Raw genomic sequence first — 57,977 nt, 5'->3', positions numbered from 1 at the left:
ATGGATAAAGCTTCTATAGATTCTATATATGTTGGGATTCTCTCCGAGAGCTTCTATTGTAGCCAAAATGATACGAGTAACGTTCCTATAGGGCACTTTATATATGTCCAGCAGCAATGACTATTTCATGGGTAGGAGTTCTTGTTTAAGCCGCGCTTGATTATTTTCGGGACAGATGGTTCTTCAGATTCTACGAAGCATTTTGCATTAAAACTAGACCTAGACCATATTGAACATTTATTGAAATACGAAAACATAGACAAACAAGTATCAGAAAAAGGAAATAACAATACGATAAATCGTCTGTGGTATCTTAGTCCTGAACTTGTTGGCTTAGCATTGTTTGATATGACAGTGCAAAACACCGTAAAGAGCCAAATGGCGACAAAAATCATAACAACGCGAAGATCGAAATTTCTCCAGAAATATTCGATCCAAACTTAGAAAAGAGCAACTGCCGAAATTCCTAGAACAAGATCTACCATGATATTACAATACCATATTTTTATACCCGACAACACACTGTCGTAATAGGTTTCAATAACATAATAATCTGCTAAAAATCGACGTTAAATGGCCAACAATCTTAATTTAGAACACTTAGAAGATTTTTGATGACTTTTCCAACTTTAATTGACAACTTTATGACGACTTTCGGTCAAAAACTGTTTGCATACTTTGCATATTTTTTGCATATTCTGAATATTTTTTCCATATCTTTTGGCATATTTTTTGGCATATTTTTGCATATTTTTTTTTGCAATTTTTAGCATGTTCTTTATATGACCCCAACTATCGAAAAATTGACCCTTAAAACGACTAAATCCAAAATTTGAGTCCAATCGGAAAAGAAATAAAAAACATGCAACCATCCAAAGTATAATAATTATCTAAAATTATTTGAAGTTTATTATATCAGTATATCAATATATTAAAACCAAATAAAGCTGATGTCTTAAGCTACCAAACTATTCAGGACATCATCAATGAAGACATTCCATTTCTTTTGTAGGACTGCATAGCCGTTCTTCCTTTCACTTTCATCAAATGTTGCATATTTCAACGAATTCCACACCAATTGCTTAAGGGTCTTCAAACCGGCATTATTGGGCGCCATACTCATAATTGCATAATAAAAATCATAGCTCAATCCCTTGGCATCCCAAAAACCAGGATCATCATTACAAATAACCATGGGTATATTTTCAGCAACAAACAAAGCAGCAGGATGATTGCGTAAATCGCATACTAAATCTAATATTTGATTTGAGAGGGGATTTACTTCAACAGCTATATCACGGGATTTTACAGCATTCCATAACATGGGATGTTTCATCAAAGCATAGCCGTGCCCAATACGTGTGGCATTCAGGAGAATGGCATCCAGTAGATTGTAGTCTATGGGGGAGCCAAACCAATCTGTAAAGGAATTTTTGTGTTAATATTAGATCTGTATGATAACTCAAAAATTTTTACAAGCTTTTACAAAATGCTGTTCCATAACAAACTTGTTCAGTACAACAGAAAGAGTTGAGAGAAAAAGTTTTTGCTAGTACTTTTTACTTAGACCTTGGTCACACTAGCGAGTTTCTTGAAACTAATAATAGGAAGAGGCAACATCGCAAACACAGAAAACCCTGTACAGCGATTTCACTATCGTATCCCTCGCCAGTAAACTCGAAGTCGTCATGTTGACCTTCGACTTACGAACATATTGAAATAGAAAGGTGATTTACTATGTGATCTTAGGCTGTGTTTACATTAACACCTACAATAATTACTCTATATTATTATAGACTTACTTACTTAGCTGGCCCATTACAGAACATTTGTTCCATAGGCCGAATTAAGAAAAGAGCTCCATTCCTCTCTATTTGTTGCTTCGCACTCTGGAATACCGCGCCTTTTCATCTCATCATCCACTTGTTTGCGCCATCTATTCCTTGGCCTGCCTATTCAAGCGGTCCGTATTTATACGCCTTTTTAGCGGGTTCATCGTCGCTCATTCCGTAGATCTTTCGAAGAATTTTTATCTCAAACACACAAAGCACTGCCATGTCTGCTTGCGCAAGTACCCAGGCTTCGGAGCCATACATCAGCAGGGGTAGTATCAGTGTTTTGTAAACCGTTATTTTTGTTTGACGAGATGTGGCTTTGTTTTTAAACTGCTTACTTAAACCAAAGTAGCATCTGTTGGCCAATACAATTCTTTTTATTTCACAACTGATGTCGTTTGTTGTGTTTACGGAGGTGCCGAGGTAGACGAAGTCTTTTACTACCTCAATATTATAGGAACCAACTTCCACAGTCGGTCCGAGCTCAATGGACGCATCGCGCGTCGACACCATCAACTTGGTCTTCTCACCGTTTACCGCCAGACCCACTTTAGCAGATTCTCTTTCGACCTTTTTAAAGGTATCAGTTACTTCTTTTACTGCTCGGCCCATGATGTCTATATCATCAGCTTAAGCAAGTAACATGTGGCTATTGGTGTAGATTGTGCCACTTCTTTTGACGTTTGCCTCTCGTATAACCTTTTCCAGCAGGATGTTGAAGAGATCACACGAAAGGCTGAAAGGCTATTATAGGAACCAACTTCCACAGTCGGTCCGAGCTCAATGGACGCATCGCGCGTCGACACCATCAACTTGGTCTTCTCACCGTTTACCGCCAGACCCACTTTAGCAGATTCTCTTTCGACCTTTTTAAAGGTATCAGTTACTTCTTTTACTGCTCGGCCCATGATGTCTATATCATCAGCATAAGCAAGTAACATGTGGCTATTGGTGTAGATTGTGCCACTTCTTTTGACGTTTGCCTCTCGTATAACCTTTTCCAGCAGGATGTTGAAGAGATCACACGAAAGGCTGTCTCCTTGTCTGAAACCTCTATTGGTACCAAACTCTTCTGAGAGGTTCTTTCCTATTTTAACTGAGGACCTCGTGTCAGTTAAAGTCATTTTACAAAGCCGGATGAGCTTTGCGGGGATACCAAATCCAGACATGGCTTGGAATACCTTTGAACGCTGCGGGCTGTCGAAGGCTGCTTTATAATCGACAAAAAGGTGGTAGGTGTCGATGTGCATCTCTTGGGTCTTCTCCAGGATTTGCCGCAGTAAATATCTGGTCAATGGTCGACTTGCCAGGTCTAAAGCCGCATTGGTATGGTCCAATTACCTCGTTGACCATAGGCTTTAGTCGTTCGCATAATATCCCTGACACGATCTTGTAGGCAATAGAGAGTAGACTTATGCCCTATAGTTAGAGCATACAGTCTTATCTCCCTTCTTGTGGACGGGGCACAGAATACTCAGGTTCCAATCGTCGGGTACTCGTTCTTCCTGCCAGATGGTGCTAACTAGCTGATGTCGCCTCCGGTTTTGAACAGCTCGGCTGGTAAGCCATCGGCTCCTGCTGCCTTATTATTCTTCAGCCGATTTATTGCTGTCTTTACCTCATCTTGGCTGGGCGGTATACATTCAATACCATCTTCTGGGATTGGGACTGTGGTATCTTCGTCGTCTTCGCTACTATTGGTTACCAACAGCTTCGAAAAATGTTCTTTCCATATCCTGAGTACACTATCTGTATCAGTTACCAAATTACCTTGCTGTTCTCTACAGGAGGATGTGCGTGTACCAAAGCCATCAGTTTGATGCTTGACTCTTTGACTCGGACTTCATTCTGACTCCTGTACATCTCGATTTTTTCACACTCCCGCTTTTCCATCTCTCTCTTTTTCCTGCGGAAAAGACGTTTCTCCTCTCTCCTTTTCTCCCGACACCTCTCTCGTGCGCTACGCGTTGCTACGGCCCTATATGCCGCATTTTTCTCTTCGGTGGCAGCATGACACTCCTGATCATACCATGGATTCCTTGGTGGAGGTCTCTGGTATCCAAGTATGGATTTTGCGGCTGTTTGCATGGAGTGGGCAATGCTTTGCCATTGCGCTGATATGTTATCGGGATGAAGAGTACTTTGATTAAGCAATTGGGCTAGTGGAGTGCAATATGCTGTGGCTATCTGTTGTGATTCCAGCTTACCTATGTCTGTTCGTACTTTGTTTCCTACGTTTAAACGGGTGCGTACCTTTGCTGCAACAATGTAGTGGTCCGAATCAATGTTTGCGCCTCGGAACGGTCGTACATCCAACACGCTCGATGAATGTCTTCAATCTATCACAACATGATCAATTTGATTTCTTGTTTTCTGATCTGGAGACAGCCAGGTGCCCTTATGAATATCGAGATGATTAAATCTGGTACTGCTAACTACCATGTTTTTTGCAGCTGCAAAGTCTATTAGCCTCATACCATTGTCAGATGTTTCACTGTGGAGACTGAATTTCCCGACTGTTGGGCTAAAGATATTCTCCTTTCCAATTTTGGCATTAAAATCGCCTAGAATGATTTTAATGTCATGGGCAGGGCAACGGTCATATGTTTCTTCTAAGCGCTCGTAAAATATATCTTTGGTCTGTTCGTCCTTTTCTTCAGTGGGAGCATGAGCGCAAATAAAGCTGATGTTGAAGAATTTAGCTTTTATTCGAATTGCAGCAATTCTTTCATTCACTGGGGGTGAAGCTTGATACCAGATGTTTTAGCCTCCGACTAACTACGAATCCGCAACCAAACTCATGCTTTACGTCATGGCAGCTATAATACAGTGCGTCACCTTTAGGTGTTGTTGTGACGCCTTTCCCAATCCATCGTATTTCCTGTATGGCGGTAATGTCGGCCTTGTACTTTTCAAGTACATCTGCCAATGCGTAAACTGCACCTTCTTTTTAAACAGTGCGAACATTCCAGGTGCAGATCATGGTCCTTAAAACGTTTGCGGGGTTCGTCAACTTTAGAGGGGTTTATTTTTCTTTTCATTCGTTTTTCATAGTAGGCTGTTTTTTCTAGAGGAGGGTTACTAACCCGACGCCCAAACCCAAGTTTTTAACGTTCTTATGGGTGAACGCGCGGCACATGTTAGCTCACTACCTTTAACGGGTGTTAAAGGCAGTTCCCCAGGTGACACCACGGGGAGGTCAGTGTCCACTTGGGATGAAAGAGGGACCAAGATAAATCCTGGGCTTTGCCATGTTAAAACCGGTCAGGACCGTTGCTTGGTATCTTCCATCCCCTACGTCACCCCATATTATTGTTACGAATGTAACTGATAGGTTTAAGTTAGTTTAGTTTAATTTCCGTTAATTTAAAAATGTGAATTGTAACGTAAAGTTTTTATTACGCAGTTACTTTATTTAAGCAACAACAACTACCATGTAGAACTCTCTTTATCATTCTAGTCGTTACATTACCTTTTGTTAATGTTCTTTTGTTTGTTTTGCCAAAATCATGTAATTATCGTTTAGTTTGTTACTTCTTTTCTTGCATTTATTTGTTGTTGTAATTACGTCATTGATCATCCCCCATGTATGTGAGTCTGGTTGTTCGCTTAGTGCGAATGTGCGTCTGTGTGTTCTTTGTACATATTCGAGGAGTTGCCAGACATTTTCTAGAGGACTCTCGAACAGGGAGACTTTGGGATATAAATACAGGGGAACTGGCAATGACGAGTTGAGTTGTGTTTTAAGCGTTGAACTGAACAGATCGGTTAAAGAATAGCTGTGTGCTAACTAGAGACTTGCTGTGTGCTTAGTAATTAAAGTCGGTTCCGAATAAGTGTAATAAAGTAAATAAAGCATTGTAGAAACGTAATCTAAAACGAACCCTGTTTTATTTGGTACAAATCGTATCGGGGAATAAAACAACGTCTACACGGACATTAGTTAAATCTAATTCCGTAACATTATTATAGACTAGCGTTTATTATCGTGATAATGACTCTATCTCGATTTGTTTGACGGTTGTTTCCACAAATAAATCGAGGCTAGTCCAAATGCGCCTTTATACTTCAAATAAATCTATATAGAGAAGTCTATCATTATAATGCTTTGGCGTCGTTTCGTGATTTCGAAGGCGTTTTGAGATTTCGCTCGGAATCAAGCAAAACTCATCATGATTGGTTTCGCATACAAAAATGAAATCATCTCATTTCGTGATTTCAGCGAAATCAACATCAAAATCACAACCCTGTTTTTGCCTAAAAAAGTACCAAAAGTTGCAACACTTTTCATTTTCACAAAAAAATTTAGTATCAGAATTTGTAATGGATGCCTAAATTATTACGAATATAGACTAACGAACAAAAATAACTTACAAAAACAGGAGGTTAATTAAAAAACCAAAAACATAATTTGTCCCAATTTACATTAGGCGATTTTACTTGCGGCAATTGTCAGTTTGTAGGTGAGAGAGGGTGGTGAGAGGCAAAGGGTTACCATATGCCTCACCTCTCCCTCCTACAAAATGACAATTGCCGCAAGTAAACTCGCCCAATGTAAATTGGGACTTTTATTTGCACTTTCCTTATGGCCTGTTTCTGTAAGATGATTTGAAACAAAATTCGTTCGAATTACTATGAAACTTCTGTTATTGTAGAACAATTTTGTTTGATTGGAAACACAAATGAAGTAACTATTTTCCAACAAAAAAAAAACATAAGTTTGGTAGTAGTTCGAACGAATGTTAATTCGAATCGTCTTACAGCTATACCTAATTAAATTCGTGACGTACACAAAATATTCACCTACCTACCACAACAACGCTCTCTGAGCGTCCGTATTACCCAAATACGTTGAATAAGAAATCCCATTTAAAACACAAAAACCGCGACAGAAACCTTATTAAATGTTTTCATTCGTAAAACAAACATTTTTCCAAATTTTCAAATGTTCAACTTACAAAAAGTATACGCTCGACGTATTTCGGTAGTTCTCGTAAGAATACATGTGTTCTACATTTTTCACGCCCTGGGAATACGGTCGTATTTAGGCCTAGCAGTTATTCATGGTGGAATAATACCCCGGTTACACTATTGAAGGTTAACCCACTGGGTTTAATAGATCCAGTGGGTTAATCTTTGCTGGTTACACTTAGCTTTTCGAGGATATAAACTGTCAGCTGATGTTTGTTTACGTATACATACAAAATAACTAATAAAGTCGTGTGTTACACTTTTACAATTTCTCGTATGAGATATCCCCTCTTTGGTCATATTGATATATTTTACAAACAGGGATACATTTTTGTATCATGGTATCAATCGCACTTTTTGTTAAAAAGGTGTCTAATTAAAAAAATAAATAATTTTATGATATCCAAATAACTTTAGATTTATTAACTCCATAAAATCTCATGCGACCAATCGTAAACGTCTAAAACACGACAAGCTCTGTTGCAAAAACAGTTGCAACTGTTGGTACTTTTTGAGTAGAGTTGGATTTTTTTGCACAAATACCGAATACAACACTGTATTTTTGGCGGATTTGTGCCGGTTTTAAAATAAACCCAGCCATGAGAGGATTTAATTTTTGTATGGCAAATCTGGTCAGATTTGAGCAGATTAAGCAAATAAATCCTCATGAAGTGGGTTAACCCGGCAAAAAGCTGTAGTGTAACCGTGCTATAATAGCTCATTTAGACTAGCCATAAATCCTCGACTGGATTTAATAAATCCATTTGGAGGATTTAAATGGCAGTCAGCTGATTTTTGTTCATAGCACAATTACCAAGGTAGATGCATCAGCCAATCTGATCGAATTTGAAACGTCAAAAGAATTTTTTGTAAGTTGAATTCGTCCCAAAAAACACACGTCAAAATACAAATTTATTGTTTAATACTGAACATGTTAGCACATCAGGGACGTACGCAGGGCGGGGGCACTGGGGGCCCGGGCCCCCCCCGAAATGGATTGGTCGAACAAAATTTGCCAAGCTACTGTAACAAATTATTACATATTTTCTTTCTCATAAACATTTTTTTATTTATGAAATGAAAACTTATATGAAAACTTATCTTTTTCTGAAGTTTCTGTTTTGAAAATGTGCATCATTAATAAGTTTTTAAGAAATGTTTTCAATTTTTTTGTTTGTTTGGACTTCTAATGAAATCTGAATTACTTCTTCAGGTCATATCATTCTACTATTAAATACGAATTCCGTAATGAATATACTACATGTTTGTTATATTATATTCGAGGTATATAGAGGTTTCGAGGCATTACATTCAATGGACGTAAAATGTATGAAGGGTTTTTCGTGGACTATATCTTAAAGCCAGGTAGAAATTTTTCTCACTGGCTTCACCAAAATTTTGTTATTCTATTTTAGACAAATTGGTTGCTAAACAGTAGGAGAAAATAATGACGTAAAATGAATTCGTTTGCGTCAAAAACTGTTAAAATCTGATATATTTGGCAAATCCACTTGAATTTTTTCAACATCGTCCAACATTTTTAAGGTAGTCGTGTGTAAACAACTTCTATCGAGAATTTTATGAAAGTACAGACCCAAACGACAAAAACGCTACTTGGGTATTGTTTTGTCAGAACCAGCTAAGATTTTATGTCCTCATCTAAAAATTGCTAAAATATTGAATTTTCTAACAAATTGGCCACATCTCTGAAACCAATCCGAATTTTGCTTTGACGGTTTTATATCTTCACAATGTTCCAAGGAATTGTTATGCGCTCTTTTTGGAAAAATTTCTGTAAAGGTAACATGGTCCAGCTCCCAATGGTTTAGCAGCTATTGACTAGAATTTCAGAAATAATGTCAAATTTTCTATGTATATTTAATCGAATTTTTGTATGACATATAAGTTCTGCTGCCTGAGGTCGTTAAATACTGGAAAACAAATAATGCGAAAAAAATCATTTTAGACTGGTTTAGATAAAGCCATAAAATTCGAACCAGATATGAAAAGTCGAAACGAAAAATATCTATTAGAAGTTGTTTGCATTTTTAGTGTTGCACAATTGTACCCTCAGCCCTTAGGGCCTTTAGCACAATACGTCTGTCTGTATCTCTGTTTGTCTAGCAGGATGGAGCGCATGGTAACTGTCGACCGGATCAACTGATTTGGTCAAAGTTTTTGATCACGTAATATGTTAAGTTTAAGTCACCGCCATAAAAGTTCAAAAATTTTCGCTAAAATGGTGCATACTATATCTCTCGAAGAGAGTAATCGATTCTATCTAAACTTTGCACATCGCAATATTTCTTCCTTGACATAGATTGAGCCTAAAATGGGTTATATCGGTCCACTCCTTCAAATGTCGCAAAATTGCTTCCAAATGTACATCAAGTTCCAAGAGAATATGTTTGGACAACATCTTCAGTTATATCCCTCATAAAAGTTCAACATAAGCGCAGTTTAAAAACTGTTGGAGGATCCTTTAGAATTTTTTTTATTTACACTTGTAGTCTTGTTTACTGCGATATCCTATTTGTCGTGGGCAAGTCCACGCTTCCTGACAAAGCTCAAAATACGATTTTTTTAATTCGTTACCAGCTGATTTCAAGTTATGACAAATATAAAACTCTTTTGGCACAAGTGGTCCTTCTTGATTAATTTGCTTATTATTAGCGAATAATTATGTGAGATTCTTAAAGGATCGATTGTTATTTGCCAAAACTATTTAACATTTGAAGCAATACATTTAATTTAAGAAATATTTAAATTCAAGTTTCAATAAGTTGCAAGAACTGAGTCCAGCAAAGTGTTTAATATCATCGAATCCAAAAACGCCCACTCGTACAATTAAAAAATTAATGCTTCTTCTGTAACATTACACCGAAAGTAGAGAATACAGCCGAAACAAAAATCAAGTAATTTTTTCGACTTAAAGTGTTTTGTCACGATTTAGCTTAGAGTTTTCCGATTGATTTCTGATATTGGTTTCTGAGATATTTGTTCGACCATGCTTTGGCATAGCCCAAACATGGGTTTTATAGCCTCATACAGTACTGCGAGAAGGATTCGGAGTATATGAGTCGTGTTCTGTATCGTACGATTTTAAATTTCTGAATATTATAATTCTTATTCTTAAGGTAGAGTTACATTAGGCAAATATTTGCTCCAGCGACCGGCAGTGTGCGCTTACTGAGAGCAAGTTTGCATAAATTCAATGTATTATTAACACTCACTTGATCTCAGTAAGCGCACAATGCCGGTCGCTGGAGCAAATATTTGCCTAATGTGACCTTACCTTTAGGCTATCGACACAATATCTAGATATATAGAAGTCCAAGCTGCACTAGCGGATTCGAGTTATTCTTCTTTTTCGAGGTATTTAATTCATAGAAGTCGAAAAAGGGGTTATGATCGGTTATACCCTCCAACACATTTAACCCGTATATAACTTAATTCGTCCTACTCGCGAATAGAATTATATTGGGAATGGATTATGAGGAATCCCAAAATGTAATCTAAGATCTTCGAAATACTGAGAATCTTGTGATTGCAAAAACAATTGCAATTCTCTGCGGTTGTAAAATTCTGGGGTATACCATTCCGTGGACCTACATGATTTATTTTCAATTCTAAATATATGGGGACATATATTTTATACTCTTTAAAAAATTATAATTATACGAGCATTGGTTACAGTTTACGCCCCGCTACAATCCTGTACATTTTGGCAAAATAAACATTAAATCCGGAAGTTTTGATATAGCTTTCTGGCCAAGTCGAAGAAAGGGAAATACATTAAGATATGTAAATATAATTGCATCCTAAATACTATTAAATTTATATACTCTGTGTCAGTACTTCATATAGAATCAACGAACAAACCCTTTAAAATAGCTTTACGTAACGCTACACAACATTTCAAAATTTCATGATTTTTGGTAAAGTTGGGCCCCCCCTGAAATGAAATCCTGCGTACGTCCCTGTAGAACATTATGCTACTAATGCTAACTAAAGAGCAAATAAAGAATTATTCTATCACAGTTTGCCCATCTAAAATAAATAAACGAATTATTTTATCGTTTAGACATCGTAAATATTAGTCTTGGTTGATTAATCAACTTTTCACATCAAAACAAATTTAATTTTTCCGCCTTGTTTACAAATTTTTACATTTTAAATTATTTTTAGTGTAGCAATTCACCGATGTATCTACCTTGTTTCTTGTGCCAGCATGCAACTTTTTGTATTTTCTAGCAACATGTTGCAAAAAACAGAGTTGTATACGAGGATTTATGCCAGATTTAAAACAAATCCCCTCAATACGAGGATTTATTTTTGTATGGGAAATCTTGTAGATTTTGGCTGGATTTAGCAAATAAAACCTGATAATGTGCGAAATCCGGCTAATGAAGTCATATCTAAATGGCCTATAAGAAGGTGTTACATCAAATCATGTCAAACGTCAAATTCCCAGCAAAAAGTTTGCATCCGCGAATGCAGTTAAATCACTAGAACAATTGCCGCTGGAGTACATCTTTTCCTATGAATTTTACAAGAGAGCGCGCACCTAGGATGCACTCCATTTTGCTTCCACGGCACACAGCTAGGATGCACTCCATTTTCGATCCAAATCACAGCCTTTGATGTAGTGTTTTGGATTGAATTTAAATGCAGTCTAAAGATGCTATAAAATGCAAGCCATTGATAATATCCCAAAATAAATAAAATACATTGCTTATTCGTGTAAACAAGAATATTAACTTTATTACGCTAATACAAATTATAAAAACTCTCCATTAAATTTGATCATAACTGAGTTTACTTCCTCAGCTCTGCTTCTTGTGACACCGCAACTGATATTGCTTCATCATCCAAATGGTTTTTCATTTTTCCTCCAACTCCAGTTCAGATTTCCAAAAAAACTCTAACTCCACTTCAAAAATAATTTGCGTCTCGTGAATTACAGCAATGTTCGTATCTTTAGCTTGTATTTCTTTATTTTTTTAAACAAATTCTTATAATTTTAAACACTCTTTCTTGTGTTCAGAAAAAAAGACTGCGACTGTAGTATCCCATTTAGATATGACACCATTAGCCGGATTTAGCCCATTATCAGGTTTTATTTCCTAAATCCATCCAAAATCTACCAGATTTCCCATACAAAAATAAATCCTCCTATTGAGTGGATTTGTTTTAAATCTGGCATAAATCATCGTATACAACTCTGTTTTTTGCAACATGTTGCTAGAAAATACAAAAGGTTGCAAGCTGGCACAAGAAACAAGGTAGATGCATCGGTGAATTGCTACACCAAAAATAATTTAAAATGTAAAAATTTGTAAAAAATGCGGAAAAATGTAATTTGTTTTGATTTTAATCAATGATTGATCAATGATTTTAATCAACCAAGACTAATATTTATGATGTCTAAACGATAAAATAATTCGTTTATTTATTTTAGATGGGCAAAATAATTCTTTATTTTCTCTTTAGTTAGCATTAGTAGCATAATATGCCATTTAGATATGACACCATTAGCCGGATTTAGCCCATTATCAGGTTTTATTTGCTAAATCCAGCCAAAATCTACCAGATTTCCCATACAAAAATAAATCCTCCTATTGAGTGGATTTGTTTTAAATCTGGCATAAATCCTCGTATACAACTCTGTTTTTTGCAACATGTTGCTAGAAAATACAAAAAGTTGCAAGCTGGCACAAGAAACAAGGTAGATGCATCGGAGAATTGCTACACTAAAAATAATTTAAAATGTAAAAAATTGTAAACAAGGCGGAAAAATTAAATTTGTTTTGATGTACAAAGTTGATTTTAATCAACCAAGACTAATATTTATGATGTCTAAACGATAAAATAATTCGTTTATTTATTTTAGATGGCAAATTGCGATAAAATAATTCTTTATTTGCTCTTTAGTTAGCATTAGTAGCATAATGTGCTAACATTTTCAGTATTAAATAATAAATTTGTAATTTGACGTGTGTTTTTTGAGACGAATTCAATTTACAAACAATTCTTTTAACGTTTCAAATTCGTTCAGATGGGCTGATGCATCTACCTTGGTAATTGTGCTATGAACAAAAATCAGCTGACTGCAATTTAAATCCTCCAAAATGTATATCTAAATGCAATGAGATTTGTACTGGATTTATTAAATCCAGTCGAGGATTTATGGCTAATCTAAATGAGCTATAATGTGCTAACATTTTCAGTATTAAACAATAAATTTGTAATTTGACGTATGTTTTTTGAGACGAATTCAATTTAAAAAAAAATCGTTTGACGTTTCAAATTCGTTCAGATGGGCTGATGCATGGTACAATAATTCATAGGTAGGCCAGGTATGAGAATCGCCAAAAAAATACAACCCTGTCGCTATGGCTTAAAACGTCAAAATTGTTTTGATGAATGATAACGGATGAGTAAACAAAGAAGAAGAAGAACGAAATGTTGAAATGAAAACAAAACAGAGTTGAATTTTTTGATCAATAATAAATATCAACTCTGCATGTCAACTCGGTTTTGACAGATTAAGCCATAACAAAAAAAAATTGTAATCAGCTGTTAGCTGTGGCCTACCTAAGAATTATTGTACCATGGGCTGGTGCATCTACCTTGGTAATTGTGCTATGAACAAAAATCAGCTGACTGCCATTTAAATCCTCCAAAATGTATATCTAAATGCAATGATATTTGTACTGGATTTACTAAATCCAGCCGAGGAATTATGGCTAGTCTAAATGAGCTATAGGATTAAAAAAATTGTCTTGCTTGGCTGGGGATCTATAAGCGAGTGCTTCTAAAATGCATCGAGCGGAGTGCATTTTTCATAACTCCGTGTGGACTGCATCAAAAGATGTATTGAAATCATAACTCTGCATTGCACTACTTCCAAACTTTTTCGCTGGGTTTGCTCACAATAATGCATTACTGTGAATTACTTGTTTACATTTTGTATGTGATTTTATTCACAATAACGCATTTTGACAACTGGTATGAAGATCAGCTGTTTTTGGCGTTACACCTTATTATTCCACCATGATCATTTTATATTTAGTTATGGTAATTCTGACAGAATAAGCAAATACACTCAGGCCTTGTTTTTCACAGTTTGTTCGAACCTGACCTACCTTCCAAATTATTGTCTTAGTAAAACAGGCATTTATTGTTTATGTATTTTTGTTTTTTTTTTTTTTCTATCATACAACAAAAACAAAAACAGTTGAATTTTTCGGTAGTTTATGACAAAAAAAAATCAGGGTTGCATATAATAGTATGGTGTTTCCGTGAGTTGTTTAGAATAAATGACGCAGCTATCGTCATTTATTTTTGTATGGTAAGTCCCGGGCCACACTACAGTAATTTCACTGAAATTTTGATATGAAATTATGCGTCTCTAGATCGACTTCCATAGTAGTGTAAAATCATAAAATTGCTTTAGTAGGGAATTCGATTTAAGACGCCTAATTTCATGAAATTTTTTAATGAAATTCACGCTAGTGTGGACCGGGACTAAATGACGAAAAATGTTAGTGTAACTAACTGCTTTTTTACTACTTACTTGTCTCTCCTGCATGGAAAAAGAATTTTGCAGTTTTTGGTTTGCTTTGTAGAATATCAACAAAATTTTCTAATGGTTTTCCTGTATCTTCCTGGCCCACCAAATCGAAGCCAATTACCTCTTTGGGATACATTGAACTTTATAAAAATAAATCATTAGATTTTAAAATTAATCAAATAGTGAAATGTCAATTATAGCTCTGTTCCAGAACTAAAAAGTTTTTACAATTTTTACCACTTTTACGCATTTTGCGTTCCCGTACACAAAATTTATATGAAAATCGTTTACAACTTTTACGACTTTTATGTCTTTATAAAGTCGGGAACAGGCCATATATATATATATATATATATATATATATATATATATATATATATATATATATATATATATATTTATGTATATCAAACAAAACAAATGTCATTTGTTCTGTTCCAGAACTGCAAGAATCTACTAATTTTTACTATTTTTTCCGATAACATAAAGGAAAAATGTTATCGTAGTAAAAAATAGTAGCTTATTGCAGGTTCTGGAACAGAGCATTTATTATACTTCAGACTCAGTGTTAGTCCGTGTTTAGACACACAAATTTCTCGGGAAAGTAAATTGAGTTTTTTGGGAGAGAGCGGAGAGGAAAGAACTCCTCAATACTCTTTTCTACCCCCTATTGCCTAAAAACTGAATTTACTTTCCCGAGAAATTTGTGTGTCTAAACACGGACTTACAGACATTGACTTCACATTGAAGCCATCTTTTAATTCCAGTGTTAAAATAATACTTACTGATACATTTTGAAAGTGTCGAAACGCTTCTGCATTGGCTCAGAATTACGATTGGGTGCTATAATAACTTTAACTCCCAAGAAATCTGGATATTGTTGTTTAAATTGTTCTACAATATCCATGAGTTCGTTAAGGCATCGTTCTGGTGAAAATATATTACCATTAAAGTCGTATAACTGTACGGAAGAAAGAAAAACAACAATAATGCTAAGTTTACATTTACGAAATCCACTCGATTTCAACTGTCAATTCCATAGCTCAAACGTCAAATGATATCTCATCTGGATTTCATTTGACGTTTAACCTATGGATTTGAAAGTTGAAATCGAGTGGATTTCGTAAATGTAAACCAAGCATAAGCTGGTGGTGGAATTGTCCTACCATAAAGAATGAAGAATGATGAAACCAATAAAGTTCAAAACCGCACATACAGCAAACGGGTTTTAATTAAACATCTAGTATATATTATCAATTCATTTGAATGTGCAAAATAAATTACGTATTTACCTCAAATACTGGTTTTAGTTGCCAGGGTGAAATAGGCATTAAGCCGCATCTTTTAAAACTCACCTCATACATATTCATTCTCACTTCGGAATACATAATATTGTCATCGTACATTTCCTGCAACATTTGCCAATAGTAGGCTTGATAAGCGGGTAAATACAGTAAAACATCAGACATGGTATTAAACTGATTCTGGAATTTCTTCCAAACACGATTAATGGTCGAGTACTCCACTAGAAATTACGAACAAAATCAATTGGTTTTGTTATGTAAATATTTACCAAAATAAACAACTTACATTCCGGCATTGGGGTAAATAAATTAATAAGCCCCTCCAGTTCCCGATCATATGCTTCAGCCGATGCTGCATGACTCCTTTCCTCACTCACTGAAACATATTCAGTGGCACAGCCATGATGTTCAGGTCTACGACGGAATGTCAATATACTAACTCCATCTTTATTTTGGTATCTCAATAATCCTGGCATATAGAATATATTCCTTACAACCCATTTAGAGGATACCGTTGCTGATGTGTGGGCATGCAGCACTGCTCCTTTGGGCATTTTTTTAAGGAAATCAAAAACTTGACTTCGTTCGATTAAGGGCTTGGCTTTAAAGAAATGCATGCCGGAGGCATTTTGTTCAGGATCTACAAATCCTTTAGCCAATTCATGTGATTTATAGTAGAGGAAAAGTTCATCGACTTTTTCTTCACGAGGTGTTAAGTGTAAATGACCACCAATACTTAGTAGATCTTCAGCATGTATGATAGCATCGCGGGCATCTTGGTAGGCTGAAAGAAAAAACAAATAGGAATTATAAGGTCTGTTCGTTTTCTCAATAGTTTGTACAAATTTGTACAAGTCCAGTAACTTCTTGTAAACGACTAATACCCCCGTTACACTTAACCGGATTAACCCAGTGGGGTTGGGTTTCAAATGTCAATTCTATAGCGCTATCGTCAAATAAATCCTCATGAAGTGGGTTAACCCGGCAAAAAACTCTAATGTAACCGTACTATAAGGTTTTTTGCACTATACCGTAGAGTAAACAAACAACATCCATTAGCAATTCGTACAAATTTTCAGTAAACGAACACATATATAATCTGGGAATGTATGAAAAAATCAGGCCTAAAGAAGCCTATTTCTAAAAATATTTATTCATAGATTATAAAGAATCTCTTCCTTATGGCTACATCACACCATATGGCCTGGCCGGCTTTAACATGGCAAAGCCCAGGATTTATCTTGGTCCCTCCGTCATCTCAAGTGGACACTGACCTCCTCGTGGTGTCACCTGGGAAACTGCCTTTAACGCCCGTTAAATGTAGTGAGCTAACATGTGCCGCGCGTTCTCCCATAAGAACTCCCACTGAAGACAAGGACGAACAGACCAAAGATATATTTTAAGAGCGCCTAGAAGAAACTTATGACCGTTGCCCTGCCCATGACATTAAAATTATTCTAGGCGATTTTAATGCCAAAATTGGAAAGGAGAATATCTTTGGCCCAACAGTCGGGAATTTCAGTATCCACAGTGAAACATCTGACAATTGTATGAGGCTGATAGACTTTGCAGCTGCAAGAAACATGGTAGTTAGCAATATCAGATTTAAGCATCTCGACATCCATAAGGGCACCTGCCTGTCTCCAGATCAGAAAGCAAGAAATCAAATTGATCACGTTGTGATAGTTGGAAGACATTCATCGAGCGTGTTGGATGTGCGTTCGTTCCGAGGAGCAAACATAGACTCGGACCACTACCTTGTTGCAGCAAAGGTACGTACCAGATTAAACGTAGCAAACAAAGTGCGAACAGACACAACACGGAAGTTGGACATCGGTAAGCTGCAATCACAACAGATAGCCACAGCATATTCCACTCAACTGGCCCAACTGGTTAATCAAAGCACTCTTCGTCCCGATAACATATCAGGACAATGGCAAAACATTTCCCACTCCATGTAAACAGCCGCAAAATCAGTACTTGGATACCAGAGACCTCCACCAAGGAACCCATGGTACGACCAGGAGTGTCGTGCTGCTACCGAAGAGAAAAATGCGGCATATAGGGCTACTTTAAAATCAGTAGCACCGCGTAGCGAACGAGTGAGGTATCGGGAGAGAGGAGAGACGCCTTTTCCGCAGGAAAAAGAGAGATTGAAAAGCGGGAGTGTGAACAAATCGAGATGTACAGAAGACAGAATGAAGTCCGAAAATTCTACCAAAGAGTGAAACATCTAACTGATGGCTTTGGAACTGGCACATCCTCATATAGAGACCAGCAAGGTAATCTGGTAACTGATACAGATAGTGTGCTAAGGATATGAAAGAGCATTTTTCCAAACTGTTGGTATCCAATAGTAGCGAAGTCGACGAAGATACCACAGATCCAATCCCAGAAGATGGTATTGAGGTAAAGACAGCAATAAACCGGCAGAAAAATAATAAGGCAGCAGGAGCTGATGGCCTACCAGCCGAGCTGTTTAAAACCGCAGGCGACACGCTGATAAGGTGCATGCATCAGCTAGTTAGGTCCATCTGGCAGGAAGAACGCGTACCCGACGATTGGAAGAAAGGAGATAAGACTTTATGCTCCATCTATAGGGCCATAATTCTTCTCCCTATCGCCTACAAGATAGTGTCAGGCTACACGCTGATAAGGTGCATGTATCAGCTAGTTAGGTCCATCTGGCAGGAAGAACGCGTACCCGACGATTGGAAGAAAGGAGATAAGACTTTATGCTCCAACTATAGGGGCATAAGTCTTCTCCCTATCGCCTACAAGATAGTGTCAGGGATATTGTGTGAACGACTAAAGCCCATGGTCAACGAAATAATTGGACCACACCAAACGGATTTAGACCTGGCAAGTGCACCATTGACCAGATATTTACCCTGCGGCAAATCCTGGAGAAGACCCAAGAGATTCAGATCGACACCTAACACCTTTTTGTCGATAATAAAGCAGCCTTCGACAGCTCGCTACGTTCAAAGGTATTCCAAGCTTTGTAAAATGACTTTACCTGACACAAGATCTTCAGTTAAAATAGGAAAGAACCTCTCCGAAGAGTTTTGTACCAAAAGAGGTTTCAGGCAAGGAGACAGCCTTTCGTGTGATCTTTTCAACATCCTGCTAGAAAAGGTTATACGACAGGCAAACGTCAAAAGAAGTGGCACAATCTACACCAATAGCCACATGTTACTTGCTTATGCTGATGATATAGACATCATGGGACGATCAGTAAAGGCCTTAAAGGCCTGCGTACATAAGCCGCTCTGCCTGATTGCCTTGCTTTCCTGCTTCATTTCTGACGTAATAAAAATAATAGAATAAAGACGAAATTTTGAACTGGGTTGCCATCAGTTGGAAATTGGGTCGGCCTTCTTTGTTCTTTTATTTTTTATTGAAGCAGCAAAGCAAGGCAATCAGGCAAAGCAGCTTATGTACGCAGGCCTTTAGTCATTTACCAGATTTGGCTTAAGCAAGAATGCCATGCTTCCCATGTTTCGAGGCCTTTAAGGCCTGAGTACACAATAAAATTAAAAGGCTAACTAGGCGTTTACACCAGACAGTTTGTCTTCAAATACAACTCCGATTTACTAACACATACATACATTTGTCGGCTGTCTTCCAGATGTCCTTCATTTTTTCACAGACAGACAGGTTAACAAATTTTTGACATTTTTGTGAAAATAAGGGAGATAATAATTGAAATTTGTTGACAACAAAAGAACATGAACAAAATATGTGAACGGAAAACAAAAAGAAATCGATGATTTTCATTCATAATGTTACAACTGTTTTTGCAGTTTTCGGGACGCCTACGTCTCACAGGCAAGTTTTGGGATTTTGACAATCAATACATGAAGCCAACTGTCCTGTCATGTGTAAACGCAGGGTTAAGAAGAAAAAAGCAATCTAGTTCGAAATTGTCTCGGCCTTCTTTATTCTTTTATCAGAAGCTAGCAAAGCAAGCAGGCGAGGCTGCTAGTAGGCGTTTAAAGAACAGTTGTAAAATTATGAATGAAAATCAATGATTTCCTTTAGTTTTCCGTTCACATATTTTGTTTTTGTTCATGTTCTTTTGTTTTCAACACATTTCAATTATTATCTCACACATTTTTACAAAAATGTCAAAAATTTGTTAACCCTACTGTCTGTGAAAAACTGATGGACAGCTGGGAGACAGCCGACAAATGTATGTATGTGTTAGTAAATCAGAGTTGTATTTGAAGACAAATTGTCTTGTCATTTCAAAATGAAAAGCTTGTAAGAAGTATATAAATTATTGTAATTTTTAAAAGTTTCTTGTTATTTTTAGGAGAAATGGAAAAAAGCAAACTTCACACGAAATAATGCACATTCAAAGTTAACATAATTCAAATTTCTAATGAAATTATTTAAATCACTATTGTATATAAAATGATTATGTTTCAAATTACATGTAGAAAAATTCTACCTAAAAATTAAAAAAAAAACGTAGTTAAAACTATATCTGTACGTTTACATACATATAACTATATTAATTTTATTTGCGCATGCGTATAAATTCTCATAACCCTACAAGTTCTAATGTAAACATTTGTAATACTCGACAAATTGGTTCAATTGTGTTTTTTTTTTTAATTTAATTCGATCTAATATAGAGAAATGGAAGATGTAGAATCCTAACATTTAATATGTATATATTGAACAGGAATAATTAAATTGTGTATGTTGATCAGTTATTTCAGAACTACGTATTATAAGGGTATATGACGACCATGGTGATATTCTTTTTTCTTTTATTATGCCTTGTTCATACAAAGGCTAATTCGTTCTCTATTCGTTGTTCGAACCCAAATTACGATATAATTACTTCATTTCCAATACAACATTTTGAGAACGAACAACGATTTTTGTACATTGTTCAGTTTAAATTACTCTGCGAACGACGATAAAATAGGTCCCATCTTTAACAAATGAGAGAATTTATCGAAATAAATTAATTATGACAGGAAAAATACAAAATTTATTAAAACCCCAAACATTTTAGAAAAACTGCAAAACATGAATGAAAAGTAAACTGTTTAACGACTAGTATACATTCAAATCACAGCAAATTTTGTCTTCACTTTCATTGCAGTTGAATTTCTTGCCCATTGTTTCAAATTCGAGTACAAATCTAGAAACAAAAATTAAATGCCTGCCAGAAAGTCTATACCAAAAAGTTATTTTGGCAGGTTCTCTCTCTCTCCTTAATTTTGAAAATAGAAAAATTGAAAAATGTTCTGAAAAAACCAAAATTGTGAGAAAAAATAGAAAACATGAATGAAAATAATAGCTTTGTTCCAGAACTAAAAAGTTTTTACGACTTTTACACATTTTACCCGAAAACCCGTTTCCGTACGCAAGAAAGTTGTAAAATGTTCACTTCTCTTTAAACAAAAATGGCGCTGAATGGCGCTCTCTTTAAAAACTTTTTACTCGACAAATTTGAGCGTGTAAAAAATAGTGACATGGTTGCCGGCGTCTGTTTGGCTGATACGCCGACTTTGACATTTGTTCCAGTTTTTTTTGCGTATTTTCCTTTTTTGCGTTCCCGAACTACTTCCAAAAACTTTTGTGTGAGAAAAAAATTTTTAGGAGTTTTACTATTAAAAAAAGTGCGGGAACGAAGCTTTTATTTTGTAACAAATGCTCTGTTCCAGAACCTGCAAGAAGCTACTATTTTTTACTACAATAATGTTAAACGCCTGTAATGCCAAGTTTACACTTGTGCTCCAAAATCCACTGGATTTCACGAAATCCTGAAATACACCCCGGTGTTTACACTAATATTTTTGTTGATTTCAAACATATTGCAATAATCAAGGTAGATGCATATGTACAGCTGATGAAACATGAATTTTCAAAGAAAGTTGTTGTAAATTGAATTAGTCATCAAAAATATACGACAATATAGAACTTTACAACTTGATTTCGAAAATTATTGTAAAATTACCTATATACCGTATTAATTATGTAAAGTACTAACAAATGAAGAAATATTTTATCGTTGAGACATCATAATAATAAATTTAAATAGATAAAAGTTGTGTTCAAAACCTGCAAAATTGTACTACTTGCAGTAGTTTTCCCGTTTAGTGCTAAAAATGCGTTCCCGTACTCCGAAATCTAGCAAGACTTGCACTTCTCTTTAAAAAACTAGCGACGAATAACACCATCTTCTCCTGTTTTCTGCCATACAATTTTGGGCTAGTAGAAACTAGCAGCATATTTATTCGCATCTAAATACGATAGCTTATATGTTGATTTTGACATTTCTGCTGGAGTTTTTGCAATTTCCGTTATTTTTCTGTTCTCGTCATGATACAATGATACAAGGTAACCTCACGCTCAGAGCTCACAGAGTTGTATTCGCTTTGCCGTCCCTTCATTGACAAAATGATTTTGACAAGCTTTGTATGTATATGTTAAAACATACATACATATGTCAGTTTTATTTACATTTCAAATCTGAAAGCAATTTAATTTCAAATTTTTAAATTTACATTTTTCAGACCGATTCGATTTAGCCTTGTATGTCCGCCCGTCTGAAGGATAACTCTCGAACGGATCACCTAAAGTGGTGTAAATATAGGCCTCGTCATACTTTTTCAAAATAATCAATTTCGAGAATGGGGCATATCGGTCCACTTCTTCTGGTACCACCCCCATAAAAGTTCAAAGATTTGGTGCGAACGGTAACTTACGACCGGATCAACAGATTTTGTCAAAAATTAATCCTCCCAAAATTTTTCCAGACATAGATTAAGGATTTCTCTTAAGGGCTCTTCGACAATAGGTTATAAATTCCTTGTGGTCCTGTTTGCAGTGATACGATGTATTTCGTGATCCATGCTTTCAGACATACATATTCCTTCAAGGCTTAAAAAATCCTATAGCGACCAACATTAATGACTGATGCTCACAAAAATTTAAAGAGTGGCCGACATCCCTGTAGACAGTTGCCTTGTTAATGTCAAACATCCTATTCATATCGCTGTGATGCAGAATTAGTGTGAAGTATTGCAATCCAAGACGACACTGATGCGCAGTCACTGAAACGCAGAATACACACAAAATGGTCAACAGGTGCAAAACTGTGGTAGTTTTTGCAACGGTGTGCATTTCAAAGTACTTTTACAAAGCATGTGCAACAACTGAAACAATGCAGTTTTATGACGTTACGGAAGTCAGCCAGTGACATACATTGGTCCAACACTTGCACATCGGAATAGTTCTCTCAAACATGGGCATGGTTCCTAATGACCCACATCTCAAAAAATCCTATGGTGACAAACTTAAATGGCTGTTTTCCATTCGTTTTCCCCTTGGGAAGTTTTTATTTTTTAAAGACCAAACATACATAGATGTTGGTCTCCCAGGAAATTTATGCTGTAAACAGATAAGGCTGCAAAACTTAAGTTAGTTTTATATACATAGTCTTAAATATTATATAAAATCATACATTTCGCAGCATTAAAATATATAATATTCTAACAATGTTTATAAGATTTCAAAAGTGTACATCTTCCTGGGAGGGGGGTGGGGCTTGGATTGAGACGACGAACACGGCCGAAGTACCTGCGGATTTCTTCAGATTTAAAAATGATATACAAATCGGTGTTAGCAATCTTCAGTTGAGGAAGGTTCTTCAAGGTGGGTGGAACCTTTTTTGCAAAAAAAAAAAACCTTCATCTTTGTGGTATATGATAAGGGGTCCACGACGACCGCGTATGGTACCTCGGCCAGCACGGCATCTTTGGTATTTGTTCACCTTTTGGATTTCAGTCCAGATCTTCAGTAGAGGCCACCATCAAGGTATGTGTTTCGGAACAACTCTAGTTGAGTAAAAACTCTCCGATTTTTTTTTTAAATTTTTTCCCTAGGTAGATATTGTTGCGCTGATCATGGGAATGTATAATTTTCTTGGGGGACGGATCCGGTTACCCGGTTATTGAAAACTCCGGGTACAAAACCCGGTTTAGACCCGGCTCTACTAAGCCGATGGGTATCATTGGAAAGCTTATGGAAATACCTATCTAACAAGTGGTAATATGATGGGGATAGTTTCTGGTGGTCAGGTGATATAACCCAAAAACTGATTTTTGGACCCGGATTTTTCCATAAAACCCTCAAAAAGTCGAAAATGGGCCCATTATGGGTGCCCGCTAAATCTATGCCAGATTATAGCTCGCACTTTAACCTTTGCAAAATGGTGCTATATTTTGTAATACCTCGGTTCTGTAGGGCTCATTTCTTTACATTATAGGTGTCTATGGAAAAAGTTAATGTTCTAAATTGAACAAAATTGTCTTTTAAATTATATTTCTTCTCTAAATAGCCGGCCTTCGGCCGGGGATTTAAGACTTTCTCCTATGGACAGGTGCAAATCTCGAAAACGGGAACAAAATGTTCTTTTAAATTATAATTTTTTTCTATAAATAGCCACTTAGAGAAAAACGGGTTGTCGAGATTCTAAGAGTCATATCTCTGGATCCAGGGAAGGTATCACAACATATAGCACCATTTTGGAAAGGTTAAAGTGTGAGCTACAATCTGGCTAATATTAAATGGGAACCCATAATGGGCCCATTTTCGACTTTTTAAAGGTTGTATGGAAAAATCCGGGTCCAAAAATCAATTTTTGGGTTATATCATCTGACCACCAGAAACTATCCCCATCATATTACCACTTGTTAGATAGGTATTTCCATAAGCTTTCCCGGGTCTAACCCGGGTTTTGTACCCGGACTTTCGGGTCCAATAACCAGGTCCGTCCCCCAAGAAAATTATACATTTCCGTGATCAGCGCAACAATATCTACCTCTGGAAAAAATTTCACAAAAATCGGAGAGTTTTTACTAAACTAGAGTTAAGCCTGTGTTTCCAAAACCAACTGATCAGAGCACGACGAGTTTGACAAGATTCCGTAGAGGTTTGGTGACCTATAACAAGGAACACACATTAAATCAATTCATCATCACCCCAACCCATTTACTTACCGACTTGTTTGCTGTCAGCATAATGCGCATTATGCTTGTTGTTGGTTGCCGAAACGCTTTTGGTATCAGGATAATCCCACCAATTGATTGACGACATCACGGCTGGGCAAATGTTGTTTTGTTTGTTCATTGTTTTCCGAGTGTGCCCTGAGGACCGTGATAAAGAAAAACATTGTTTTTAGGGATTTTTCACAGAAATTCTTTTTGCACGCTGCTTACCATCTATTTTATTGCATTCTGCAGCCCGAATTACATTAACCAAGAGAAGCGCAAAAAAAAACTTAATAAGCATTCTCCTGAAATTGTGCCAATGATTGTCGTATCGTCACTTAACTGAAATTTATTTGTTCCAAGAAAAATTATATAAAATAATGAAATGTAAAGAAACAATAGTATGTTGTTATTGTTGTCATTGACATACAATAACAACAACAACAACTTTCATTTCGTTTTGAATACATGGTTGTATTTGGCAGCTCAAGGACGGTTTTTTCAAATGAGATTACCTTCTTATTCTGCCATGTGTTCTCGTATTTTTTAAGAAATTTGTATGGGGAAACCATTTTTGACAATTCGCTCTTTTTTCTAACATTGTCATTAAAAAAGTACGGGAACACAATGAAAATAGCATTGTAACGAAGTAATTTAATATTGTTTTCACATTGTTTACAAATTTTGATACTAAATTTTTTTGTGGCAGCAATTGACCATCTACCTTGTTTATTGTGATACGTGAAAAGTGTTGCAACTTTTGGTACTTTTTTAGGCAAAAACAGGGTTGTATATCATGTGTACTGTGATTTCGATGTTTATTTCGCTGAAATCACGAAATGAGATGATTTCATTTTTGTATGCGAAATCAAGATAAATTTTGCGTGATTCCGCGCGAAATCACGAAACGCCTTCGAAATCACGAAACGACGCCGAATGTAAACCAAACATTAGACTATAAAATTGTACTATGATTTAAACTGTCAATCCCATACAATATACGTCAAATAAAATCCAGTGGATTTAGAACTACGATTTATTTGACGTATATACTATGGAATTGACATTTGAAATCGAATGGATTTATAAGTCTAAACGTACTATTAAGTTTACATTTACGAAATCCACTCGATTTCAACTGTCAATTCCATTGGTTAAACGTCAAATAAATCCTCATAAAGAAGGTTAACCCGACAAAAAGCTCTAATGAAAATGCCGTTATGCTTGGTTTACATTACGAAATCCACTCGATTTCAACTGTCAATTCCTTTGCGTATACGTCAAATGAAAACTCGTCTGAAATCGACTGGATTTCATTTGACGTTTAAGCAAAGGAATTGACAGTTGAAATCGAGTGGATTTCGTAAATTTAAACTTATGCTTGGTTTACATTCGGCGTCGTTTCGTGATTTCGAAGGCGTTTCGCGATTTCGCGCGGAATCAAGCAAAATTTATCATGATTTCGCATACAAAAATGAAATCATCTCATTTCGTGATTTCAGCGAAATCAACATCGAAATCACAGTACACATGATATACAACCTTGCTTTTGCCTAAAAAAGTACCAGAAGTTGCAACACTTTTCACGTATCACAATAAACAAGGTAGATGTGCGAATTGCTGGAACAAAAAATGTTAATATCAAAATTTGTAAACAATGTGAAAAAATATTAAATTACATTGTTACAATGCTATTTTTCATTGTGTTTCCGTACTTTTTTAATGGTAATGTTAGAAAATACACCGAATTGTCAAAAATTGCTTCCCCATACAAATTTCGTAAAAAATACGGGAACGGAAAAATTAAGGAAATTGCAAAAACTCCAGCAGAAATGTCAAAAGCAACGTATCAGCAATCATAAATTCTGTCTGGTTACCCCAAAATTTGTACCAACTTGTACCAATTGTTGCTGGAAGTTGTCTGTTAACGCAAAAAGTCAGCTAAAGAGAGCGATTCGAGAGAGACATTTTGACAGTTCTTTCACTGAGAGCTTGCAAATTCTTGCTGGACAAATTTCTTCTAGCAAGCACTTGCACTCTTCTTCTTCCCGAAAACAATCAATCATCTGTTTTAAATTTTTCGTTGATTTATGTTTGTGAAAATTAAAAACATTTTTATTGTGGAAATAGCAAGCCTAATTGTATTGCTTTTTTGGAGAACAAAGTTGCAAAGTGGAAAAATCCTTTTTTGGGTCATTTTCTTTTTTATTTTTAATAAAATACAACATTTTTGCTTCCTTTGGTTCCTTCTTTGGCGGACAAATTGTTCTGTTTTGGCAAGTCAGCTGATTGCTTGCTGGTTTCTGCTGGGAAGTTGTTTGTTTACTTTTTACAATTTTCTAGCAAAAGAGAATAAAAACTCCTTACTCTCCGAGAAAGTTCTTGCTGATTCATATGCGCAGCTGATCGAACATGCATTTTCAAAACAAGTTGTTGTAAATTGAATTAGTCATCAAAAATATACGACAATATAGAACTTTACAACTTTATTTCGAAAATTATCGTAAAATTATCTATATATCGTATTAATTGTGTATAGTACCCGTTCCCGTACTCCGAAGTCTAGCAAGACTTGCACTTCTCTTTAAACAAAAATAGCGCCGAATAACACCCTATTCTCTTGTTTTCTGCCACACAATTTTGGCATAGTAGAAACTAGCAACATGTTCATTATCATCTAAATACGATAGCTGATACGTTGATTTGCTGCAGTTTTTGCAATTTCCGTAATTTTTTCCCGTATTTTTTAAGAAATTTGTATGGGGAAGCAATTTTAGACATTTCGCTCTTTTTTCTAACATTACCATTAAAAAAGTGCGAGAACACAATGAAAATTAGCATTGTAACAATGTAATCTAACATTTATTCGCATTGTTTAAAAATTTTGATTCTAAAATTTTTTGTTGCAGCAATTGACCATCTACCTTGTTTATTGTGATACGTGAAAAGTGTTGCAACTTTTGGTACTTTTTCAGGCAAAAACAGGGTTGTATATCATTGGTCTGTTCCTTTACTTTTAAAAATGGTAATGCCAAGTTTACACTTGCGCTCTAAAATCCACTGGATTTCACGAAATCCTGAAATACATCCCAGTGTTTACACTTATTTTTTTGTTGATTTCAAAATATCACAATGATCAAGGTAGATGCATATGCGCAGCTGATCGAACATGAATTTTCAAACCAAGTTGTTGTAAATTGAATTAGTCATCAAAAATTTACGACAATATAGAAGTTTAATGCTTTATTTCCAAAATTATCTATATATCGTATTAATTGTTTATAATACTAACAAATGAAAAAATAAAAAATGATTTTATTGTTGAGACATCATAATAATAAATTTTGATAGATAAAATTTGTGTTTTGAACTTGCAGCAGTTTTCCCGATTTGTGCTAAAAATGCGTTCCCGTACTCTGAAGTCTAGCAAGACTTGCAATTCTCCTTAAACAAAAATAGCGCCGAATAACACCCTATTCTCCTGTTTTCTGCCATACAATTTTGGCCTAGTAGAAACTAGCAGAGAAGTCTCCCTTGTCCCTTCAGGGATGTTGTGGGAACATATGTGTGTATGTGTAGAAACTACCAGCCTGTTCATTGGCATCTAAATAAATATCTGATACGTTGATTTCCTGCAGTTTTTGCAATTTCCGTAATTTTTTCGTTCCCATAAGCAATTTGATTCTTTTTCTAACATTACCACTAAAAAAGTACGAGAACACAATGAAAAATATCATTCTAACAAAGTAATTTAATATTTTTTTCACATTGTTTACAAATTTTGATACTAAAATTTTTTGTTGCAGCAATTAACCATCTACCTTGTTTATTGTGATACGTGAAAAGTGTTGCAACTTTTGGTACTTTTTCAGGCAAAAGCAGGGTTGTATATCATGTGTACTGTGATTTCGATGTTGATTTCGCTGAAATCACGAAATGAGATGATTTCATTTTTGTATGCGAAATCATGATAATTTTTGCTTGATTCCGCGCGAAATCACGAAACGCCTTCGAAATCACGAAAAGACGCCGAATGTAAACCAAACATAACAGTCGCAGAAAACGGTAAAAGTGGTAAACTGCTATCATATAAATTGTATGCTACTAAAAGAAAGGGAACACTTTACAGCAATGCCGTTCTTTGGTATTGTTGAAGTTACGAAGTTTTTCGGCAATTCACACACACACGACACCAACGCAACGAAAGACCACACAAAAGAGAGCAAATGTTTTGATTTGTTTTTGTTTTGCAGCATGCAAAGTTGCCAATATTGAGAGTTCTGTGTGCCCTCTTCTTGGTCGGCAGTGCTTTACAGGTAAAAAATGGTAAGAAATGGTAACCTCAGGCACGTAAAGGAACAGAGCACATGTGTACTGTGATTTCGATGTTGATTTCGCTGAAATCACGAAATGATGTGATTTCATTTTTGTATGCGAAATCATGATAATTTTTGCTTGATTCCGATCGAAATAACGAAACGCCTTCGAAATCACGAAAAGACGCCGAATGTAAACCAAACATTACTATTATAGTCTAAATGTACTGTAAAGCACGGTAAAGCCAAATTTACATCTAACATGTTTTATAAACGATACTTCATTTAACCTGTCAATTCCATAGAATATATGTCAAATAAATTACGTAAATTCAAACAAAACACATGTGCATGTGTAAAATGCATGAGTTCTTTGTTATAATTAACAAAATAATAAAAACACTTCCACTTTTTCAATGTAATAAACTGTGAGTGTTGAGCATGCATTTTGTTATGTTAACAGTTGACGTACTTTATTATATGACCTATTTCTAAAAATATATGGATAAAATTAATATGTATAGTTGTTTTAATTGAAATTTCAATATTATTAAGGTTATTTAATGTTTTTCAGTTCGATTTAAAATAAAACTGTGGCCTAGTGTTTGAACTTAAGAATTTTCACTAGAAAAACTTTCAATAATCCAATAAGTAAAGGAACTTTTTGCCTTTTTGTTAGAATTTTGATAGCTCCAATAGCTAAATAGGCGAACAATGATAAGGCATGAAAACGTTTCTCTTATCGACAAACGATGATATGGATAGGCAACACTTTCAAACGAACGCACACTATGCTATTTATCTTATCGACGAATTTCAATTGCAAATGCCGAATGGCCAAAAAACAATCAAAGTGCCAATTTAGTAATAAGAAAATACGCGAGGTGAAGAGTATATAAATTGGAAATTTTTGCAAATTTTTAGAAAGTTTTAATTGACTAAAACAAAACACTAAAAGCTGAAATTTTAAACATTTCTAAAAAAATATACCTACCTCTAACAAAATATATTGAAAAATTAAACACACACAAAATGACTGCCACCAATATGGAACAATTTTTTACAAATATCCTCTTAGATTTTATAAATGAACATGAAATAATCAGTCATGATATAATTTCGGAATTAAATCGTTTCGATAAATATATAAAGGGACGTAAAGCCACCGTCCCCGCCACTGAACAGATTGTCAGTGAACCGGATATAAATACCCAATATTTGGAAGAATCAAATATTGATGGCATTCTGTTGGAGTATGCCGATTATTCGTGGAATACGTGTGATCAACCTATATACAAGTGTAAATTGTGTCCAAAAACCATTACTGCCACAGAATGTGGTGGTCATCAAGAACGACAGGAGCAACAACAATTCACCCGACTTGAGGGATTTTTAATGCACTTACGCGACTATCACGTTGGAAAAATAATTGAAGAACAAAAACAATATTATTTTGATCGAGAATGTGAGAAATTGTGGGTTGCGGAGCTGGAAAGAATTAAACAATTCAAATATCAACATCACAGCGATGAGTTTATGAAAGAAATCGATGAGGTAGGTCAACCAAAAAACACTAACAACTAAATATTATTAAATATTTAACATTTCGTAAAGATAAACAACAAAAATAATGACAATAACTAAAAGTACATTAATTATAGTTGAAACTTTTTCGTTTGGTTTTAACGAAAAAACGAAAATATCAACAACATTCCATACCCAAATCCCATTCTACTATTATTCACTTTATTACTACACTGTACACTGTAAGGGTATTGTTGACAGCCTAAACAATCTAAAAATGATAAGAATTTTTTAGCGGATTTGTTTGTTATTGTTTATTTGAAAGTAATGCGAATCCATACTTGCAAATGTGTTTGTCAATTTTTGATATGGGAAGAGGAAAACAACCTAGGAAACATTAGTTGATCAATTGTATTCGAATTGAATATATAGAAATAATATAACACAAAACATTTAGTAGCATTTTGATATATGATTTGGTAAATCCCGGTCATCCCGGGCCCCACTAGAATGATTTCATTGAAAAAATTTCATGAAATTATGCATCCCTAGGTCGAGTTCCATAGTCCCGGTCCATAATTCATTGAATGAATTTCACGAAATTTGGCGTTCTTGGAGTTCCCCACTACAGCAATTTCATGATATTACTCTACTATGGATCTCGATCTAGGGATGCATAATTTCATGAATTTTTTTCAATGAAATCACTTCAATGCCGATCTGAACTTTAGATCCACATTAGAGTGGTTTCATAAAATTAGGCTTTCATATAGTACTGTTACGGAATTAGATTTATGCTAGGTTTACATTTACGAAATCCACTCGATTTCAACTGTCAACTCCGTTGCTTAAACGTTAAATGATTTCAAATCAGATTTCATTTGCCGTATTCGCAAAGAAATTGACAGTTAAAATCCACTCGATTTCGTAAATTTAAACGTACTATTAACTAATGTACGTGTAGACGTTGTTTTATTCTCCAGTACAATTTGTACCAAATAAAACAGGATTCGTTTCATATTACGGTTCTACATTGCTTTATTTACTTTATTACTCTTATTCACAACCGACTTTAATTACTAAGCACACAGCTTTCCATCTCTATTGAGCACACAGCTCTCCTTTACTTCTTTAACCGACTGTTCAGTTTGACGTCTCAAAAACAACTAAATCAATGTCGAACGAAAATGAAAACGAAAGAAAAACAACTAAACTCGTATAAGATTTTTAAATGTTGCAGTTGTTTTAAAGCTAACACAAAGTCAATATTGCCATGAAAACCAAAGTTTAGGTGTTTTTCGTTCGCTATCATTTTCTTAGTTGTAATGTTCATATGATAGGTCTGTTTGGTTACTCAAAAGTTTGCAAAAATTTGTACAAATTATTACAGAAATTTGTCTGTTAACTCACGTTGTCTCGTCAACTCTCTGTTGTTTAATGAGAACATGCAAGTTTTTGCTGGAGAAATTTCTTAAACGCCTGTTAGACTATGAACGTATACTATGATTTAAACTGTCAGTCCCATACAATATCCGTAAAATAAAATCCAGTGGATTTAGAACTACGATTTATTTGACGTATATACTATGGAATTGACATTTGAAGTCGAGTGGATTTATAAGCCTAAACGTACTTTTATAGCAAGAACGTGCAAGTAACAAGACACACATAATATATGTCAGAAAAAAACGAGATAATGTATTTAATCATCCTATAAGTGCATTGTCTAAACCATGTCGAAGAATATCCAGTGGATTTCGTAAATCTAAACATGCAATTATAGTACGATTACATATAACCGTATTTAACAAAACCAATCGGTTTCAAATGTCAATTCCATTGCTTATATTTCAAATAAATCCTCTTAAAGAAGTTTAACCCTGCAAAAGGCTTTAATATAGACATGGCCTTAGACCAATTTCCCCACTACCAGTAGTTATTTGATGTTAGGTCTGTTCGATAACTTCGCAAGTAAAAAGTATTTGCAAGTTCTTGCAAGTACCTGCAACTACTTCTCGTTTCTCTTTTATTGAACAAGTTTGTTATCGAACAGCATTTTGTAAAAGTTTATATAAACTTTTGGGATTTCGAACAGACCTATTACTATAGTGTGTAACTAGGCGTTTACACAAGACAGACTGTCTGCAAATACAACACTGATTTACTAACACATATGTACATGCATTTGTCAGCTGTCTCCCAGCTGTCCATCATTTTTTCACAGACAGTAGGGAAGACAAATTTTTGGCATTTTCGTAAAAATAAGTGAGATGATAATTCAAATGTGCTGTAAACAAAAGAAAATGTACAAAAGCAAAATGTGTGAACGGAAAACGAAATGAAATCGATGATTTTCATTCATGATTTTACAACTGTTTTTGCAGTTGTCTGGAAGCAAGTTTTGGGTTTTTGATAATCAATACATGAACTCAACTGTCCTGTCATGTGTAAACGCAGGGTTATGCCAAGTTTATACTTGCGCTCCAAAATCCACTGGATTTCACGAAATCCTGAAATACACCCCGGTGTTTACACTTATTTTTTTGTTGATTTCAAACATATCACAATGATCAAGGTAGATGCATATACGCAGCTGATCGAACATGAATTTTCAAAACAAGTTGTTGTAAATTGAATTAATCATCAAAAATATACGACAATATAGAACTTTACAACTTTATTTGGAAAATTATCGTAAAATTATCTTTATATCGTATTAATTGTGTACAGTACCACGAAATGAAAAACTAAAAAATGGTTTTATCGTTGAGACATATTTATAATAAATTTTGATAGATAAAAGTTGTCCTCAGAACATGCACAATATTAGTACTTGCGGTAGTTTTCCCGTTTAGTGCTAAAAATGCGTTCCCGTACTCCGAAATCTAGCAAGACTTCCACTTCTCTTTAAACAAAAACAGCGCCGAATAACACCTCCTGTTTTCTGCCATACAATTTTGGCCTAGTAGAAACTAGCAGCAACCATGTTCATTGGCATCTAATATAATAACTGATACGTTGATTTTGATATTTATGCTGGAGTTTTTGCAATTTCCGTCATTTTTCCGTTCCCGTATTTTTTAAGAAATTTGTATGGGGAAGCAAGTTTTGACAATTCGCTCTTTTTCTAACATTACCATTAAAAAAGTACGGGAACACAATGAAAAATAGCATTGTAACAAAGTAATTTAATATTTTTTCACATTGTTTAAAAATGTTGATACTAAAATTTTTTGTTGCAGCAATTGACCATCTACCTTGTTTATTGTGATACGTGAAAAGTGTTGCAACTTTTGGTACTTTTTAGGCAAAAGCAGGGTTGTATATCATGTGTACTGTGATTTCGATGTTGATTTCGCTGAAATCACGAAATGAGATGATTTCATTTTTGTATGCGAAATCATGATAAATTTTGCTTGATTCGGCGCGAAATCACGAAACGCCTTCGAAATCACGAAACGACGCCAAATGTAAACTAAGCATTAGGTATATTAAACAATTCACGTAAACAGTACGACAACAACGCTATTTTTATTAAAAATCCTTTAATAGTTCACACAATTTTCTTTGAGCAAATTTTTGTTTAAAGATAAGTGAATATTTTGCAACTTTTTGGAGTAAGGGAACAATTTTTTGGAAAAATGTAAAACTTTTTAATTGTGTAATAGTAAGTTTATCCATAGGTTAAACGTCAAATGAAATCCAGATGAGATTTCATTTGACGTTTGAGCTATGGAATTGACAGTTGAAATCGAGTGGATTTCGTAAATGTAAACTTAGCATAACACAACTAATACAAGGTAGGGCACATCACAGAATAAAAGCCTAGGTACATAAGCTGCCTCGCCTAGTCTTATGCCAGACTATGAAAATTTTCATGTACGTGAAAATGAGTTTATAGGCAACAGGTGTGAAGGTGGTGAACCTCTGTACACAAGTCCTGGTACACACTAGCGTGAATTTCATTAAAAAATTTCATGATTTTACTCTACTATGTCCCGGGCCACACTAGAATAATTTCACTGAAATTTTAACATGAAATTATGAGTCTCTAGATCGAGGAATTCGGCCTAAGAACACCTAATTTCATGAAATTTTGTAATGAAATTTACTCTAGTGTGGACCGGGACTATGTAGGTCGGTCTAGAGGCGCATAATTTCATTCAATTTTTTTCAATGAAATCACTCTAGTGTGGACCGGGACCAAGGTACTGTAATGTGAAATTATTCTTTGTGTTTAAATTCGTAACTCTCAAATCAATGCAAAGCAATGAAAATATCACAATTTTCTTATGATTTCATATATGTGTGTGGAATGAAAATTTAAAGGAGAATTACAAAGAATTTTCAAATTAAAATTTTCATAGTCTGGCACAAGACCTGCTTACCTTGCTTGCTTCTGGTAAAAGAATAAAAAAAGGGCAACCCAGCTCGAAATTTGCTCGGCCTCCTTTATTCTTTTATTTTTATTATGTCAAAAATGAAGCAGGATAGCAAGGTCGATGGTCAGACTAGCAAGGTTTCTTGAAACCAATTTCGGTAAAGTTTCTTTTCAAGTTTCGTTAGTGTCCACACACGTTAACATGAAATTTCAGATTTTTGCGTGTCCTCTTTATTTTACCATTCGCGTTTGTTGTGTTTCTCATACCAATAAAAGCAAAAAAAGACATAAATAAACCAAAAAAACAACATAAAATAATTAACATTAATAATTAAATTAATATTAATAGTTAAATTTTCACTATTTCATTAATTAAATGTTTTTATTAAATCTTTTTATGTTTGTTTTGTTGTTAACGTTTGCTTGAGAAAATAAAAATGAAAGAAAATGGAAGAAATAATCTTGCAACGAAAAACAAGAAGAGGCAACATAACAAACACAGAAAACCATGTACATGGGTTTCACTACTTCATACCCCTCGCCTATAAACTTGACGTCGCCATGTTGAAATCGTGCTAGTCTGACCATCGACAAGGCAATCAGGCAAGGCAGCTTATGTACGCAGGCCTTTAAATCGTCAAATCGTCATCTTCCAATTTTGGACCAAAAAATCGTCAAAATTACGATAAATCGTCAAATTCGGCAACACTGTGTTAAAGACATATACAGTCTACGATGGGCTGTAATATGAAGCTGTGTTCCAGAACTAAAAAGTTTTTACAATTTTTACGACTTTTACACATTTTACTCGAAAAAGCGTTCCCGTACACAAAAAAGTTGTAAAATGTTCACTTCTCTTTAAACAAAAATGGCGCTGAATGACGCTTTCTTAAACAACTTTTTACACGACAAATTTGGGCGAGTAAAAAAATAGTAACATGGTTGCCGGCGTCTGATTGGCTGATACGCCGACTTTGACATTTGTTCCAGTTTTTTGACGTATTTTCTAGAGTTGGACAATTGAATGACCTAGTTCACTGTCCTAGTTCAAAAACGTATGAGTAACATCATACAAACTAACGTGAAATAATAAGTATACGCATTTTGTTCAAAGAAACGACCAGTGTCCATTGAAATAGATTGTGAACTAGGTAGTTCAATATAGTTCAATTTGCACAACTCTAGTATTTTCCATTTTTCCGTTCCCGAACTATTTCAGAAAACTTGTGTGTAAGAACAAATTTTTTGCAGTTCTCTCTTTTACGAGTTTTACCATTAAAAAGTACGGGAACGAAGCTTGAATGTAATATTGAAAAATTGATTTCTGGAATAGAAGGGGGACAAATGAGTAGTCTTTGGAAATAAAAAGATTCAAATTTACAATCTTGGATGTATAAATAGGGGCTCCAAATGGCGAAAATTGTCTAGCAACAACAACGTCTAATATGCCTGAGGATGTTAGCCTAACCAGCTAAGGTCGCCATCAGACCATCTGCTTTTTCACATGTATGAATCAGCTGTTCTGTATATTAGTATACCCAAAGTGACAACATACATGTGAAAAAGCAGATGGTCTGATGGCAGCCTAACGAAGCGATCGTCGCATAGCGGTTGATGTGTGTGTAGAACTTCGCTAGATATCAATTTTTCAATGTAGTCTCCTTAGGTCATAAAGCTCGATTAATTAAATTAATTAAAATCTATTATGTTTGTTGACAAAAGTTGTTAACAGAACTCCGAATGGCCGGCCTTCAATAAGCCTTGCGTACGACCTTCCAAAGGACGGCTGGCTTCTAATCTTTGTATTTGAATCTAAACAAAAATATTATTATGCACTTTATAGTACGTTTATATATAATCGGATTTAACAAACCCACTGGGTTTCAAGTGTTAATTCCATTGCTTATATTTCAAATAAATCCTCATAAAGAAGGTTATGCTTGGTTTACATTTACGAAATCCACTCGATTTCAACTGTCAAATCTATAGGTTAAATGTCAAAGGAAATCCTGATGAGATTTCATTTGACGTTTGGTCTTAAGGCACGACGCTGGCGTTTTAAGCTGAAAACACATCCAACGTTTGAGTAAAGTTTTATGTCATCTCTGGTAGAAGAATTAGGAAAAATTGAAACTTTGCAGCACTTTGTCAATGTGTTTGTACAACATGTTAACGATGAAAAGTAAATAACAACGCCGGTGCCAAAACTTCAAAATCAAAATTTTTTGACTTTGAAGCCCAAAACTGAGCGTTGATGTGTGCAACACAAAGAGAATTAGAACAAGAGATGTCAATTAACGTCAATGCCAAACGCAAAATTTTACTCAAACGTTGGATGTGTTTTCAGCTATACGCCACCTTATAATAGGCCTCTTCCATAACTTAAGCATAGTACACACCGGCCAACAAAACTGACAGTCATCGAGGTGTATTTTGTTAATGTCAAAGTCTAGCTGAATAATTACTTTCCCAACCTCTAAATAATACTTTACGCATTGTATATCAAACATTATTACCTAAACAAAAGTTTTTATTTGCCAGAAAATTGTAGCAAAAGTTCGTTGACTGTCAGTTTTGACTGATGATGTGTACTCCCCTTTAGCAAGTAAAAAGTATTTGCAAGTTCTTGCAACTATCTGCAAGTACTTCTCTACTGAACAAGTTTGTTATCGAACAGCATTTTGTAAACATTTGTACAAACTTTTGAGTTATCGTACAGACCTAATTTCATCATGAATACTATGAACATCAGAAAAAAAATGTTGACCCATATTCCTTTAAAGCGGGGTACACACGATCAATTTTGCCTGTCGATTTTTCGGAAATATCGATGAATGTCAAACTGTCCAGCAACCACAAAATATTTTGTGGTTGCCTGATGACTGACAAAAATGAACGGCCACACTGGCAAGCAACCGATTATTTGAGCAAAACTGACAGTCAAAACTGATCGTGTGTACTCCACTTAACTGTAGAGGCCCAAACTGAAGCCGAAAAGACATACAACGTTACAATAAATGGTATGTTCCTTTACTTTTAAAAATGGTAACAGTGGCAAAAAATGGTAAAAGTGGTGAACTGGTCTCATATAAATTGTATGTTTTTTAAAGTAAAGGAACACTTTGCATGTTAAAAATGGTAAGAAATGGTAACCTGAGGCACGTAAAGGAACAGAGCTAAAGTTGGAATAAAGAATAAGGAAAAATGACGCCCAACTTTACTGAAATGTTGGATGTGTTTAAGCCTTGAATTGGCTCGTCGATTGCTTCGCTCTAGTAAAATAATAAAGGATAAAGGGCAAAATAGTTCAAATTTGTCTCGGCCGTTCTTTATTATTTTACCAGATATGAACAAGAAAAATCCATTTCAATGGCCATTAACAGTATAACTATGTTCGACCTTTAGTCATTGAAATCGGTGAGCAATGAAAATATGCAAAACCCAAATATTAATTTTATAATGCACTTCACTGTATCTCAAGTATATAACAGTTAGCTTAAGGACGTTTAAATGCTAATCTTTATTTTGAATCTATATAAAAAAAGTTGTTATCAAAAATCTAACATTTAGGACCCCCCGGGAAATCATTTAACTTATCAGAAATTTTAAAAATAGCATAAACTTGAAAATTCCTTTATTGTTATCGGAACATTTAGTTGTTTTTCATTAGATAATACCACTATCAAACTTATTGCAAACTAAACTTTCATATAGCATTTGTACTTAACAATACATTTAGACTATGCTGGATTTAGCAAATCCAATGTATTATGTTGACATTAGGTGTGTTCGTTTACTCAACAATTTGTACAAGTCCAGTAACTTCTTGTAATCGACTAAGTTCTTTTGCATTGTACTGTAGAGTAAACGAACAACATGCAGTAACAATTTGTACCAATTTTGAGTAAACGAACACACATATTCTCATACTATATATATGCTCTAATGCATACGCCGTTTAACCGGATTTAATAAACCCATTGGGTTTCAAATCTCAATTTCATAGCGCGAACGTCAAACAAATCCTCATAGAGAAGGTTATCCCTGTAAAAAATCGATGGCATTATCGATAAATTTAAAAAAAAATAATTTCGACAGATAGTTTTATCGATATTATCGGATTAAAAATCCCTATCTTAAAATCTATTGAAATATGGGCAAATTGAAATACATTTATTTTGTTTTTTTTTTCAACGCACACGCAATGTTATAGGTTTTGCCCTGTATAGGAATTACGTGGTTATAAAATCAATTGTTTTTTCCTCCTTTTTATTTCTGTGAAGTACTTGTGCAAAATATCAACAAAAGCATTGACCTTCGCGTCATTTTTATTTCCAACTGATTGGTGATGACCAATTAACGATAATATCGATAGCTATAGATTTTTTAAATAAAATACCGAAAATAACTAATGTTAAGCTGGGTACACATTGTCAGTTTTGAATGACAGCTTTGTTGGTGCTTGCTAGTGTGGCCGTTCATTTTTGTCATTCATCATGCAACCACAAAATATTTTGTGGTTGCTGGACGGTTGGACAGTTATCGATAATTGCAAAAAATCGTCATTCAAAACTGACAATGTGTACTGTACTTTAGAAATTTCGATAGTTTGCCAACTCTACTTACAAATTCTTGCAAGTACTTCTCAGTTCTCTTTTGATGAACATGTTTGTTAATGAACAGCATTTCGTATACGTTTGTGCGAATTTGTACACATTTTGGGTTATCGAACAGGCCTAATGATAGGTTTACATTTACGAAATCCACTCGATTTCAACTGTCAATTCCATTGCTTTAACGTCAAATAAAATCCAATGGATTTCAGATGAGATTTCATTTGGCGTATACGCAAAGTCCCGGTCCCCACAAAGAGTAATTTCACTGAAATTTTGACATGACAGTAAAAGAAAATGTAAAAATAAATGTAAAACTGTCTGATTGTTGCGTACGAATTTGCAACAAAGCAAAATGCAGAACACATGAAGGCGTGTACACTAGTTTCTTGAAATTGTGTGCTTTTCCCAAAAAATGCAAAATTTCATGTCAAAATTTCAGTGAAATTACTCTAGTGTGGACCGTGACTTAGTGGAATCATAGGAAAAGATTCAAATTGAAAATGTAGCGTATTTTCATTCATGCTGTTCAAAATATTCAACCAAATGCGAAAAATATTAGTTTTTAAATTCCAATAATTTATAGACACTTCCTTGTTTTGTTTACATATACCGTTGACACTAACATTACAAACAAAAAGAAATTTCTATGTGGTTGTTGTACTATTCACTTTACCTTATTTGTTGTACCATGGATTGATATACCCCGTTTGCACTTAACCGGATTTAATAAACCCACTGGGTTCCAAATGTCAATTCTATAGCGTAGACGTCCAATAAATCCTCATAATTCTCATAAAGAAAGTTGATAGTACGTTTATATATAACCGGATTTAAAAAACCCACTGGGTTTCAAATGTCAACTCCTTTGTGTATACGTCAAATAAAACCTCATTAATGAGGTTAACCCTTCAAAAGGCTATAATATAAACATGGTCTAACCCGGCAAAAAGCTCTAATGCAGACGCCGTTTTATATAGATACTGAAAGTTTAAATATGAATGAATTTTAATAAAATATGATTTGCTGTTAAGGTGCGTTTAGCATTGTACATATAGTACTTCTGCGCAAATGTATAGAAAATTAACGAAGTTCTAAGGACATTTTAATTCCATTCTTTGCCTTTACTCTAAATAAGAATATTCCATAAAACATCATACAGATTTTGTTGCTCGAGCGACAATTTCCCCAAAACTCTATACAATGCTATGCAAATTGAAGTACGTGACCGGTGCAATATTTTGTTTATTTTTTGTTTCTTTAATCTAAAATATCAATTTTATTACGCACTTCACTGTATTTTAAATATTTAACAGTAACGACCTTCCAAAGGCCGTTTAAAACAAAACGTTCAAAAATAGAACTATATATTCACAAACAATTTTCAATTTTACTATCAGTATAATAATGTAATCAATTTAGTGATTATCACTTGGTTTAGAGGTAAATAAAAATTAGTATACAAGGATGGGAAGGTAGAATTTCTTCAAAAGTAATCAAAATTCTTTAGTGCTTCAGCTTGTGGTGTAAGATCATGGTGCAATACATTAGGTGGAACAGTAAGAACAACTGATATCACCCAACTTGTCAAATTCATTATTATTGTGAATTAATTGTTTGAAAACGTAAACAAAAATTTTGACAGTTTGAAGCACTTTCAATCAAAATAGTCTTATTGTTGCTTCACCTTATTCATTGCACCATCATAATCACTTTGTATTAGTATTGTACCTAAAACACTTTGCAAAAAAGTCCTATCATTATACCGATACCCACTCGTATGTTTGTTTTAAGTACATACAAATACAACCAAAGTGAAATGAAATAAACAAACAATAGCAAGTTAAATACACATTTGGGCTATAGATTTATATGATAAGTATGCAAAACGACGAGATTATCGCCAAAGATAAGGTTGTAATAAATTATACATATCCGATGTACTCGTATATGTGCAATTTGTGTATGGTATTTGATTATTAATAACTAGCGATTCCTTCTAGAAACTACAAAAATAGTTGTGAAAGGTTTATCAATTCAACATCTTTAAGGTATTTATGTATACAGGGTATTATGTGGTATAAATACTAAAACAGTGTTTTCATTAGATCTTTTGCCAATTAAACCTTATTTTGAGGATTTTTGAGTATATACAATGGAATTGACATTTTAAAAATGTAAATGTCAAATATATTGCGTACACATCATAAATGATGTTAACCCTGCAAAAAGTTCTAATGTAAATATGCCGTAGCTGTTGTCTTTAATAAAAACTTGATAAATTACCCTGTGTTTACAAATGACAGGACAGTCTCTCACTCTCTTAAAAATTGCTGCCAGTTTTACCACTTTTTGGAGTTAAGGAACGCTTTGCAGGTTAAATATGGTAACAAATGGTAACCTCAGGTAAGTAAAGGAACACAGCTATAGATTGGAAAAGTCAATTGTTAACATTTGTCAATAGATGGAGTTAAGCTCTGTTGTTAACATGGTATAATAAAGTAGAGGTAGGTCACATATGAAAATCGCTGAAAAATACAACCCTGTAGCCATGGATTAAAACGTCAAATTACATGGAGCAATAATTAAGGTAGATTTATATGCATAGTTAGTCGGTTTTACATAAACATTTGAAATTTACAACTTCACTGTTTATTTTAAAAGTACCAAATAGAGTAAAAAATAAAAATCACTTCAGTTTTGTTCCGGGAGATTATTGCTAGATAAGTGTTCCAAAAATAGCAAAAGTTGTACCCAAATCTTAAGACAGCGAAAAAAATGCCATCCTCTTATCTTCTACTTAAAATGTTTGGCTGATCTAACATTATGATTGCTGGCATCCGATTTGCAGATACGGCGACATTTCAGCTAAAAATTTTACAAAAAAAAATTTTTCCGTTCCCGTACAAATTTCAATAAATGCAAGTTTTACTGCATATTAAAAAATCAACAATTTTATTTAGCCTCCCGAATAAAATGTCCTTGTTTTCAATTTAAAGATATAGTACGTGTGTTCGTTTACTAAAAAAATTGTACATGTTCAGTAACTTCTTGTAATCGGCTAAGGTCTTTTTCATTGTACTGTCGAGTAAACGAACAACATCCAGTAACAATTTGTAAAAAATTTTGAGTAAACTAACACACATAGTGTTAAAGCAGTTATTTGTTGGAACAATTCACTGATGCATCTACCTTTATAACTGCATAATGTCGACAACAGTAAAAATGTCAAAATGTGCTTTTAACAGAATAGGCCACAACAAGAAAAAAATTGTAATCAGCTGTTAGCTGTGGCGTACCTTACTTACTTACTTAGCTGGCCTTTTACAGAACATTTGTTCCATAAGCCGAACTAAGAAAAAATCTCCAATCCTCTCTGTTTGCGGCTGTATTTTCCAAATCTTGGATATGTAGCTTACTGATATCTCGTTTCACTTGTTCGCTCCAACGAAGCTTTGGCCTTCCAGATCTGCGAGAACCTCCATGCGGCCCGTATTTATACGCCTTTTTAGCGGGTTCATCATCACTGATTCTTATAACATGGCCTAGCCATCGCAATCGTTGTGTCTCGATTTGTTCAACTACATTGATGTCATTGTATAGTTGGTACAGCTCGTTGTTCATACGACGCCGATATTCGCCGTCAACACAGATTGGCCCGTAGACCTTTCGAAGAATTTTTCTCTCGAACACACCAAGCACTGCCTTATCTGCTTGAGCAAGTACTCATGCTTCGGAACCATACGCAGGGTTACAAATTACTGAAAATCTGCGAAGTATTAGCTTTGTTCCTTTACTTTTTTAATGATAAGAGTGGTAAAAGAGAAAAGTGTCACAATTGTTCAAAATTGCTTCCTCATGAACATTTTTACCAGAAAAGTAAAGGAACGGAAAAATGGTAGATCCGGCAGCAATGTCAGAAAAAACATAAAAAAAAACAATTTTCGTCTTTTATTTCACAGCTTTTAATTTAGTGTTGTCAGTGTTCGACTTTTTCTTCGGGTTTACGTCCATTTTGTGAAATAATCGTCAAACAAAAGTCGAAAAATCAGTTCTGCCATTTTCTACGCAGGTAAAGCGCAAATTTTTATTTTTGATACATTTAGTTGCATTTTCGAGGAACAATGTATGAGTAATATAATTGTTCCACAAACATCCCAGAAGGGACATGGGAGACTGGTTTACATTTGAAGTTTTTGCGGGTTATAGCCTGTTTATATTATAGCTTTTTGTCGGGGTTAACCATATTTATTAGGATTTATTTGACGCATATGTAATAGAATTGACATATGAAAAATCCGGTTACATTTTACTATTTATTCCGATAACATAAAGGAAGAATTTTTATCGTAGTTAAAATTAGTAGATTCTTGCAGGTTCTGGAACAGAGCACATTTTTCATCATATAAAAAATGCAAAATACGACTCCGCCAACGATATTAGAACGATTACGACTACGCCAACCGATACCTTGCATCTAGGTCATGTCAGATCCTTACGGTTTTCTCATAGAAGAACTTGCTAAGTTTGTCAGGGAAGAAGCAGAGCTTCGGTTTGACACAGTGAGAAACCTTTCTTGTTAGTTAATCAAAAATCTCATTTCTCTCAATATTGCAATGTATGCACCTGTACCGAACTAATTTATAAAAATCGTCTTGTAAAATGTTTGCCTTTATGATAATTAATGGAGAATTATTATAGCATACTTTCAGGCACAAATAAATTTACTTCAAGTGCTTCATTCAATGTTAAAACATAAGAAGATATTTTTGATCGATTGATCAGATTAGACGAGCGGAAGGGAGTCTTTATACGAGCGGAAGAGAGTCTTTAGACGAGCGGAAGGGAGTCTTTAGACGAGCGTAAGGGAGTCTTTAGACGAGCGTAAGGGAGTCTATATAGACGAACTGAAGGGATTCCATATAGACGAGCTGAAGGGAGTGTTTGCAAACGAGCGAAAGGGAGTGTTTATAGACGAGCAGAAGAGAGTGACTTCCAAGACGAAACGCGGCGTGGTTCATTTCTTCACAACGGAGGTCACTTCAGGGTGACTTCCGCGACTGTTTTCATCGCCCTGGGCGACACGCCTGAGTCACTTCCGCGATAGTTTTTGCTTGCAGGGCACTCACCTATCAGTCATGCTGTCGGGCCGATGAACCCTTTTTGTATGTGCGTGCATGACAATTAGTTCATCTTATTTTAATTTATATTTACAAAAAAAACCGGACTTCAAAAAATACGCATTGTATAAATAATAAATAAATAATTGCAAATAAAAAACCTAATCTATATCACAGAATCGTATCACTTAAGCTATTACATCCGAGTATTGTCGTTTGGTGTAGTCTTTGGGGTCGATCATGGATAGCAACTCAACTGTAGTTGCGTTGCCAGAAGAGAAAATCGTACAATTAAAATATGTAAAACGACGGAAATGTTTGTCAAATTCATTCAATATCAGTGTTTTTGAACTTAAGCTATTAATTTAATTGTAAAAAGTTTGAATATCAAAGCAGAAATAGAAATTTCTTTCATTAAATTTGTTGTCGGCAACGCAACTGTAGTTGGGTTGCTATCCATAATCGACCCCTTTGTCTTCTTTGGTGTTTATTGACATTTGTATTCTCTCTTGAATACGTAAGCTTTCCAATGTATATCGTTTATTTTCATTTTTCTCTTTATCCAGTATCTTGACGTTTGTCAAGTCAGCTGTGTGTTGACTCTCATTAACATGCTGTGCTATCCTTTATAAATTTGCCTTGGTTATCATTACCGTTCTCCTTGCAAATATTGTGTTGAATGTTTCGTTGGATTTGTATGCGATGGCTGTGTTGTTCGTTTCTATCATGTTTCTTAAAGATTTGTTTTCAGTGAAACGTGGTATAAATGGTACACTGAAAAATTTTTGGATTTCCTTTTCGGGCTGTGGTGTTATTTGTTGTATACTTTTTTTAATTATATCATTTATAGTTTTCGTTGGGTAATTGTTGCAGTTTCCTCTTATTTTCCGTATAGTACCTTCTGTCGCTCAACTCAAATATTTTCTTTGCAAGATTTATTGCTGTATTTTGTTTCATTTGGTAGGGCTGTGTTGAGTTATAGTTTATCAACCTCCCTGAAGAAGTTGGTTTTGCATGCCAATTGGTGATTATTTTGCCATTTTCTCTGATTATTTGTATGTACGGGTATGGGATCGAGCACTCATTTTCTTTTTCCACCTTAAATTGTAATTTGTTATGATAAGTATTGAGTTGTTGAAGTATAGTTTTTATGTGATTCTTGTTTATTATGGCAAAAATGTCGTCCACGTATTTTGAAATGTGTTTTATGTCGATATTTTATGGATCTATGATGCTATAAAATAAAATGTTCGTAGTATATAATTTTTCATCATATAAAAAATGCAAAATAGGACTACGCCTACGACATTTGAGCGCATACGACTACGCCAACCGTAATAAGGGTGGATATTTGTTGTGATTTTGTTTGTTCATTTTTAATGCTTTCATATATATCATTTATTCGATTCTTTACCGCAATAACTTTGACTGTTGTGACTTTTTCTTCTTTGGATGTTGTGAATCCTTGGGTTTAAATGCCTAAAATATATGAAAAATTTACACAATAATCTTTTATTATTAAAAAAATCTACAAACCTCAAGTAAGTTAAGATGTGGATATTTTACTGGTGGTTCATCAGTAGACAGCTTTCCACCTGAAATTTTTCAGTATAGTTCCACGTCTTCATATAGCCCCCATAGAACGGTACCTCCCGATTTTCGGCATTTTGAAAGTTGTAGCCTCAATATCCCACCTAAATAACTGAAATTTGGTATTTAGTCTTCGTTGGGGGTATAAAACTTTCCACCTGAAATTTGTCGGTATAGGTCCACGTCTTCATATAGTCCGCATAGAACGGTACCTCCCGATTTTCGGTTTTTTGAAGGTTGTGACCTCAATATCCCACGTAAATAACTAAAATTTGGCATTTAGTCTTCGTTGGGGGTATAAAACTTTCCACCCGATATTTGTCGGTATAGGTCCACGTCTTCATATAGTCCCCATAGAATGATACCTCCGGATTTCTGGTATTTTGAAGGTTGTGGCCTCAATATCCCTCCGAAATGTCTGAAATTTGGTACTAAGTCTTCCTTGGGGGTAAAAACTTTCCACCTAAAATTTGTCGTTTTAGGTTCAGCCCTTCATATAGCCCCCATAGAACGATACCTCCAGATTTTCGTATTTGAAGGTTGTGGCTGTGGTTATACATTTCTCTATTTTATTGACTTGTCTGAAGAGAACTTTAAACAGAAAAATTGTACACAGGAACATTTTTGTACCTATTATTGAAATATTTGTTGCATAGGAAAATATGTAAAATGTATAAATTTATGAATTTTGCATATGTCATATGTTTAGATTGCAATTTAACCAGAAGCCAAAAATATGCCAAGTTCCAAAATTTGACATGAATCGGACCAAAAATAGGGGTTGCATAAAATTCCGCTATCTATTCATCAGGCTCTGTGACAACAATACCCTGTAAACGTATCTATTCAATTTTAATCTCTTAAAGTAAATATTCCTCAAAGCTGCTATTTGTTGCAACGGGAATTGGCTTTTTGGGCTCTTGTACATTTAAACCATTATAGCATGGATCGTTATTATCGAACAGAGCTATCTTATTTTCGGAAGATTCTTCATTTAGTTCAAGTATTAATTCTGAGGCATTTTGGCCGTTATCTTTAGCGTCAGAAATGGCAACATTTGAATCAGCATTAGAGTTTATTAAATTCCAAATTACCTTTCTTGGTCAATGGTGAATGACTATTTTCTTGTTGTATATCTTCCTCATCTTCATATAACTCGCCAGCGATTTCATTGAAGTCTGCATCTATGTATTCTTCATTATCTTCTGTGATATTATCATCAATATGTTGGCTTAAATGTTGGCAAAAGCATTCAACATTTTCATAGTTTATATTACAGTAAAGGCAAATAAAAATTATGATTCGTGTTTTGTTGTTGTATGTTATTGTTCCACACTCTATGTCTTCGGAATCAGAGTTACTAGCTGCACTATGTGCTGCACCGACTTGGTAATCGATTAGTTTATCAAGAGCCACTTCTTTTTCCATTTTATTTATAGTTTTTTTGCTACTTTTACATATTTTTGCTCTGTACTGGAACACACCATTTGTATTGTAATGCGAATATTAAAAAGAATTTTTGCATCAGCTGATGCAAATATCAAAGTTTGCCTCTATGACACTGTCGCAGGCAAGAGCTTGTCGTGGACCCTTTGTCCATATTTATAGTATTAGGCAATTTTTCTTGCGGCAATTGTCAGTTTGATTGAGAGAGAGGTGAGGCATATGGTCATTGATGCTCAAATTATTTTGTTTATTTGTTTCTCTGAGAGTGTATTTCCTTTGCTAAACCAAGGCATATGAGAAAAAAAGATAACGTGTGTTGTTGTTGTAGTCACGTTAACGTATATGGATGATCTTGGCTGCATATGGTGCATATGGTAACCCTTTGCCTCTCAACACCCTCTCTCACCAACAAACTGACAATTGCCGCAAGGAAAATTGCCTAATGTAAATACCCAGCAAACCAAATGTCTGATGTCAGACACGTCTGAACAATTTCAGAAGCAAAGTCGTTCAGATTTCGTTCCGATTTCTAAACGATTTTTTGGAGCGGAAATAGTTTAGATTTTTTGCCGATTTCGGAACGAATGTCGGAAAGAAATTTCCTATCCGAATTTCCCAAGGATTTTCTTCAGATTTCGTTTCGAAATCGATACGATGTCGCCAAGACATTTCGTTCCGAAATTATGTCAACCACTTCATACATCTTTCGTTAAGATATCGTTACGATTTCGGATCAGTAGTGGGATTCTGTAACTCATTTTTGCTGTTATCGATAATTGTCGGTAAAATTAAGGTTCTTATAATTTCGATAATTAACGAAATTTTTCGGTAAGTTAACGATGAATAAAAAGTTATCGCTAGTCTCTACCGACATAAACAGTGATGCCAACTTTTCTTTATGTTTTTAGTCATAATTTTGCAATTTAATTTTACCGATTTTTATCGGTAACAGCCAAAATGAGTTACAGAATCCCACTACAGATATCGGACGTATCGTCCGAATTGTGTTCCGATTTCGTTACGATGTCGGTACGATTGGTTTGCTGGGTATGGACTTTGACGTTGTGAAAAGAATTGGATTTGTCCATATTTACGTTAGGCAATTTTCCTTGCTGAAATTCTCAGTTTGTAGGTGAGCATGGCACAATTACCTGGTAGATGCATCAGCCAACAACTACAACAAAAACCAGTTCAGTACTATGAAATGTCAAAAATGTCTTCCAAAAATAAAGCGATTCACACAACTTTTTCAACAACATTTTGTTAGGCAGTTATTAATAAACACATTATTACAAAAGTCCATTAAAAATGCACAATTTTTCTTTTAAATTCTTGTTTTTTCAATTACAACAACTTTTTTGACAGCTCACAGTACATCCGCTGCGCTGATGCGGGTAACTGTATGATTGTGCCATGGCACAATTACCCAGGTATTGGCATCGTAAAATTTTGAATATGTTATGTCATTGTTGGGGAAATTACAACAAAAATAATTTTTTTATAAAGGGATTTGACTTTTCATATTCGATCAGCTGATGTGATACCACTACCTGGTAGCTCTGCCATGGTCGATGGTCAGACTAGCACGATTTCAACATGGCGACGTCAAGTTTATAGGCGAGGGGTATGAAGTAGTGAAACCCATGTACACGGTTTTCTGTGTTTGTTGTGTTGCCTCTTCTTGTTTTTCGTAGCAAGATTTTTTTCTTCCATTTTCTTTCATTTTTATTTTCTCAAGCAAACGTTAACAACAAAACAAACATAAAAAGATTTAATAAAAACATTTTATTAATGAAATAGTCAAAATTTAACTGTTAATATTAATTTAATTACTAATGTTAATTATGTTATGTTGTTTTTTGGTTTTTTATGTCTTTTTTTGTTTTTATTGGTATGAGAAACACAACAAACGCGAATGGTAAAATAAAGAGGACACGCAAAAATCTTAAATTTCACGTTAACGTGTGTGGACACTAACGAAACTTAAAAAGAAACTTTAACGCAATTGGTTTCAAGAAACCTTGCTAGTCTGACCAACGACATGGATTGTGCCATGTAGGTGAGAGAGGGCAAGGCATATTTATAGTTTATGTTCCTGAGTTTACCAGTTTTTAGCACTTTTTAGGCCATATTTATATTATAGCATTTTGCAAGGTTAACCTTCTTATTGAGGATTTATTTGACGTGTACGCAAAGGAATTGACTTTTAAAACCCAGTGGGTTTGATAAATCCGGTTATATATAAACGTACTATAACCGTACTGTTAGCTGTGGTCTACCTTATACATAATTGCAGTGTTGCCAGTATTGGGGATTTTTTTCCCAAATTGGATATTTTTAAGAAAATGGGAAACAAAGTTTAGGATTGGGGAAAATACTAAAATACTATTGTGGATGTAACCGTTATTTTATGCTTTTTGGAAGTTGTGCAATTGGAGTTATGATTTCACAACATCTTTCGATGTAGTCCAACAGAGTTATGAAAAATGCACTCCGTTCGATACATTTTATAAGCAATTGCTGTAGAGATCCCTACAGAAAAAAACAGTTGGTTGATCCCTACACATTTCTTCAAAAGATAAACAAGAGTGTATACATTTCGAAGAATTTGTTATAAAATAAAGAAATAACAACTTCAGTTGCGAACCTTTTTGCGGTAATTAACGAGACCGAAATTTTTAATGGAGCGGAGGTGGAGTCCATGTCGAAAGCTGAACTAGTGATAAGAAGGCAACATAAAACAACAGTAGGATTATGAAAGAAAATCAGATGCGCTTGGATTAAATCGAGAACGGAGGAAGTAAGCTCAAATGTGATTGAATTTAAAGGAAAGTTTTTTAATTTGTGTTTCTATAATAAAGTTCTTTGTGTTCTTGTTTTACACAAATAATAAATGCATTTTATTTATTTTGGGATATTTCGCACTGACTTGCATTTTAATTGCATCTTTGGACTTATTAAAAATGCAATCCGAAGAGTGCCTTTAAATTCAATCCAAAACACTACATCAAAAGCTGTGATTTGGATAGAAAATGGAGTGCATCCTAGCTGTGTGCTGTGGAAGTAAAATGGAGTGCATCCTAGCTGCGCGCTCTCTTGTAAAATTCATAAGTGAATTCATAGGAAAAGATGTACTTCAACGGCAAATGTACTGTACACTTGTAGTGACTCAAATGCATCCGCGGATGCAAACTTTTTGCTGTGATACGGTGAGTTGAGTGTTGCGTTACAACAACCACATGAACAATTCGAGACCAAACTTGGCATCACTTACACATTTTTCATGTGGTTGTTGTTTTCAACGCACAACCGACCGTGTGTATTTGGCCCATTAAGCCCTCGGCACATACGGTCCGTTTAGTGACACGTTGCGACACGCGTTATCCCAAAACAGTTAAACTATGTTTAACTTTAGCTGTGTTCCTTTACTTACCTGAGGTTACCATTTTTACCATTCGTTACCATTTTTAACCTGCAAAGCGTTCCTTAACCCCGAAAAGTGGCAAAACTGGAAGCAATTTTTAATAGAATGAGAGTGGAGCGAGCGAAAATGGCTTTCTCTTCTACCACAGGCTACCAGCAAAATTTCTGCAGGTAAAAAATGGCAGAACTGATTTTTCGACTTTTGTTTGACGATTATTTCACAATGAAAAAGAAAATGGAAAATGGAAAACTAAGTCCCGGTCCACACTAACGTGAATTTCATTACAAAATTTCATGAAATTAGGCGTTCTTAAATCGAATTCCCCACTAAAGCAATTTTATGATTTTACTCTACTATGGAAGTCGATCTAGAGACGCATAATTTCATTCACTTTTTTCAATGAAATCACTCTAGTGTGGACCGGGACTAAATTAAAAACTGTGAAATAAAAGACGAAAATTGATTTTTTATGTTTCTTTTTGACATCGCTGCCAGATCTACCATTTTTTCGTTCCTTTACTTTTCTGGTAAAAATGCTCATGAGAGAGCAATTTTGACACTTTTCTCTTTTACCACCTTTACCATTAAAAAAGCAAAGGAACAAAGCTTTTAATGCGTCAGTCATATTGTTGTTTTTCAAAAAACTTGGCTTCACTTACACTTTTTTCATGTGGTTGTTGTTGTAACGCAACGCTCAACGCACCGTATGTGCCGAGGGCTTTAAGCGCTTAGTGACACGTTGGGACACCCGTTGCCCCAAAAAAGTTAAATTATGTTTAACTTTAATGCGTCAGCCACATTGTTGTTTTTCAAAAAACTTGGAATCACTTACACTTTTTTCATGTGGTTGTTGTACCGCGACGCTCAACGCATCGTATGTGCCGTGCGCTTTAGAGATAGCATGTGTTCGCTTTACAGACAAACACAAGCGATAAAAATAGACAACTAGAACCATGGTACAATAAGAAAGGTAGATGCATCGGCGAATTGCTACAACAAAGCAACTTTTTTGTAATGTAAACTGTCAAAATTTTCGCCAAATGGTCTCTTGTTGTCTCTTTTTATCGCTTGTGTTTATCTATAAAGTGTAGACATGCTATCTCTTACTTACGAATCATATGGTTTTTTGTTTTGATTTTTTCATGGCGAATTCATAGTTTTTTGACGTTTTAGATTCGATCAGCTGGGCTGAGGCATCTACCTTTCTAATTGTACCATGACTAGAACACAGTGCCAAGGCGAATTGTTTTGTTTTTCGCCTTGTTTACAAATTTTGACATTTTACATTACAAAAATAGTTGCTTTGTTGCAGCAGTTCGCCGATGCATCTACCTAAGTAATTGGGGCATGGTAGTGGCATGCATCTGTAGCCACGGTGTAAAAGAGCTTATATGAAAACTTGCGTACACATCATTAGACAGCGGAATTTTATGCAACCCCTATTTTTGGTCCGATTCAAGTCAAATTTTGGGACTTCTGATTAAATTGCAATCGAAACATATGACATGCAAAAAAATAATATGTGCATATGCAAAATTTATGAATTTTACATATTTTCTTATGCAACAAATATTTCAATAATAGGTACACAAATGTTTGTGTATACAATTTTTCTGTTTTAAATTCTCTTCAGATAAGTCAATAAAATAGAGAAGTGTATAACCAAAGCCACAACCTTCAAAATACCGAAAATCAGGATATATCGTTCTATGGGGGCTATATGAAGGACTGAACCTAAACCGATAAATTTTAGGTGAAAAGTTGTTTACCCCCAAGGAGGACTTAATTCCAAATTTTAGCCGTTTCGGCGGGATATAGAGGCCACAACCTTCAAAATACCGGAAAACGGGGGGTACAGTTCTATGGGGGCTATATGAAGACGTGGACCTATACCGACAAATTTGAGGCGGAAAGTTTTATACCCCCAAGGAAGAGTAAATGCCAAATTTCAGTCATGTCGGTGGGATATTGAGGCCACAACCTTAAAAATACCGAAAATAGGGAGGTACCGTTCTATGGGGGTTATATAAAAACGTGGACCTATACCGACAAATTTCAGGTGGAAGGTTTTATACCGCCAACGAAGACTAAAAACCAAATTTCAGTCTTTTCGGTGGGATATTTAGGTTCATTTTATACAAATATGTCAAAATATGCAAACATTTTTGGGCCTAATTCGTTTTACTTTGTGATAACTGTTTTCTTTAATAAGGACTTGATGATTTACCCTGCGTTTACACATGACAGGACAGTTGACGTCATCTCATCTCATCGTTGATTTCTTTTTGTTTTTGTTCATGTTCTTTTCTTTTCAACACATTTCAATAATTATCTCACACGTTTTTACAAAAAATATCAAACATTTGTGAAACCTACTGTCTGTGAAAAAATGGACAGCTGGGAAACAGCCGACAAATGTATGAATGTGTTAGTAAATCAGAGTTGTATTTGAAGACAAATTGTATGGTGTAAACGACTAGTAAAAACTTGACCATTTAAAAAGTTATTTATGCAATAGTCTTTTCGTCAACACAGTGTACAGAACAAGGAACTCGCTAGAAATACGTATACATACTTTTTTAATTGCAATTTTTGAAATTATTATTTAAATTCTCATCGCATTTTTATTTTCTTCTAATAATCCAATTTATTTATTCTTTTTTTTAGATTTTGGGCAATGAAGACTTTGATATGTCGGCCATTTTAAATTCATTGGAGGTTCATGATAACAAAGATTTCCACAATTCCCGAAATGCCAATCACACGCCGATGATGGAGTATTTTACACCGCCGTCATCACTGAATGGATCCCTCTCTCCTACAAATTCTCAAATGTCAGATGCTACACCTACACCATCATCATCCTTAACCTCGCGATTTGCTCCCAATGTGATGGCCACGACAAGCAATGCTCTATCATCCAGCACCACCACCACCACCACCAATGAAAACAAAGCAGTTAAAAAGAAAAAGAAGCGGACATCGGGTCAATGTGATGTTTGTAACAGGACATTTAATGATTTGTATAACCTGCGGATACACAAAATGATACACAGTGGTGAAAAACCATTCCAGTGTGATGAATGCGGCAAACGTTTTCGCCAGTACAATAAACTTAAAATACATTGCATAACCCATACTGATCTAAAACCATACGTTTGTGACATTTGTAATAAAGGATTTCGTTTTCGCAACTATCTCTCGGTGCACAAGAGACTACATTCGGGAGAAAATCCTTACAAATGTAAATTTTGTAATGAATTCTTTCATTCGTTACACTCACGCCGCCTGCACACAAAAATGATGCACTGCGAAGCGAAAACTTTCACATGCCCCATATGCAGTAAAGTCCTGACGGCGCAATGTTATCTCACGGCACACATAAAACGCCACACCAATCAAAGGGATTATAAATGTGAAACATGTGGTAAATGTTTCTTTAGTCAATCGCAATTGAAAGATCATCAATTGGTCCATACAAACCTTAAACCGTATCAATGTGATGTTTGTTTGGCCCGCTTTCAACGGAAATCGAATTATACACAACATTTAAAAATACACACAGGTGAAAAGACCTATGTCTGTCACATATGCTTTAAATCATTTGCTCAAAATGCTGGTCTATATGGTCATATGAAATCACATGCTAAAAGCGGTTAAGGGAGGTTGATTGTCTTTATTATTGTTATAAGAAGTTGTGATAGTTTTTAAGAATAGAATAATTAAAAAAGAAAAAGACTTGTTTAGTATTAAGTACCAGCCAATTATATAATTATTATTTGAAAAAATATATTATTGTTAATTCATGGATATATATTTTTATAAGAGAATGATTTAAAATTAAATTGGAATGTACAATAAAGAAATTGTTATTTTGTATAAATATTTTTTGTTTTGATTTTTAATTCAGAAAAACTACTTTCAATGGATACCATTCTCCTAAAATTATTTATTGCTGGAGATTTTATATTATAGTACTGTTAGATTAGAGTTTTTGCCGGGTTAACACACTTCATGAGGATTTATTTGGCGTTTGCGCTATGCAATTGACATTTGAAACCCAAACCCCATGAGGGTAATACCCCGGTTACACTTAACCGAATTAACCCAGTGTGTTTGGATTTAGAATGTCAATTCCATAGCGCAAACGTCAAATAAATCCTCTCGAAGTGGGTTAACCCGGCAAAAAACTCTAGTGTAACCGTACTATAATGGCCTGTTCCCGTACTTTATAAAGTGGTAAAAGTCGTAAACGATTTTCATATAAATTTTGTGTACGGGAACGCAAAATGTGTAAAAGTGGTAAAAATTGTAAAAACTTTTTAGTTCTGGAACAGAGCTTAAGTTAAAAAATTTTACATTAAATTATTAGAATTTGTGCTTGCTTTTCTATTAACTTTTTTGTAGGACAATTGTGTTGTAAAGCATTTCATTTTTAGCTCAAAATTTGTAATATTTTCCTTTTAATTTTAATACATAACCTCTGACAGGCCATTTCTAATGGCCGAAAAGGATGGAAGTTATGGCACTGTGGTGCCGAATTCCCTCATTGTTTGTCGCGTAGACAGTGACAAACCTGAAGACCAGTGGAGAAAGACCGTGAGAAGGAAGCATGGCACAATTACCCAGGTAGTGGCATCGTATAATTTTGAATATGTTATGTCAAAACTTTCTTTATGTTGTTGGAGAAACTACAACAAAAATATTTTTTTATAAAGGGATTTGACTTTTCATATTCGATCAGCTGGTATGATACCACTACCTGGTAGTTCTGCCATGGAAGGAAGCCTAGAATGAAGAATGTGGAGATTGAAGGTGAAAATATGACAAACACTTGTGAAAGCAGTGCTGTAGGATGATGAGGACGAAGTCTTTACAAATTATATTAAAATTCTTGCTGGCATTTCACCATCTACAAAACCATTAACATCAGCAGCTGCCGCAGCATCAAGAACAACAGATGATGCTACAAGACTATTGACATCAGCAGCAACCGCAGCTGCCTCTTCTCCAAATCAATTTCCATTTCAAATAGAAAGGAGAACAAGACTAAAGTCTAATGAAGATCAGTTAAAGGAAGCCATAAAAGAATACGTAAACGGTGGAGTCACCTTGAAGAAAACAAGTTGATAATATGGACTCCATTACCAGACTCTTCGTTACTAAACATCTCAATACCAATAAAGGCCTGGGTACATATAAGCTGCCTCGCGGGTTGCCTTGCTTTCCTGCTTCATTTCTGACATAACAACAATAAAGAAGAAAAGGGCGACCTAGTTCGAAATTAGCTCGGCCTTCTATATTCATTTATTTAATGTTATGTTAGTCTTATGCCAAGTTTACACTTGCGCTTTAAAATCCACTGGATTTCACGAAATCCTGAAATACATCCCGGTGTTTACACTTATTTTTTTGTTGATTTCAAACATATCACAATGATCAAGGTAGATGCATATGCGCAGCTGATCGAACATGAATTCTCAAAACAAGTTGTTGTAAATTGAATTAGTCATCAAAAATATACTACAATATAGAACTTTACAACTTTATTTCGAAAATTATCGTAAAATTATCTATATATCGTATTAATTGTGTATAGTAATAACAAATGAAAAAATAAAAAATGATTTTATCGTTGAGACAACATAATAATAAATTTTGATAGATAAAAGTTGTGTTCAGAACTTGCAGCAGTTTTCCCGTTTAGTGCTAAAAATGCGTTCCCGTACTTCGAAGTTTAGCAAGACTTGCACTTCTCTTTAAACAAAAACAGCGCCGAATAACACCTTCTTCTCCTGTTTTTTGCCATACAATTTTGGCATAGTAGAAACTAGCAACATGTTCATTATCATCTAAATACGATAGCTGATACGTTGATTTGCTGCAGTTTTTGCAATTTCGGTAATTTTTTCGTTCCATTATTTTTTAAGAAATTTGTATGGGGAATCAATTTTTGACAATTCGCTCTTTTTTCTAACATTACCATTAAAAAAGTACAATAACACACTGAAAAATAGCATTGTGACAAAGTAATTTAATATTTTTTTCACATTGTTTACAAATTTTGATACTACAATTTTTTGTTGCATCAATTGACCATCTACCTTGTTTATTGTGATACGTGAAAAGTGTTGCAACTTTTGATACTTTCTCAGGTAATAACAGGGTTGTACATCATGTGTACTGCGATTTCGATCCTGATTTCGCTCAAATCACGAAATGAGATTTCATTTTTGTATGAGAAATCATGATAATTTTTGGTTTATTCCGCGCAAAATCGCGAAACGCCTTCGAAATCACGAAAAGACGAAAAATGTAAACCAAACATAACTCTGTTGGACTACATCGAAAGATGTTGTGAAATCATAACTCCAATTGCACGACTTCCATTTTTTTGCTGGGAAAGCAAGCATAAAAAGATTTAATAAAAACATTTAATTAATTAAATAGTGGAAATTTAACTACAGTCGGACCTCGATTATCCGTGATGGTCGGGACCGGAGGCATTACAGATAATCGATTTTCCCGGATAATGGAGGCAATGATTTTATGCAGTTTTTGAACATATGTTGAAGTAAAAATGACATAGTATCGCACAATAATATGAAAATCTGCATTTTATTTAAGTTTTTATGGCAATCACCCAAAATTTTATAAAATACTTAATACCAAGATATATTTATCAGGTCACGTAAGTAGCACAACAACAACAACTCTATTTTAGACGAAAGTTCTTCAATATGTCAAAATGTTTGTTTACGTTTTCATACAAATGATTCACAATAACAAAAAAATTGACAGATTGAAACCAGTCAGCTGGTCGTTTTACGCCACCTTATAATTTCATCATGCTTAATACA

The 57,977-nt window shown here is 34.8% G+C and overlaps 2 protein-coding genes and 1 long non-coding RNA gene across 3 annotated transcripts; 1 reads left to right on the top strand and 2 right to left on the bottom strand.

Moving 5' to 3' along the window:
• Positions 1 to 871: 871 nt before the first annotated feature.
• Positions 872 to 47,789, bottom strand: LOC141398963 (adenosine deaminase 2-like). The gene is made up of 6 exons (XM_073976812.1): positions 47,342 to 47,789; positions 15,973 to 16,470; positions 15,738 to 15,907; positions 15,168 to 15,343; positions 14,386 to 14,522; positions 872 to 1,419 (listed from the first exon to the last, which is right to left on the bottom strand). Exons 1-6 carry the CDS (start codon positions 47,673 to 47,675, stop codon positions 956 to 958), a joined length of 1,779 nt encoding a protein of 592 aa, XP_073832913.1. The 5' UTR covers positions 47,676 to 47,789; the 3' UTR covers positions 872 to 955.
• LOC141398978 (uncharacterized) lies at positions 23,195 to 35,837 on the bottom strand. Its single transcript, XR_012411741.1, has 4 exons — positions 35,609 to 35,837; positions 24,932 to 25,045; positions 24,713 to 24,859; positions 23,195 to 24,655 (listed from the first exon to the last, which is right to left on the bottom strand). It is a non-coding gene; the product is annotated as an uncharacterized lncRNA (long non-coding RNA).
• Positions 29,886 to 54,983, top strand: LOC141398967 (uncharacterized). The gene is made up of 2 exons (XM_073976817.1): positions 29,886 to 30,573; positions 53,785 to 54,983. Exons 1-2 carry the CDS (start codon positions 30,052 to 30,054, stop codon positions 54,775 to 54,777), a joined length of 1,515 nt encoding a protein of 504 aa, XP_073832918.1. The 5' UTR covers positions 29,886 to 30,051; the 3' UTR covers positions 54,778 to 54,983.
• Positions 54,984 to 57,977: the final 2,994 nt, after the last annotated feature.

Source organism: Musca autumnalis, unplaced genomic scaffold (assembly GCF_047663935.1).
Source record: "Musca autumnalis isolate F117 unplaced genomic scaffold, ASM4766393v1 scaffold_3, whole genome shotgun sequence".
NCBI classification, from domain to species: Eukaryota; Metazoa; Arthropoda; class Insecta; order Diptera; family Muscidae; genus Musca; species Musca autumnalis.
This window is presented reverse-complemented; position numbering and strand designations above follow the sequence as displayed.

Excerpts from the sequence above, each read along its gene's own strand:
- LOC141398967 (XM_073976817.1), top strand. The coding sequence starts at position 30,052 with ATGACTGCCACCAATATGGAACAATTTTTTACAAATATCCTCTTAGAT. Across the intron at positions 30,574-53,784 it reads TTATGAAAGAAATCGATGAG|ATTTTGGGCAATGAAGACTT; the intron begins GTAGGTCAACCA and ends TCTTTTTTTTAG.
- LOC141398963 (XM_073976812.1), bottom strand. The coding sequence starts at position 47,675 with ATGGAAAAAGAAGTGGCTCTTGATAAACTAATCGATTACCAAGTCGGT. Across the intron at positions 15,344-15,737 it reads TGAGAATGAATATGTATGAG|TTATACGACTTTAATGGTAA; the intron begins GTGAGTTTTAAA and ends TCTTCCGTACAG. Across the intron at positions 1,420-14,385 it reads TTTCCATGCAGGAGAGACAA|ATTGGTTTGGCTCCCCCATA; the intron begins GTAAGTAGTAAA and ends ATTCCTTTACAG.